Source organism: Podarcis melisellensis (assembly GCF_964234715.1).
Source record: "Podarcis melisellensis genome assembly, chromosome: 14".
Taxonomy (NCBI): Eukaryota; Metazoa; Chordata; class Lepidosauria; order Squamata; family Lacertidae; genus Podarcis; species Podarcis melisellensis.
The window spans coordinates 42,224,688-42,296,776 of NC_138546.1; the positions used below are offsets into that span (position 1 = coordinate 42,224,688).

Genomic DNA, 72,089 nt, shown 5'->3' on the forward strand with positions numbered 1-72,089 from the left:
TCCTAGAACAATAGGATTCAGAATGCAGCGGTATGATTGGTCCTAGAACAATAGGATCCAGAATGCAGCAGTCTGATTGGTCCACAGGAGCCACCCAGTCCAACTCCAGGTGGAAGGGAATCCACAACCTGTTTGGCCTACAGGAGAATCCCAGAATTAGCCAATCACGTGGGGCCCATTGTGTAAATAATGTATATAAGGCAGACATTCTGGGGGAACTTCCATTCCTCCTCACCACTGTGAGCTGAATAAAGAACATGAAATCCACTCTCAACTCCGAGTATAATTCATCTGCGATGGGTGAACTACAGTGCCCAGAATTCTTTGAAGGAAATAATGAGCTTTGTGAGGCTGGAGTTGAAGGGCACGTGATTGTTGTGTTGGGGGGATTTGCCCACCAAGGGCAGTGTTGGCCGGCTGGGCTCCCCGCTGCCAGTGGCGTAGCGTGGGGGTGTATGGGGGCCAGCCGCACAGGGCGCAACATCTGGGGGGGCGCTCGCACTCGCAGCTCTCTGCCCCTACCTGGCTCACTCACTCTCTCTCACTGCAGTGCTGGCTGTGCGAATCTGATCCGAGCCACCGGGTCGCCGCCCACTGTGGAGGGGGTGGGTGCCAGGCGTGCAGTGCGGAGAGAGAGCGAGGGACTATCTGGGGGAGGGACAGTGCAGCGGCCGCCCAGCGCAGCGCTGAGCGCGGGAGAGAACCACACCAGACCAGACCAGGCAGCAGCAAGAAGAAGCTGGCAGCGGCAGCAGGTTAGGGGTTAGGGGGCGCAAATTACTTGCCTTGCCCCGGGTGCTGACAACCCACGCTACGCCGCTGCCCCCTGCACAGATGGGCAGGCAGTGCAGCACAGCCCTGTTTGGCTGGGGGGGGGGGCGCTCCAGCAGCAATGGCAGTGAGGCTGAGCTGGTGCACCCTTCACCCTCCATGCCCTGCCCACCCCACCTCCAGTGCACACGAGCGTGTGCCCACCGCAGACACCAGCAAACCATGCTACACCACTGCACAAAATGAATAAACTATATATACATGGGAAATAGGAACTTGTTCCTTCCGCCAGCAGCAGCTGGCTGCCATGGGTAGTGCCACAAGCTCCTTGCAGCTGCTTCATCCCCACCTACTGGCATGCAGAGTGGGCAGGTATGTGGCAGTGAGGTCAGGGCACTTTGGACGCACCAGGGGAACCAAGGCAGGCCTCCTGATGGTGCCCTCAAACCACGCCAACCTCACCACTGCCCTGCCGCCACCTCCGCAGTATGGCCAGGTCTGTGCTGGCAACCCTTCCCAGCAGCTGATCTTAATTTATTCCCTCTGGATTCTGTCTTTCCCTGGAATTGTAGCTCTGTTAAGGGGCAAACTAAGTTCCCAGGTTTTGTGTGGGGTGTCATGTGTTTTAAATGCACGGTGTGTACTCCAGCCCTGCACAGACACTTTGCCTGTGCCGTTTGCAGTTCGACAGAGAGGATAATCTTCACATCCCGAAAAAGAACCCTCCTTTCCCAAACGTTAGAGGCACAGGAAGCCAGTTTGCTTTTCTGCATCAAGGCCACCCAAAGTGCGTTCACAGCAGCCGCTGTGTGAAGTTGATTTAAACAGGTTTGGCACGGCGTGTTCTGTTGTTGTTCCGCGGTTATGAGCACTTCTCAGACCTCTGCAACGGTACATGTTTCCCTTTTCTCTTTGAAAGGTAAAGAAAAGCAACATATTGTTACACCTCTGCTTAGGGATGCCTTGGCAACGTCATTTTCTTGAGCAAGACAAGAAGAATCTGTATCAACACAGAATCGGTGGTGGGTGGTACCATTTAAGCAGAGCAGCTGAATAAAATTATGCAATCCTATAAACGGCTCAGTATGCTCAGGTTTACTTTCTTTAAACGGGCACAGTACCTATGTTTGTCTCCTTCCCTTTGGCATCATTTATCCCCCTGGCTCTGTACTGATTTTTCCGCTGTTAACGGAGAAATCCGAGGGCTCCCTTGGACAAAAAACAAGGACACCAGCCAGGAATACCAGAGCAAAACAGTAGCCAGTAGGCTTGGTCTTTATTGAAGACTGTCGCGACTCCCACCTGCCACCAGGTGAAACAAAATGGAAGCCCAGGGAAAAAAAAGACCCCAACTTTTATTAGTTACTAATCCCCCAAGCTGCACCCCTAGAACTACATCACAGCTGCATCATGACTACATCATTGACACATCACAAAAAGGAGGGGTTGAGGGAGGAGTTGTGGAGATAACCTGAATATCTTGTCACCTGGCTGGTTCCTCCTTTCCCCCTCCCCATGAGTCATTTCCAGAAGACAAAGGGGAGTTGGCAGTTTCCTGCCCCCAGAGGGAAGATCTGATCATTGTCCTTTGTTCCAGTCCGTGTTGAATCCACTCCCATATGCAAGTCCTTTGTGACCTTGATGGTCTTCTGTCTAGGACCATCAGGGTTGGCATAGCAACTGGGCAGGGCTCCTGTGTATGTGCTGGTATGCTCAAGGGATTATGGCTGGCCTGTATCAAACCTTCCCCATTTTGTAGTCCTTCCTTCGTGGAGTAAAATAAAAGTGGAACGGTGCAGATCCGATGTATGGTTGATTTTCTATGAATTTATAACAGAAGCGTAGCGTATGTCGTGTGTGTGTGTGTGTGTGTGTGTGTGAGAGAGAGAGAGAGAGAGAGAGAGAGAGAGAGAGAGAGAGAGAGAGAGAGAGAGAGAGAGAGAGAGAGGAGTTTGTACAAACTGAATGATTTGGGGGGGGGGTTTCCTGCAACACCGCTCCCTGGGATTGTTGAGCACCCAAGCTCAGAGAAGAGGGTTTTCTTTCTGACTATCTTCTGTGGGCCCCATCAGGACGTGGCTTGGTTTGGCAGTCACAGATGGAAGAGAAGGTGGAGGAGGAGGAAGGAGGAGGAGGAGATGGGGGCTGGAAGGCTTGTGCTAGAGCTGGAGGGGGGAGGTCCTTCCTCTGTGTCCCTCCCCTGCCCCTACTATGGAGCACAGAGCCTCACCAAAGAGGTTGGGTGACTCTGATCAGGCAGAGGGATGGTCTGGCTGAACAGGAGTGGGTGACTTTGGAGCTGGAGGCAGAGGGACAGGAGACAGCCTTGTCGTGAGATCCAGGCAAGAGGTGGTCTTTCAAATTTCAGCGGCGCCCTGTGCAAGCCTCAAATTTGGCACTCCCACCTCTCGCCTTCTGTCCTGCGCATGTACTATGTCATAGCCATGAAACCCTCCATTACCCCCCTCGGTTTGACAACCAGTGAGGGGAAACTGGTCACGCTGCCCTAAATCTGCCTCTGACCTCCTTTGTAGGTGGGATCAGATACACCAGGCATGTCCAAAGTCCGTTTTGGGGGCCTAATCTGGCCCCCCGGCTGGTTTTATCCGGCCCCTGTGGCAGTTTATTTATTGGGGTCAAATCCTTTAAAAAGCTCAAAACTTCAATCCTAAAGGAAGCTAAACAACTTTGGGGTTAAATCATAAAAAATGGCCGGCCCTCACGCATGTTCACTTCATCAAATGTGGCCCTCTTTGAAAAAAGATTGGGCACCCCTGAGATACACCCCCCCACACAAACATGCATGAGTGCAGCAGGACTGTAGAGGGAGAGAGTCTTTAAAAGCTTGGCTGGAGGGACGTATCACCTGCTATGACATTCCACTATTTCCCTCTTGACTCTGAACATCTTGCTTTGCTCACATATCTCAGAACATTGGCTTCTGGCCCATGCGATTGCCGCTGAGCCTGTATTGTTATTAGCCTGAATAAAGATCCTTCCTTTCAAGCAAGCGGCACCATCGCCATGTTTTGAAGGGTGGGAGCCTGTCACAATCACTGATATCCCAAATAAGGACTTACCACAAGTAAAAGTGTGGCACAGTGGTTAGAGTGTTGGACTATGACCCTGGGAGACCCGAGTTTGAATGCCCACTTGGCAATGAAGCTCACCGTGTGACCTTGAGCCAGTCACTCACTCTCAGCCTAACCTACAGTACAGTGGTACCTCGACTACAAACGCCTCAGGTTACAAACGCTTCAGGTTACAAACTCCATTAATCTGGAAGAGTTACCTCGAGTTGAGAACTTTGCCACAGGTTGAGAACGGAAATCGTGTGTCGCCGGCGCAACAGCAGCAAGAGGTCCCATTAGCGAAAGCACGCCTCTAGTTAAGAACAGTTTCAGGTTAAGAATGGACCTCTGGAACGAATTAAGTTTGTAACTAGAGGTACCACTGTACCTCACAGGTTTGTTGTGAGGATAAAATGAGGAGTGGGAGACCTACATACACCATTTTCTTGAGGGAAAGTGGGGTATAAATGCAATAATTAAATAAGTAAGCATATGAGGGGAAATTTTCTAGTTAAGCCCTACTGTGTTCATTTCTGCTTTGCAACAAATCTTTCATCCAGGGGAAGCGTTCGGAAGAGCCTCCCCTCCCACTGCAATCTGCCATCTTATTCCCACTGCCCCATTCTGCTAGACATGCTACTTGGAAGTATGTCTCATTGAATTCTATAGGAGATTTTGTAGTAAGCACGAATAGGCAAAGAGTTGGCTATTAATTTCAGTGCTTTTTTTCCTGGGAGGACGCAGGGGGACGCATACCCCTAAACATTTTGTGAATATAAGTTTGGCCTCATTGAGGGGCAGTATTTCAATATGAGTAGGAAAATGAGAGTAGTACACCCCTAAACATTTTTTTAGAAAATAAGCACTGAGTAATTTCAATGAGTCTACTCTGAGTACAACTCAGTTGGCCAAAAACCCCAGGTTGCATCATGGAGGGTATGTTACTCATGTCATTTGGGCGCCAGCCAAAGACATCTTCTGTTTGTCTAGAAAAATTTCAACACTGGATCTAATTTGCCTGGATTATGGTTTTTAATCTTCCATTAAATGTATGGCTTTGATTGAACTGCTGCGCATGTATGTGTGTATTTGTGCGTTTAAAGAATTGCTGGTTTTATTCTTTCATTACCTGTGGCAGAGAAACCTTCAGAATTAAGAAGCAAACCTCAACTGACCAACAATAAGCACCCTATTCATTCTAGATGTAATTTAATTAAGGTTTGAGGAAATGAATAACTGTGGATTAATTTAGCCCACTGTGCCTGCCGCTCAGTAGGATGGATCCCTGAATAGAAATGCAAAATCGTGTTGTTTATTTGTGACTCTGTTCTGAAAACTGCAGCTTTGATTTGCTCAGATTGATTTCTACTCACTTTTTGGGATTGGTTTGAGTTTGCTCTGTGTAAGATCTGGGAGGAACCTAACCAGTCAAATTCCCGTCCCTCCTCTCTCATTTAAATATTATGATGAATGACTGCTAGTATAACAGCTGTAGACTAGCAGGGCTCATATCACAGCAATATAACTTTCCTCTCCTCTTCCAGATCACTTCTATTTTTGACCGGCAATCTTTTGGTTGAAGATTTCACTTGCTCAGGGTGCCTGCTTTAAAAATTCACTTCCAGTTCAAATCATTTCTTTTTTAACTCTAGGAAGTCGAAATGCAATCCAAGAGTCTGCAGGATAATCTCAAGAATGGTAAGGAGGCATGCATGCGCTTTTCTTTCAAAAGCCAAAAGAAGAACTGTCTGGGTGGGAGGTTCGTAGTTGTTATGACTTGCAAAGCTTAAATCAGCTAAAATTAAACTTATATAGGAAATTGTTGAAATGTGTTGTGTCAAATGTACCAGCATGCTGAAATAGCTCTAAGACTCATTTTCTGGCATGTGGGAATTGGCTGTTAGTTCACTTAGCATGATATCAATGGGAAAAGATATACTGCTTAATTATTTGAGGGCTTTTATTCATGAAATAAAATGGGGTGGAACTGAAAACATGCCAGTGGCATTTTACTGCCAACACCTGTCAAAGTATGAAGGAAAACTGTGTATGTTAAAATGTGCATGATGCATTTGGAAGCTACTACATATGATTACATATGACATAAAATCTGACATTACTCTCGTCACTCATGCGGCAGTAAGCCCACTCAGTGCTCGTGGCACAGGAACCTGCAAGACTTGAGAGGATCCCCTATTATTCCAAATTAGTTTGCTTATCTGAGACAATATGCAAAGGAATATCATGTTATCTAGCATTATCATGTTGTAAACTGATTTTAATATTGTATTTATTAATTGCTGAAACCTGCCCTAGGATCTCATGGTGAAGGGTAGGAAATTATTATTATTTCAACACATTGAAAAAGATTTTTTAAAAAGATTTCTGGCCAGAATCCTGCCCTGTGCATTGTACTGAGATATATACATATGCAACCTCCACTGAACCCATTGAGAATTACTCCCAGGTAAGCACGTATAGGATTGCAGCCCAAGTTATTTTTATTTGCATGCCTTCGTTTTAATGTGTCTCTTAATCTCCCCACCACCACAATGTGGCTATTACATTCTGTTGAAAGTTTCCCATTTAAACTGAGCTTACATCATCAGGATGTACTTAATGCAAGTAGTAACGCAGTATAATCTCTCTTCCGGGGTTGGATCTTAAGGTCAAAACATGTGATGCAAGAGATCTCTGTTTGGATCTCTCTCTTTTTAAACAGCCAATGGGGGCGGTGGAAGCTCTGTGCGTGTTTAACCCTTTTGCTTCATCTGTTATTCCTCATTGAAAATCCCAGGTGTTGCATTGGTGTTATTGTGTTATCGGCCACCCACAATTTCCACCTTGATTAATTCTACCTTTTTGTAACTCCATAAATTATAGGGAGTCTGGCCCTGCAACTCATAACAAATACTTGCATTCCACCTGACTTTGACCTCTTCCCTGCAGAGTTAATAAATAGCTGCATTAAGTGGGTGGTTTTGATTGGGAAAACTATAGGGAAACTCTCCCTTTCCCTGGTGCCATTGATTCAGTCATGATGGAAGCCCTCGCTGGCTGTTTTAATGTTGCTGTTTTAAATTAGGTGCAGAGTGGTGCAATGGTTAGGGTGTTGGTCTAAGACCTGGAAGACCAAGGTTCAAATTCCCAGTCAGCCAACAAACTCATTGGGTTACCTTGGACTCAGCCTAACCTACCTCACAAGGCTGTTTCAAGGATAGCATGAAGAGGGGGTGGGGGCAGCCAAGAATGCCATCTTCAGCTCCCTGACAGGAAAGGTTGGATATAAAAGCAAAAATAGACAATACATATTGATAAACATCCAACCGTGGATCTCCTGGGTCATGCACCTGCTTTCAGCATCATTTATTTAGGACTCTGGCTAGATAAGGGCCAGCCCAAGACATTTTGCTGCCTGAGGCAAAGGAGAAGATGGTGGCCCCCACTTCCTGTCCATGAAACAGACTTTCACTGCACCCGAGGACAGCATGCTAGCTTGGGTGAGTGGGTGCAATGCGCGCCATGCAGCTCATGCAGCTCTACCCACTCTCAACCTTTCAACATCTGCTGCCTAAGGTGGCTGCTGCACTCCTGCTAATGGTAGGGCCGGCTGCAGTGTAAAGTTCAGACATTGTTTAGATGCAAAAGAGGAGAACCATTCCCCTCCTGCTGAAATTACAAGTGTGGGTCATCTTCTCGTCCCTTCTGGCCTATCTGTATCTACTGATGTTACACATTCCCGTGCCAATTGTGTCTTCCTGTTGGGTGTAATCTTTTCTTTTTGCCCTTCCTCCACTGACATTTCTTTTATCTTCAGGATAACAAATGGGACCTGTGGTACAATGCTGAAATGCGTCCTCCCCGTTTAATAAGAGCACTGTGGTTCAAGGTTCTGGCCAGTCTACAGTACTTCCTTCCATCCTTCCATACAAACCCACACACCACAGTTTTCCAACTAGTACTTGACATTCTGTGACTCATTTGGGCTGGGTTTGTCTTCAGTTTGATGCCCTATTGGGGTTTGGGGTTTTGTTTTTGTTTTTAAAGTGTTTTCGTAGCTTTGAAAACCTCAAAGTTACCCTGAGTCTGCGGATAGCTTCCCTCTAGTTTCTCAGTTGGCCCCTCTTTGACTATTTCAGTTGACCCTCGACACCCAAGTTCATTATTAGAGGGAACTACAGTCTGAGTGGGACATGGGTGGCGCTGTAGGTTAAACCACAGAGCCTAGGACTTGCCGATCAGAAGGTCAGTGGTTCGAATCCCCACGACGGGGTGAACTCCCATTGCTCGGTCCCTGCTCCTGCCAACTTAGCAGTTTGAAAGCACATCAAAGTGCAAGTAGATAAATAGGTACCGCTCTGGTCGGAAGGTAAACGGCGTTTCCGTGCACTGCTCTGAATACAACCCAACCGATCCCCCCCCCTTTTTTGTTCTCCTAATGTTTTGGGACGTGGGTGGCGCTGTGGGTTAAACCACAGAGCCTAGGACTTGCCGATCAGAAGGTTGGCGGTTCAAATCCCCGGGAAGGGGTGAGCTCCCGTTGCTCAGTCCCTGCTCCTGCCAACCTAGCAGTTCAAAAGCATGTCAAAGTGCAAGTAGATAAATAGATACCGCTCCAGGGGGAAGGTAAATGGTGTTTCCATGCGCTGCTCTGGTTTGCCAGAAGTGGCTTAGTCATGCTGGCCACATGACCCGGAAACTGTATGCCGGGTCCTTGGCCAATAAAGCAAGATGAGTACAGCAAACCCCAGAGTCGGCCACGACTGGACCTAATGGTCAGGGGTCCCTTTACCTTTGCAGTCTGAGCAAAATCAGTGTATGCAGGAACTGTCTACAAAACCCCACTGCTGGAAGTCAAAGCATTGCACATTTTTTGTGCATTGCTAGTGCTGCAAAGGACCCTGGAGCATGTTCTGAAACTTGCTGCTCCTTTTTTTTAACTGAAAATAAAGTTTAGTTGCAGCAGTGCACCAGATGAAAATCAATGTACTTAAAAAAACAAAAACACCTTTACTTTGGAAAGCACAGACGTCAGTGTTTCAGCATGCGTATCCTCAAAGTTGAACTCCCAAATCGGGTCAGGTGACTATCTGCTGAAATTGCAAATCAGCCTTGTAACAAAAAACCTGCAGTATCTTTTCTGGTGATCAGAAGAGAAGTTTGCACTTGGAACTACAAATAAATTTATGTAACCCATTTTAAAGCTCTCACAAAATGTTCTGCTGCTGCTAAGCGGATTGCTCTACTTAACACATTTGATGAAATACCTTCTCCAGGGTCAGGAACACTTAACAGATAGATCTCCAGAAAAGACAAATGGCCACAAACAACAAAAGCTTCTTAAGTGAACAAGGCTGGTGGATTTTTATTTTTATTTTAGACTTGCTTTGAACTTGCCATTCTTCACAAATGCTCTGCTTGATCTGCAGAAAGAGCTGAAAATCCATACATGAGGTTCATTTTGCCATGACTTTGATACTATCTACAAAAGTAAACAAACCTTTTAACAAACTTTTGTGACTTTAAAAGAAAAATAGACAAAATTAGACAAATTATTGGAGGATAAAGCGAATCTACCATGAAACTAATAAAGTTTAAGCTTCAGGGACCCTAGTCCCAGAGGGGCCCCAGAAGTGACTTTATTGCTCAAAAATTTGGGGTCTAGGAGACTCAGTTTGAGTTGCACAACCCAAAAACTATAAGGCATAGGAAATTTTTATTCACACCAGTGACTCTGACATGTGGTACCTCGGGTTAAGTATTTAATTCGTTCCGGAGGTCCGTTCTTAACCTGAAACTGTTCTTAACCTGAAGCACCACTTTAGCTAATGGGGCCTTCTGCTGCTGCCGTGCCGCCAGAGCACGATTTCTGTTCTCATCCTGAAGCAAAGTTCTTAACCTGAAGCAATATTTCTGGCTTAACAGAGTCTGTAACCTGAAGCGTATGTAACCTGAAACATATGTAACCCAAGGTACCACTGTACAACAATTTTAACCAAAATCTGAGATGTAGTAGTTTTTTGTTTGTTTTTTAAAATGTGATGATCTGTTGTGGAACAACCCCATTGAAGAAGATTACAGTGGTTACCCAGATCTCATTACTGGTTGTGAAGGGGCCCCCATAACTGTTCAAGCTTCAGGGCCACAAATTGTGTGTCAGCCACTGGATAAGCCTACTAGTCATGATGGCTATGATCTGTCTCCATCACTGGAGGCAATATGACCCTGAACGTCAGCTTCTGAACGGGTGCTGTTGTGCTCATATCTAGGCTCCTCATACGAAACTGGTTGGTCACTGAGAGAATGATAACCCCCTTAACTGTCCCAATAAAACCAAGACATCCCATTTTCTCACACAAGAGCACAGCACCATGATCTCACCCCCCAAAATAGTGCTTTGGGGGGGACAGCATTCTTTTGTGGTGCCCCAAAAGGCACACATTTGGGCACCGTGCTCATGGGAAAAGCACCTCTTTTGGGGCCACAATCTCGCACAGGTCATAGTCCTGCACATGAAAGTGGCCCTGGAAGACGTGCATTCCGGGGTTTTTGCCTCAACGTGCTGGAGGGTATGGAAGAAGATGCTGCACTAGATAGGCCAGGATCTTTGTATGTTCTTAACTAGATGGGTCTTTGGTCTTCTTTGATATGCTGGGTTGATTCCGTTCTTCTAGGATGCCACAGAGCATAGTACAGTGATACCTTGGGTTAAGAATTTACCGTAATTCGTTCTGGAGGTCCGTTCTTAACCTGAAACTGTTCTTAACCTGAGGTACCACTTTAGCTAATGGAGCCTCCTGCTGCCACCACACGATTTCTGTTCTCAACCTGAAGCAAAGTTCTTCACCCGAGGTACTATTTCTGGGTTAGCGGAGTCTGTAACCTGAGGTACCACTGTACTATGTTTAGTGCTCTGTGGCGTCACAGTTTTATTCCAGTTCCCACTAAGCAATGCTGTGACACCAAGGAAGTTCCTAGTGTGAAGGAAGCACAATTCTCAGAACAATATTGCATGTCCCAGAAGTTTATTTTTGCCAGTCAAAGCCCTCCAATCTGCTCCAATCTCTAAACTTTGCATCCCCTTCGTCCGCCCCCCTTCTGACTGATGGGTGTGACATAATTCCAGTAGCCACCAACCATCAAAGATTCAAATGGTCGGAATCAGTGCCAGGCTAGGAAAGTACTTTGAGAGAGATTGATGACATCAGTGTATTTGCAGGAAAATAATCCACAGATGGGAATGAGTCGCCTTCTGGGTATTCAGTATGGTTAAGGGAAAAAAGAGCCAAAGCAAGAGGAGTGATTTTGTGGGAACTCCTACTATTGAAAGTGTGGTTTTATCAGCTGAGCATCAGTTTGCAGGAAGGCTAGTGGAGAACAGCCAGCATCAGCTTCTAGGACAGGCATCCACAATCTTCGGCCCTCCAGATGTTTTGGACTACAATTCCCATCATCCCTGACCACTGGTCCTGTTAGCTAGGGATCATGGGAGTTGTGGGCCAAAACATCTGGAGGGCCACAGGTTGGGAGTGCCTGTTCTAGGAGGTCCAGCCTTCTTCTGAAGGGATCCAGGTACCAGCTAAAGCACCCTGCCTTATCTCCCAAACCCCAAACCTGCCCCACAGTTGGCTCTGGAGCATCAGTTAGGTATTGTATTGAATGTTCACCTGAAGATCATACTCTTGTGGGGTCCAAACTCTTTTTCCAGACTTGCATTTCTCACTTCATTCCTTCTTTGCAGCTTATTTAACTGGGGTGATTTACTGACTATTACTTCATCTCCATTTTTCTTTTTGTTACTTCATCCTGATTTCTTTTTGCTGTCATCAGTGACATTACATAGGTGAACTTATTTCACAGATTTTCATACCTCCCTTCAATAAATATTTCTAGAGCAGTTTACAGTGTGTGTGTGTGGTGGGAGGGAAGTCTCAGTGACAATATCATTAAGGACCAATTAAGCTAAGTCGGAGTGAGGGCAAGGCGATGCAGGAATTGTTTTCATCCCTCCGAATGTGCAACAAAAACTTGCCCGGAATAAAGCATTTTATAGGCAGGGCTTTTACTTCCATAGTGGCAAAGACTGTTTAAAGTAAACTCTACCTAGTAATATTTTAATAACTTTTTTTAAAAAAAGAGCAAATGTTTATAACTTTGCTTCTTGTAAACCAATTCCAGGAATGGGCCCATAACCATTTCAGATCAAAGTCCACACTTTGCTTTTTTAGAAATTATCATTTGCCAGTGCAATATAATTCGAATGCCAAGTTGTAAATCAGGGATAGTGTCTGAGAAATGCCTTGTCATGCAGGGTAATTTAAATTAAGAAGCTGTAGTAAGTGCTGTAATGTGAGATACGATAGCAAAAAGGGGAATGGAAATTTCTCTCACTCAAGGCACACGGGCAGAGGAGATTGTTTTACTGACGGCTTATAGCAACATAGCGCAAGATAAGGCAGGTCCAAAACCTATGATGACAAATGGATTGGAGGGCATTTCTAAAGCAAAGGTTTACAAAGCACAAGGGGAGGGGAGGTTTTCGGGGAGGCATGATCAGTTGCTAGGGGAGAATCAAAATTCTAAAGCCTACACCTACAATCTGAAGTGGTACAGTCCGTTTTGCTACCTAATTCTGCTGTCAGAAGTCATAAAAAGAACTACATTGGCTCCCAGTACGTTTCTGAGCACAATTCAAAGTGTTGGTGCTGACCTTTAAAGCCATAAACGGCCTTGGTCCAGTATACCTGAAAGAGCGTCTCCACCCCCATCATTGCTTTGGGCAATGTATTATGCTACCCAGAGCACAAATATAAGGCCTGAGACCATTTTGGCTTGCACTTTCTGATTTCATCGTTTGTCTGGGTAGTAACAAGTAGAGATAATTTATTTCTGTTTCAGATACAAACCCAGAATTTCCTCCAGGGCTTAAGCTCATGCAATAACGTCAGGAAGAAATGTTTGAAAGTGTAACCGCTGCCTGAATTTCTTCAGTAACTACCGTATTTTTCACTCCATAGGACGCACTTTTTTCCTCCTAAAATATAAGGGAAAATGTGTGTGCGTCTTATGGAGCGAATGCAGGGGCGAGGCAGGCAGGAAAAGCCCCCGCGGCTCTTGCGGGCTTTTCCCCAGGAGGGAGAAGGGACTGACTGGCCACATTAGAGGGTCCGCTGCTCCCTGAGCTGCTCTTTGGGGCTGGGGGGGGGGGAAACCGGGCTTCACCTGGCAGCCCCAAGAAGCCCTTGGAGTAGCGGACAGGCTGCTCCCTGAGCTGGGGGGGGGGGGGAATAATATTTTCCCCCTTGATTTCTCCCTCTGAAAACTAGTGTGCCCTATGGTCAGGTGCGCCCTATGGAGCGAAAAATACAGTAAATCTATCACTGCCTTTTCCAATAGAGTACAGTGCTGCAGATAGTAAGGACACAACGGGCTTACGTAGTAAAGTAGAGGCATCTTCCTGCAGGAATTAAATTTCTACAGTTCCCTTTGTGTTTGTGATCTTTAGTATATACACTAGAATTAGGGTGTTTCGGGCTAGCCTGGGGAGTCTGAACCCCAGATCTTTTGTGCTGAATGGGGTGAATGTGCACCTAAAGGACCAAATGCCCAGTCTGGGAGTCATTTTGGACTCACAGTTGTCCATGGAGGCACAGGTCAATTCTGTGTGCAGGGCAGCTGTCTACCAGCTCCATCTGGTATGCCAGCTGAGACCCTACCTGCCCGCAGACTGTCTCGCCAGAGTGGTACATGCTCTGGTTATCTCCCGCTTGGACTACTGCAGTGCACTCTATGTGGGGCTACCTTTGAAGATGACTCAGAAACAACTAATCTAGAATGTGGCCTATTCACCCAGTGGCGTAGCGTGGGTTGTCAGCACCCGGGGCAAGGCAAGTAATTTGCACCCCCTAACCCATGGATTTGCGCCCCCTAACCCGTGGATTCGTGCCCCCTAACCCTAACCCCCAGATGTTGCGCCCGGTGCGGCTGGCCCCCCCTGCACCCCCACGCTACGCCACTGTATTCACCACATTCATTGTACAGTGGTACCTCAGGTTAAGTACTTAATTCATTCCGGAGGTCCGTTCTTAACCTGAAATTGTCCTTAACCTGAAGCACCACTTTAGCTAATGGGGCCTCCTGCTGCTACCGTGCCGCCAGAGCCCGATTTCCGTTCTTATCCTGAAGCAAAGTTCTTAACCTGAAGCACTATTTCTGGGTTAACGGAGTGTGTAACCTGAAACGTATGTAACCTGAAGCGTATGTAACCCGAGGTACCACTGTACTGGGACCAGAAAATCCTATTGTTGCCCCCACAGCTCAGAGTAAGTCCTGATAGCCAGATCTGGTTTTCCTCATCTGAAATTTACAAAAAATAAATAAATATGCATCTATACATATAAATTAGCATGTGCATTTTTAACTGGCCTATGCTTTGAGCCTTTTGCATTTCTATCTATACCCCTGCACCAAATGCCAATTTCCAGAAGATTTCAAAATGTCTTATTCCCCCTGAACAGGGTTTTTAGCTTGTAAACTGTAATCTGTCAGATTTTCAAGTAAGAGTTTTCTGGTAGAGGTTCTTTCTACGTAATTCAAACTGACAGTAATTAAGCTGCAACTTATTGTACAGTGGTACCTCAGTTTTTGAACATAATCCGTTCTGGAAGACTGTTTGAGTTCTGAAACGTTCAAAAACTGGAAACTCAATAGCTGACAGGTAGGCCTCAGGATCTTGCGCTCAGCGGAAGCCCCGTGGCATGTTCGACTTCCGAGTCGTGTTCGAAACCGAAGCATTTACTTCCAGGTTTATGGCATTCGAAAACTGAAATGTTCATCAATGGAGACGTTCAAAAACCGAGGTACCACTGTATATTCTAAGCAGAAGGAAGTATGTTCATTCTTCTAGGATACTAGATAATGCATCTATAAAATTACAGCAAAGTTGATAAATAGCTGCAGTTCAGTATGTTTATCACTAGCAGTAATCTCTCTCTCCATTTTAGTAATTATCTCTGTACAGTGATATCATGCAAATAGTGCAATCACAGTCCAGTCACCTTTATAATCAATGTAAATATTATGGATTTTAATAACTGAGTAACTTCTTGGACAGATTACTGGGACAAAAATTGTAGCATGGCAAATTTCCTTTTTGTGAATGAAAGAGAGGTTTTAGTTCTCATGAAACAACGGTCTAGTAGTTGGAACATTGGAAGGACTTAAGCCAGGGAGATGGTCCTCATTCAGTCATTAAGCTTTTGGATAGTCAGGAGCAGTCTGTGTCAGGCTTCCCTACCTTACAAGGTCGTTGTGAGGATAAAATAGAAATGGGGACTGTTATGTACTGAAGTTCTCACCCTGGGCCAGCAGGGGGATACTGTAGATAGTTATGCAAATGAAGGATTGAAAGTGACATTCAGTGATTGGATAGTTTGTATGCAAATGAAGGATTGAAAGTGACATTCAGTGATTGGATAGTTTGTATGCAAATGAAGGATTGAAAGTGACGTTCAGTGATTGGATAGTTTTAGAAAGTTGCAACAGTTACGTTGTTCTGGAGCTCTATATAAGCAGGCTGACTGAGCTCTTCAGTTCAGTTCTATTCTGGCCTCTGAATAAACAAGAGCTGTTGAAGAATCGCTTTGTTGTCTGATAACCACAACTTAACAGGGACCACGTAGACTGACCTTAGCTTCTTACAAGAGCATAAAGATCTAATCACTTCCTAAATTCCAAGATGATTAAATTAGCCTTCCCCACCCTGCTGCCTGCCAAATGTTTTAAGACTACAACTCCCATTGGCCCTAGATAGCACGGGGAGTTATAGTTCAGAACATCTGGAGGGCAACAGGTTGGGGAAGGTTGCTGGGTTTAGCGAATGTATCTAGTCAAATTCTAATGATTTGTTCAGTTGGCGAACGTTAGCAAAACACCAGTCCTTCTTGGCAAACTTTACAACTTAAATATTTTCATTAGCTCTTGGTTACTGAATGCTGAAGGGTTTGTTTTAATGGGTGGAGTTAAAGGCAGATATTTAACACACGGTTTATGCCAAAGTTGAACCTTGCACAAATTAATCAGCAGTTAACTTCTTCCCAGCTTCTATGGATTACACTACTATGTATTATTTTATAGTACAACTCCATGTCAGTTTTCGTAACTGAGATGGAACATGCAAAATAAGCAACCAGATGCAATGGAAAGCAATGCTCTCGTATCTTTAGGTCAGAAGTGACTGATATTGCTTTCCTTACAACAAACTGCTTAAGAAATATACAATCGCTTAAGTTTTATGCAAGAATCCGGGGTCATTAGGTTAAAAATGACGAAAGAGGCATCATTTTCATAGGGACCTGTAGTACAGAGACTTTTTGCGTACATCATCAAAAAAAGAGGAAATGCGTCATCAAAAAGAGGCGTTGTAAAAAGATCCACAGTCAATGGTTTATTCATAAAATGCTTAAAAGGCCCAGGTGATACTGAAGAAAATTCAGACTATGTCAAAGAGTTGTTATGACATATTGCTGGGAGCACTATAAAAACCTTCCAGCAAAGGAAAAAAGTCTAGTCCTTGTCAGCCTGCGAGCACGTGGGGGTAAAAATAGTAAAAAATAAGAGCTGGCAATTCACCAAATTTTGGAGAAAAGGGAACTGTAATACTACTTGGCAGCATCTAAAATGTACATGGCTGGGACATGTTCTGTTGAGTATGCGTATGAGAGCATTAGCTGTAAAAGGTTGGGAAACTTGTGGCTCTCCAGATTATTTTTGATTCCAACTGCCATTGGCCCAGGTCAGGAATGCGGGGGGTTGGAGTCCAAAAAACACCTGAATACCCACAGATTCCCAATCTCTGGGTTATAAAGTAGCATGGAAAATTAGGTAATAAATACTCAATGGCCAGCTCTACTGATTTTAGTGGAGCTAGCTATCAGGTAAGCATATATCAGATTACAACTATATTGGGTATAGATCATTTTGGTCAAACTTTTGAAAAGGTATTCTAAGTTCTTTAACACTGAGACATCTTTTTGCTTTGCTGTTTTGTTAGTTTTTAAATAGAGGACATTGGCAGGTCCAAACTGCGATCTTGTGTGCACCAACTTCTTTTGAGTAACGCAGTGAGTCTTGCGTCTGAGTAACCATGTCGTAAAAGAATTTGCATGCTCAAGAGAGATTCACGTAGAAGGTAGTATGCAAAGGAAGGTCTGGTGTTGTTTTTTTAAAATGTATTTTTATTAAAGGTTTTCTTGGTTTACAAAAGTATGTGCAATGTCTCTCCCCCCCCCCCCCGTAACATTTTTTTACAGATCTGTTTCATTTGTTGAGACATTAAGAAGAAAAGTGGGGAAGAGGCGGGGGGGGGGGAGGTGAGTGGGGGTGGGGTCAGGTGGTGATGTTTCTATTTTACTTACGGTAATATTTGTGGGGTTTTGTGTCGGCATCGCTTGTGCAGGTTCTCTGCTATTAACTTGTGGTTTCTTTGGTGGTGAGAGAGGTTGGGGTTGGCCTAGGGTGTGGTTGTTTGTTTGTGGTTGGCTGTGGTGGTCTTTGTTTTCAGGTGTGAGTTTGGTGGGTGGGTGTTTTGGATCAGGTTAGCCGTATTGATTTGTATGTTGTTGGTGGATTTTTGTCATTGTCTTGTTGGGCTGTGCATGTGATAAAGGAGAGCCACACTGAAGGCGTCTTCTTCTATTTGTCCCTGTGTCAGTTTCAGTTGATTGGTTAATTTTTCTAGTGAGGCTGTTTCCCATACTATTTGGTACCATTGGTCCATGCTTACTCCTGACAGGTCTCTCCAGTGTCTGGTTATGATGTTTTCTGGCTGCTGAAAGTAGGTGGTTGATGCAGGAGGTGAAAGGGGTGAAAGGGGCATCGGGGTCAACAGACAGACACACCATGGGAGAAATGGAAAAAGTGAGTCACATGGAAAAAAACTATGTTTGAAAAAGCTTCTGGTTGCACAAGAAAACCCTTAAACCTGTCAGTTTCCATTCTAAGTGTCTTTTAATCGCTCAGGGTGCCGTCTAACATCAACCCCCTCACCCCCACCCTGGGTCAAATAAGTCTTGGACCAAATTTGTTGTCTCTTTAAAGCAGATGCACCTTTAACCAGACATGGGGCTTGTCCAAACTTTTGCTTGCCCCATGCCTAAAAAACATGGGTCTGAGTGGTTTTCTGCTTGCCCCGTTCTATCCAGGTATGGGTCCAATCAGTTGTGCCTTTGTCCTGCCGCTTTCCCTCAGAAAACCTGCTCTTTAGCGCTAAATCAGAAAAAATGTCAATCCAGATCGACATTTGCTCCAATTCAGTGGTAAAGACTGGGTTTTCCCCTGGGGAAAGCGGAAGTGTGGATGAGCCCTAAGTACAAACAACTAACTTCTGCCAGTTTCTTCAGTCAGCTTGAGCTTAGATCATACTCATTGTTGTACAGTGGTTAAATGTATAGCCTAGGAGTGGGGAACCTGTGTCCCTACAGAATATTAGAGATGAAGGAGAAAATCACTTCTGTTCACATCTAAAGGCAAACCTACCTCATCTGCACTTTTTGAAACAATACACAAACAATATGCAGACATATTTCAAAATCTGCACTTCCCCAGATTTTCCAGTGCAGTTCTCCAGGCAAATAATGTGTACAAAAATGCATATACTAGGGTGGAGGGTGCATAATAATGCATATATTAGTGAAGGCAACTTTTAAAAATGCATTACATTAGGAAAGATTGCTTTACAAAAATGTGTTTATTAGAAGAAATGAGCACTAAAATGCTGATGAATCTTCATTACAATTTTTTTAAAAACCCTCAAATTTATGTGGAAATGTGGAAGACTGAATTTAAGATTAGACAAATGAGAAGTTGAGAGAAAACAAAATTGAAAGATTTGGGGCTCATTCCTGGACTGCAACTCCTGGCCATTATTCTACTAGTGCCTTTTATCAGCTTTAGCGAGTGTGACAGCTGCAACCATTCATAGACAGGGATAGCTTTAGCACAATAGGCCAGGCATTGGTGACCAATCCTAGATTATTGCAAGGCACCCTGTGCGGAGCTTCTCTTACCATTGGTCTAGAAACAACAGCTAGTTCAGAATGCTGCAGCACAAGTGTTGACAGGAATGAGATCCTATCAGTGTAGTACAGCTTTGCTCAAAGAATTGCAGGGGCTGCTGATTTGCTACCAGACCAAGTTCAAGGTTTTATAGTTAATATATAAAACCCTTAACATCTTGGGATTAGTTTACTTGAACTATCACCTTGTCCCCTACATGCCTATTTGACCACTTAGATCTGTGGAACTTGTACTTTATGTGTGCTCTATCGACCCGAGGGGGTCAATATTTTAATGTGTCAGTATCAACATTGGCCAGGCACCCTTGCCTGTTTTAGACGCCTCTTAAAAATTTGTTTATTTCAGAGACAGCATATATACTTGTTTTTTTGAATTTAGCTGATTTGATGTCTGTGTTGTTGAGAACTACTTTGTGTACACTACTTTGTGAGAACTACTTTATGTACACTACTTAGAGGTGTTTTTTTATATTAAGTGGTTTATGTTGTTGTTGTTGTTTACTCATGTCCGACTCTTCGTGACCCCTGGGACCAGAGCACGCCAGGCACTCCTGTCTTCCACTGCCTCCTGCAGTTTGGTCAAACTCATGCTGGTAGCTTCGAGAACACTGTCCAACCATCTCATTGCCTGCCATCCCCTTCTCCTTGTGCCCTCAATCTTTCCCAACATCAGGGTCTTTTCCAGGGAGTCTTCTCTTCTCATGAGGTGGCCAAAGTATTGTAGCCTCAACTTGAGAATCTGTCTTTCCAGTGAGCACTCAGGGCTGATTTCCTTAAGAATGGAGAGGTCTGATCTTCTTGTAGTCTGTGGGACTCTCAGGAGTCTCCTCCAGCACTATAATTCAAAAGCATCAATTCTTTAGCGATCAGCCTTCTTTATGGTCCAGCTCCCACTTCCATACATCACTACTGGGAAAACCATAGCTTTAACTATACGGACCTTTGTTGGCAAGGTGATGTCTCTGCTTTTTAAGTGTTACCAAAAAGGAGCAATGCAGCAGCGAACATCAGCTTCAGCAGGTGGCTGGAAAGCCAAACAGGCTGTTGATGTTTGTGACTGTTACCGTGGGAAGAAAGGAGCAGTCCATTTACTGTACTGAGCACCGGATGTTAGCTCAGTGTGTCATCTGACCTGTACTGGAAGTACATGGGTGGAGTCTATATCTCTGCTGTTGATGTTAAGAGAGTGCAGACATGTTTCTCTGTACTGCTGCAAAAGACAGAAATAAAGGCATGTAAATACATTTCTGTCTGTCTCTTTCCCCTCCCTGGGGATAGCAGGGAGGAGAGGGAAGGAGTGGTGTGTTCTTCTCACGTTTGAGAAGGATCGCCTATTAGAGACCTCGCCTGTTTCCTGCCGGGAGTCGCAGACGGGGAGGTCAACAAGGAAATCAGCCGGGTGCCTGAAGAGTGGCACATTCCTCTGACAAGGCTTGATTTCAACATTAAGATGCTGTCTATAGTGGTTTATAGCTTTTCGTAAATCAATAAATGCTGTCAGAGGCTAGTGGGAGGTGGTGTTCAACAACATCTGGAGTGCCATGAGTTACAAATCTCTGGTAGAGCCTATAGGCCTCCGCTGTGTGTCAATATATGCTGAAAAAAATGGGAACGTTCCCCTCTGCACTCTGTCAATGTGAGTCTGGGGATGAGTGATCATTCATGCCACCTCTCCCTCATGTCATTTGCAGTTTGATGCCACCAAGCTTGACCCTGACATTTATTGCTCCATATCAATCTCTTATCTCACTAACTTTGTCTTCAAGCCATTACCAAATATGATGGCTGACATGATAACCCCCAAGAACACAGCTCATTCAGTTCCTTGATTAACCAGGAAGACATGATCATGACTTGAATGAAGGTGGCAGAAAACATGGGGTGAATTTGAACAAACACAAGAGCCCATATCTGAGCTTACTCTGGCTGTGTACACACTATACCTTTAAAGCACATCCAAAGCACTTTCCCCCTCTCAAAGAATTGTGGGCAGTGTAGTTTGCAAAGGAATGCTGGGAATTGGAACTCCCTTATGAGTAAACTACAGTTCCCAGAAGTCCTTGAGGGGTGTGTGTGCTTCAAACAATATAGTAGGGTATAGTTGCTTCCTTTGTGGCAGTGGCAGTTAGCAAAGAAGCAATACTCACCATTCGTATCCATGCAGTGCTATTCAGTGTGCCTTTCTTGGCCTACCCCATTCTGAGTAGTGGGATGGTGTGAATGATCCATCAGTGGCAAAGTGAGTCTTCTTTACTCTTATAAAACTGTCCACATCCTTATTGGTTCAGCTGGGTCACCAGGAGGGCTTTTGCCCAGCTTAGGCTGTTAAAATAGCTGTTCACAGTTTTAGGGAAACGCAGATCTCACCATGGTGACACACATGGAGGTTACATTAAAACTGGATTACTATGTGGACCTTCCTTTGAAAAATATCCAGAAACTTCAGCTGGTTCAAAACTCGGCAGCTAAACCTTTGGTCACAGTCAGTTTTGAGGAGCATGTATATCCCCTTTTACATCACCTTCATTGTCTAATGGTCTATTTCCGGGCCCAGTCAAAGTTCTGCTTAGGACTTTAAAATCCTTTAACTGCTTAACGGATCCTAAGATCAAATCCTTTGACATAAACTTGCCTACTCTCTGCGATCAACCAGGGAGGTCCCTCTTGTTTCCTTCTATAGAGATATAGGGGTAGTCAGCTATTTTTTTACTCAAAGTAGACCCACTGAAATTAATGAAGTTAGGTCCATTAATTTCAATAGGTCCACCGTGCATTAAACTTAGCTGAATACCACCCAGCCTCAATTTCTGTCACTAATTTTGCAAAGCATCTCTTGTTGATATGTCTCTATTCAGAGAACACGACAGGGAGATTTGCCTGTCATTTTCCAATAAGCTCATGATTAGAAATCTCAGGCCTTGTCTCGGTTGCTATGTTGAAGGTCAACTACAATGCAACAAAAGGAATTCACACCTGCCATATGATAAGAGACCAGCTATGAGACCTGCTATTATCCTTCCTTTCCCAGAACCCAAGCACTGTCCCAGGAATAATCAAAGTTATGCAATATCATCCATTTAATTGTTCCAGCCCTCAAACAAGCCAACAATGGCCAAAATGAACCCAACTCGTGTCAAAATGGGTGTTACCAAAGTGTAAAAGTGGGTGTGGTCAATTTCATTTTATTTTTTTTCAGAGCAAGGAAAACGTTCAGGGGATGACAAAAATAACCTTTTGGCTTCACAAAATCATAGTAGAAGACCCATGGGAGTGATCTGTTTCAATAATTCTTGGGTTGTATTCAACTAGGTTTAACTGAGAGAAGATCTATTAAAAGTAATGAAACTAAATTAGCCATGTCCATTACTTTCAATGGGTCTGCTTTGAGTAAGACTAGCACTGGATACATTACTGTTTAAAAAATTATGAAATTTGGAGGGAGAGACAAAAAAAAACAACAACTTTTGGTATCACAGTGGGGTGTGAGAGCAATAACTGTGTGTGTGTGTGTGTGTGTGTGTGTGTGTGTATTTGTGTGTGTGTTTGAATGAAATACGTAAAAATTAAATGGACAAATGGACAAATTTGGAGGGTCTTGAACTTTTTAACGGGATCTGTGGGAGCAACAATAATTTTTACAAAAAAATATTTTCTAAAAAGTAACCATTTGGGGAGCTGGATGTGACCTCTCTTTCACCTAAAGTTTGCTGAAAGTAGGATGCTTCATACAATTTTGGAGTTCTTTTCTGTGTCTCACCCCTCCTTCCCAAGGTCTTTCCTATATCCCAGAGCTGCATCTGCTGAAATGTGCTTTTTTACACAACAAAGGTATTAGAGCCTTGTCCTCTTTTTCACCTGGGCCAACTAATTCTACTAGCTTAAATAGGCAGCCTCCAGTGTGAGGTATAGTTCCTTACTGGTATCTGTGAGGAGTGGTTTTACAGTGCTTCCAAAAGATACAGAGGCTCATGTTCAGGCAAGTCACTAGGGGAAGGGAGTTCCCCACTGAGACAGCTGCTGAGAATACGATTTATTGTCTGAACTTGGCAGAAGCGTGATAGATGCAAGATCGTACTTGGTTCATCTTACAGATCATAACTGTAGCCCTGTTCACACATCTATGTCGATTTCCTGATAATGCATAAGGCTGGGGTTCCTAAATTGTGGTGGTCCACAAACTTCATGCAGGTGGCTTGCAGTATACCCATGTTAAATATTTGTTGTGATGTTTAACTCCATTTTATTGCTTCATTTATTTTTTTATATTGCATGTTCTTGAGTAACAATTCGAATTATATGGAAGTGCAAATAGTGAATACAATACAAGAAATAAAAGCGACAATAAAAGGACAATAAAAATCAGACAGCATCACACATTACAATTGCTACAACAAACAGAAAAAGCACTTAGTGGTCCGGCAAGACCATCAGCAATTTTCAAGTGGGGGGAGGGGACTTTGGGAGAGGATCACTGAAATAGGATATTCATGTGAAAGAGAACAGAGCTGCTTTAATGCATTGCACACGATGCCTACTGATATGCTTTCTTGTATGCAACTATTAAAGAGCAGAGTCCTTGCCCCCCTTTCTCATCCAGTCACCCTAATCATGGTCTTGTGCAGTGCCTTTTTGCTAGAAAAAAGGTGCCAATAATCACCAGGTTCATGGCAATCTGCATGGACGTAGCTGTGGGGGGGGAGAGGGTAACTGCCCCCACCAATCAAGTAAATAAAAAAAAAATATTTATCTGACCCATTACCTCATAGAGAACTCAGTCCTGCCCCCCTAACATAAAGCCTGCCCCCCCAAAATAAATACTGGCTACGCCCATGGTGAACTCTTTTCACAGGTGAACCACTGTGTGTGCATGGGTCCATGGAAGCCACATCTACCCCCCACCCCTGCGCTCTAGGCTTCTTTTTCCGTCCTTCCATGCCCACCTAAAGCTCTGGACCCCACCTACTGCCACAGCTTAAAATGGTGGGAAGGCAATGTGTAAGCGTGACAGTCAAGTGCCTATACTGGGGACACCTCCCAAGCCCTGCCCTGTTGCAGCCATTGAAAGATAAAATTGTGCTGGTACCACATACAGTCATACCTTGGGTTACAGACGCTTCAGGTTACATTTTTTTGGGTTACGGACCACCAAAACTCGGAAGTACCAGAACGGATTACTTCTGGGTTTTGGCGGTCACGCATGCACAGAAGCGCTAAATTGCGCATGTGCATGTGCGCAGCTGTGGGTTGTGAACACTGCGGGTTGTGAACGTTCATCCTGCACAGATCACGTTTGCAACCTGAGCGTCCACTGCGCTATTGAAGACCACCTGGAAAAAAGCTCTGATTTTGTGTCGTAGCTCCTCAAAGCATAATGTTCACACTTTCCCACTGTGAAGAATGGTCAAGTCATCAATCTACCTCCCTGGCCAGCAACTCATTTTAGCAGGTTCTTTTTTTAATTGAGCAAAGCTGAAGGACCAAAAAAGGATGGCTGCATCTGGCCTAGAAGGTCACATCCCATTCTCCTATCACAGAGCTATCCAATGAGTCACTGAAAACAGAATGCTAAGACTCCTCTGGCTTCAACAGGTGAAGCAATTCTCCATCATGCCAGGGAGCACTTCACCTGTTACTTTTCAGTCTGTCATGCATGAGTCCTGCTTGGAAAAAATAGAGGTACAATTCCCAGAGTCCCCCCTGGGAAGTAGGACTGATTGTTAAACCACTTTGGGAATTGTAGCTCTGTGAGGGGAATGGGGTCTGCTAATAACTCTCAGCACCCTAGTTCCCAGGATTATTTGGGGAAAGCTATGACGCGGGTGGCGCTGTGGTCTAAACCACAGAGCCTAGGGCTTGCTGATCAGAAGGTTGGCTGTTTGAATCCCCACGACAGGGTGAGCTCTTGTCGCTTGGTCCCTGCTCCTGCCAACCTAGCAGTTTGAAAGCACGTCAAAGTGCAAGTAGATAAATAGATACCGCTCCGGCGGGAAGGTAAATGGCGTTTCCGTGCGCTGCTCTGGTTCGCCAGAAGCGGCTTAGTCATGCTGGCCACATGACCTGTCTGTGGACAAATGCCAGCTCCTCGGCCTATAGAGCGAGATGAGCGCCGCAACCCCAAAGTCGTCCACGACTGGACCTAACGGTCAGGGGTACCTTTACCTTTTTGATTGTTAAACCGGTACAGTAATACTTTACATATATGCTTTTGTTATGGCCATAGTTACTCCAGATTTAACCGCTTTTCATCAAGGTTATTGCTCTTACCATTATCCAGATACCTTTTTATTGACCTCACAATCAGGGTGATAGAAAGATTGGAGTTTTAGCCCATTGATCCCCATACAGGTTGACTGCTGCATAATAAGATCACACCCTTGAACTCTGCATTATGATGCCATGTTATTGTGCCATACATAGTTCTCTCCATCAGCCTGGCTGGGACCAACTGCCATTTGACTCCTCCCGTCACAGATCTCTTTCCACTGGGGCCATTATGTAACAATTTACGCATTTATTTATTTACTGTACTTTACTCGTTTAACCTACTGTCTTTCTGCTGGTGCCCTTCAGGAGGTCTGTCATTCAAAATAATGACATACAATCTAATAGATGGGATTCAAAAAGAAAAAGGGTCAGGAGGGAAGAGGATAATAAGCAAATTCAGGTACCAACTCTTCTTCTTACTTATTTTCCTCTTCCCATCTCTTTTATTCTAGTTCTAATATATTTTCCACCATTATGGCAGATCATTCATTCTGTTCTTGGCACAGTGTTTCGGGGTATTTGAAGAGGGCAATACTAAATAGCCTCCTCCTAGCTTCTAATAAGATGTGTCTACAGCATGCACTGAAACAGGAGTAAACAAAACAAACTTGTTTTTAAGGAGTAAATTTATCTGTGTTGATTCATGTAATGGCATATTGTACTGGTTTTAAAATCAAGGGATGGGCCTCAAGCTTCAATGAGGTTTGAGTGCCAGATGGCGATTGCTATGATAAGTGGTTTTAAACTCTATAAAATCCCTAGACTTGGTTCAAGTTAAGCCCTCCTTCAGATTAAATCACCCAGACTATAAGGGGTTCGAAGCTTTGTGAAATAGTCCCAATTTATGTATAGCACCATCTCTTTCTGTATTCTGTCTCTGCACAGAGAACAAGTCCCTGCCCCAAGCAGCTTACAAATAAAAAAAATTGATACAGGTTAGGGAGCAGAGGAAGAAGAAGAAAATGAAGGCTGTAGTTAAAATTGTAGGAATTTTTTTTCAATTTTTAATGTATTTAGGCTTACTTCTGACATAGGATTGCAGATAAAAGTGGGCCTGGAGATGAAGGATCCTTCAGCAAAGGAGGATGTTTCCTAATCTGTCCAGACATGATTTAGGCCAGGCATAGGCAAATTCTGCCCTTCAGATGTTTTGGGACTACAACTCCCGTCATCCCTAGCTAACAGGACCAGTGGTCAGGGATGATGGGAGTTGTAGTCCCAAAACATCTGGAGGGCCAAGTTTGCCTATGCCTGATTTCTGCACTTAATTCCCTTTTAGGGCCACTATGCTATCCACATCCAGAAGAGAGAAAGGCATCCTTTTTTCCAATTTCTTTTCTTCTCGCGCTTCATTATCATGTTTGCCTTTGAACATATCATCGCCCTTCTGTCGCCGTCGTCATGTTATTTTTATTATTATGTATGGCAGTCATGCCATGACCCGGCTGCCGTCGTCCGCTTCTGCTGTTTCGTGCCGCGAGCGGTCGGCGCGATCCTCTCAGGCGCAGATTCCCCTCAGCGGGGACAAGGCCGCGCGCCGCCGCCGCCGCTGCCGCCTTGACCTCAACCGCCACGTTTCCCCCGTCCTGGCGAGGCGGAGCCGCCTCAGCTCGGTCCCGCCCGCCGCTCCACCCGAAGGCGGAGCTTCTCCGCTTGGCCCGCCCGCCGCCGCTTTCTCTTGTCCTCGTAGCCGGGTTACATGGCAAGTAGCCGCGGCGGGAGCAGGGCTTCTGTCGGTGGCGCCGAGACCTTTCCGCCAAGGCCCGGCGGCGGAGCTCCGAGGCTTCTCTCTCCTTTCTCCATGAGCCTGGGCAGCGCCGTGAGTTGCGGGAAAGCGGCGGGCGGTGGGTCCGGCATGGGAGGCGGAGGGCCGAGAGCGGCGGCGGCGAGGCTCGGGCCGCAGTGCCAGCGGTCTCGCTCCCGCCGCCGCTGCACAAAGGCGCTTTGTTCTGGCGCCTCCCGCGCGCCCTGCCGGGGCCTCTGCCCGGCGGGGGAAGCCCGGCCAGGCCTTCCGCAGTGCGGCGGAGCCTCCCCGGCGGCCGGCGCTCCGTGCCCGAGGAGGACCGGAGGGTTGAGGAGTGGAGGGTGGGAAAGAGAGAAGGGAAACCCTGGGGCCGGTTCGTGGCGGCCCTTCCCGCCTCTGAGAAGCGAGGTGGAGGCGGCGGCGGCGGCGGCGGCTTCGGGGAAAGGGCAAAAGCCCCGCCGCCTCCCGTTTCCTCGCCCCAAGCCCGGACAATGGAGGCCGGCGAGGGGGCGGCGGGTGGTCCCGCGTGGCGGCCATTCACGAGGCCTCTCGCAGCACCCCGATCCCAGCCACGCGCTGGTTTTTGTTACTCGCGGGGAAGCCCCACAGAGTTCGGCGGGACTTTCTCCCCCGGTCCCCGTGTTCTTGCTCGAGAGGAGGCGGTGGGCGGGTTTGCGAGGACGCGAAGGCCCGGGTGGCATTGAGCAGTAGATCCCCGCGAAGGGGCCTCTCTCTTCTCCTTGGATCCGCGATCATAACCCTCCAGCGTGGGTTTAACGCGCGAACGGATCTTACTTCCGCGTAAAATAAAATAAAAAAGCCGCATAGGGTTGCGTTGTGAAATCTGGCGACCCTGGGCATGCTTTGCTTGGGACTGGGCGAGGCTTACTTCCGAGTAAACACTGCCTGGCCGACCTTTTTTGTTTGTTTTTAAAGTGGACAGAAAAGGGGTTTTCTGATCACCACGAGGGCGGATCAGTGACGCGTTCGCGGATTTCTTCATCTCTGGAGTGGGAAGGCTGCGTTAGGCGGGTGTCGCCTGACGTGGAAGTCTCCGTTGCGAAACAGAATTTTCTATCCAAAAGGGGCCTGTCCCCTTCTGCTCTTTTCCCCCGGTGGCCACCGGGCACTGCGGCACTTGCGGCTTCCCTCTCGCCCTTAGGACACTCTTCATTCATTTCCCGGCCTCCATTCACCTGCTCTGCGCCTTTAAAAGCAACTGCTGCAGTGTTTCTTTTCATTCAGAGGAACTAGAGAACCCGACTTCCCCCTTTCCCTTTTATCTTATGGGCACTTGCCTCCTCTATTTAAAAACTGCCCCAGGAAAGCAGCAACTTGTGGTGTGAAAAGCAGTTGCGTTATAATAACGACAGAGGTTTTAAGGGGGGCCCTGCGGTTGAATGGAACTGTAGATTTTTTTCCAGAACCTTTTCTCTTTCTCTCGTTCCCCCCATCACCCCTTTCCCTTTGTGGCAACTGAAAGACATCTGAATGTAGATTTTTCTGTGACAGTGGCATCCAAGACCTTGTTTAAAGTATCAGGCCCACCCAACTAGGGTTTAATAATAGTTGTGTGTAACAGTGACATGGAGGAGGAAAATATCCATTGTGGCAAAGAGGCTGTGGCAGAAGGATTGTTGGGAGACAAAATAATTGCAGGCAAGTGAACTTTTTTGCCAGTGCTTTTCCAGGATTGCTACATGCAGGAGCTGTTCTGGTTCCCTGTCTCTTATTGGGAGGGCCCAGGATCACTTTACAGTTTGTGTGGTTCAGTCAGAAGGAGCCCGGTATATAGCTTTTCTTTAGAAAGCACATAGAGGCATGGGAGTAGGTCCTACTAAGCTGTATTGGAAGTCTCTTTTTGAAGAAAATTATATTCCCCTTTAATTTACAAGTAACTGCAGGATACTGTTATGCAGTTTTACTCAGAAGTATGTCCCAGCAATGGAACTTAGAAGCATGTGCAAAGGATTGTAGGCTAAATGAAAGAAAATGAGCCTGCATTGGTCCATACCAGAGGGGCCCTTAATCTCAGATTAACTATTGAAACTTCATGGTGATAGTGCTGAAGGCAGTTTGGGGTGGCTAAAATCACTTGCCTTTAATCCAGGTTAATTACTTAATTATTTTCTAGCATAGAAAATGAAAAGGTAGTGGGTTATATTCAAGCAAGAAGTAGTAGTTTCTGTTATGTGCTGCCACCTACTTTTTGTGAACCCCTCTTATTTGCTGGCTGGTGGGGGTCTTTTCCCTCAGCAGTTCCTTCTTGTAAAAACAATAATAACTTTGGGGAGCAAATCAAGACAAGGATTAAACAGTATACCATTTTTAAAGGAGTGCTTTATTTAATGATGTGAATTACTGATCCCTTGTTTCTGGTGAGAAAGTGCTGTGTCTTCATAGATTCGTTTTGAGCATATGTAAGTTGACAATTTCGGAATGTGTGGAGACTCTGTGGGAGGTTTGAGGGAAAAGAGCTGCAGTTTCATGAGTTCTTATGATGACTCACTCCCTACAGTGTGCAACGTGGCTGAGATAAAAAAGAATCCACATAAGCACTTGTATAGTTACATATATGGAGATTGGACTTCTATCCCCTTGTATAACAGCTTTCTTTTAACACTTGCAGATTCTTACTTGTAATAAAAATAGGAGTTGCTATTATGACCTGATCATCAGTGAGTTGTGTAACTGTCATTACAAAATGCTAGCCTTACTAGGAGCTCTTATTGTGAAATTGACAAAAAATAGTGTAATGCACAATGGTGATCAGTGGAATGCAATATTCCTTGTAAAGGTAGGCTAGTATATTCTTTTTAAATGGGTATCTGTTTGAAAGGGTTGTTGACAACAGTATTGAGGTAGCAGTCTCCGTGCATGTGTTGCCACTAACAGAAAATCTATATTCAGAACCTAAGTAACTGTACATTATTTTCTATATAACTCATAGTTCTCTGGTGAACCAGGAACACTGTTGTGGGACTGGTAGTTGGGTTCTGCATAATATTCCTATTCTAAAAAAGCCCAGCTAAGTAATTTTTGCTCCTTGAATAGAATAAGGTACCATTACAGTGACCAGGGGGAGAAGTCTCACTTGCCTTTTCTTTCTGTTTCAATCATGGCATTGTTGTAAAATTATTTTTCCTTCAGCACTTGTTGCACTACAGATGTTTTGTTGAGGGCCAGCTATATGTGGAATAGAAGATGCTAATTCAGCTTCTAATTCTTGGCTTGGTGGTAAAACTTTCTGGGTGGCCCTTAAGCAAGTTAATTTTTCAGCCTATTGTGCCTCTAAAGGTTATTGTAGGTGTAAATGAGGTGAAAATGGTAAAGCCCTACAGAAATGATTAATACTCTTACTTCCTGTAGAGTACTCTCCCCTCCCCTGTCATTTCAAGGAAGGCAGCTGTGACTGATCCTAAAACTTAGGGCTGATACTGATGTGTCATAAGAAGCTCTGGGCAATTTTGAATATTTGCATGTGGAAGATCCAGAAAGCTACTTTGAATATTTCATCATCATCATTATTATTATTAGTACTAATAATATGAATGGGCAGAAAAGTGTGCTTAATGAGTTAATTTTAATAGCATCATTTTCTGTTTGAAGCATGCAACTGTGACTCAGAACTGCCATCTTGATTTTCTGCCCTGTGGTCTTCTGACAAAGCACCATTCTGTATTTAATAGTTTAAATTTCAGCCACGACTTGAAAGATGACGAGCTCTAAGATTGTAGTCATAATTGCTTAACTGTTATGGGAAGCTGGGTGAAAAGCTGAGAGCTGAAGCCTTAAGTTGTCACAAGCCTAAACCAAATGAATCATGGGTAGTTCTACAGAACTACAAGCCAATATCTTGCTGGGCTCCTTTGGTTTTTCTGTTGGATTATCTGCATAGCGATGGAAACATGATTCAAGTTGTTTGTAAGCTAAGGACATGTTTCATCTTTATTATGAAAAAGTTGTAGCAAATATTAGCTTTCCTTCCAGCACTGAGTGATCAGTTTTACTCTCGGTGATAGTTTGAACAAATTCTCATGCTAGAAGTTACAAACTGTTGAGAGACGGTTTCTCTTCTGTTGCCAAAAACAGTTTCAGCATTTCACTCTTGAGATAATTAAACATTTCTTTAAGTCTGCTATCCTCAGATGTATTTCTTCAAAGCACAGTCATACCTCGGGTTAAATATGCTTCAGGTTAAGCGTTTTCAGGTTACGCTCTGCGGCGACAAGGAAGTAATGGAACGCGTTACTTCCGGGTTTCGCCGCATGCACAGACACTCAAAATGATATAATGCGTGGAAGTGGCAAACCGTGGCCCGTGCACATGCAGATGCGCAGTCGCGGGTTACGTTCTACACAGGGTGTGAACAGAGCTCCGGAACGGATCCCGTTTGCATCCAGAGGTACCACTGTAATTTTGTAGGCCTCAAATGGATGTCAGTGAGAGCATTTCAAAATATGTCCTTTGAGGACTGTAGCTGGATGCAAAAACTCTGGACATAAAGAGAAATAGGCACCTACTTGATAATGCTGAAACACAATTTAGAGATTTCCAAAATAATATCATTTCTATATAAAGTAATTTCACTGGTTGAAGTAACAATCATCAAGCTAGGCTGTGAGAAGCTGTGTGTCTAACCTGATAGGTTGATATACCTTAAAGTAGAGGCAGCCTTACTGCCCCCAAGAGGTTGCTGTGTCCCCTCAAATTTATCACTCGAATTTATCACATAAAAAAAACACCTGGTACTTTTGGTGTCCCACTGTGATGTCACAATGCCCAAAAAACCCCTGTGGCCCCATATTTTTTTAAAAAAATATGTTAACTTTTAAAAATATTTTTTGTTTTTTACTGGCTATTCCCATAGGTTCCCAGCTGTGATGCTGTGGTGTTAATTTTTTTGTGGCCTCCCCCCACCCCCAACTTCCAAAATACTGTATGACCGTTTTTACACTTTGGCCATGCTCACTTTGACATACAACTCACAGAGGGTTGACCATGGGTCGTTTTGGTCCTCAGCTCAAGGACATTAAGTCACCGACTTAAAGGGTGAACTTATTTGTGTAAGAGAATAATGGGGGGAGGGGTTAATATTTCATTCAAGCATAACCCACTTAGTCTGAAATTTAGTAAAATAAATAAAAGTTCTTTCTAGCCACAGCAATATTTCCAAGTAATATGGCCTCTTCACATAACATAGCTTATAGTTACTGTACTTTATCTCAATGTTCATATTTCCTGCAAGCTTCTGCCACCATATAGCAACACTGTAAATATCATAAACAGTGTAAAATTTGCTCCATGCTAGGGTGAGACCACATAGATGTTTTAACCAAGATTCTATATTTTATGTTGGATACACCATAAAGCATATGGATACATAACTTAATGAATCAACAGCAAATTGAAGATTTTTTTTTTGCTTCTTGTACCTCATGTTTCAAGTATGAAATGGTCCTCCATAGAGGAGCAAGTTTCCTTTTAAGTTTCCTTTAAGTACATGCACCACTTTGGTAGTTCAATAGCTTTGCTTAAACTTCCCTTTCAAAAACACACACCAGTGAGCTGAAGCCTCAACTCTAAGCTCTTACCAGATACAGTGGTACCTCCGGTTGTGGACGGGAACCGTTCTGGAGCTCCGGTTGGATCCCGAGGTTTTCACAACCAGAGGTGCTTGTTCTGCGCATGCGCGCGGCGCAATAGAGGGCTTCTGTGCATGCCTGCATGACGAAACCCAGAAAAATACTTCCGGGTTTGTCGTGTGTGTATCCCGAAGGATACATAACGAGAGGTGCGCGTAAGTAGAGATACCACTGTAGTTGAATATCAGCTTGCTTGTAAAGAAGAAATTTGAGAACTTTACCAACTAAGAGCCTCTCTTTACTGTGTGTGGGATGGAGAGTACTTGATGAACCAGAAGCAACATGTTCATAAGGAGATGAGCCTTGCTTCTGGTTTCTCCAGTAGATCAAAAGATTCGTAATGCCTAGTTCTGCCCCTGTATTTTACATTCTGGTGCACAGCAAGCAATTATGAAAGAGTGCACTGTTAAACACTCTTTGTTTGAAAAGCATGTATGGTTTGGGAGTGCTGATATATGGCTTTTCTTTTTCTTTTTTTTCTTCAGGTTTTCACAGAACAAGATGGATGGTAGCTTTGATTGTGATTGTGGTGAGCTGGAGCCACCTGATCATTAACTAACAGCCTCTTTTGTAAGCTGCCTCTTCCTTGACAAACTAAAGAAAAGAAAAGAAGAAAGGAAGAGGAGAGAAAAGTGCTTATTTAACACCATAGAATGAAGCTGCTCAGGACCAGTCCAACACTGAATGTATCTGCACTGTGAGGAGGATGTTAATAGAAGCCTATTACGTGCATATTTATTCACATTTTCGTTAAATGCAGTTTAGCACAGTAGAGTGGAGTCTATAGTATGTCACTTCATTCCGTTTGATTTCCTTGTATTTCCTTTTAATGTCTGCGGATATGCTGCACCTTCCTTGAACTATGAATGCTGCAACCTCTCTATCTTTGCTCAAGTTCTAATTATAACGGGGATACAGCAGGCCTGATTGGCAATGCAATGAGAGTGTCAGAAAACTATCGTGCATTCAACCTGAAGTTTTTCTTCTCTTTTTCTGCAAGACCCTTCATATACCAGTGGAAGCATCTGTACATGTTTGCAGAAGCTTAGTAGTTTTAAAAGGAAAAACAACACAAAAGAATTTCAACATAATGGCAGAGAAGTTTGAAAGCCTAATGAACATTCATGGTTTTGATGTAGGTTCTCGGTATATGGACTTGAAACCTCTGGGCTGTGGTGGCAATGGCTTAGTTTTTTCTGCTGTCGATAATGACTGTGACAAACGTGTGGCTGTCAAGAAAATTGTGCTTACAGATCCTCAGAGCGTTAAACATGCTCTGCGTGAGATCAAAATTATTAGAAGACTTGACCACGATAACATTGTCAAGGTGTTTGAAATCCTTGGTCCCAACGGAAGTCAACTGACAGATGATGTAGGCTCTCTTACAGAACTGAACTGTGTTTACATTGTTCAAGAATACATGGAGACAGATCTGGCTAACCTGCTAGAGCAGGGGCCATTACTGGAAGAACATGCCAGACTCTTCATGTACCAGCTGCTACGTGGGCTCAAATATATTCACTCTGCAAACGTTCTGCACAGAGATCTCAAGCCAGCTAACCTGTTCATTAATACTGAAGATTTGGTGCTGAAAATTGGTGACTTTGGCCTTGCACGGATCATGGATCCTCATTATTCTCACAAGGTACGTAAAAATGGGCAATACAATACGGGCATAAATAAGAAACAAAAGATCCATCAGAATAAAATCAAAGTAAAAGCCAGCAACACCCTGGCGGTGCCAAAGATCTACAAATTTCCGGCAAAGCAGCTGCTTGGAGATGTTCACAAAGGGCTTTCAAACCTCTCCATGCTGCTCTTTGACCTTCCAGAGTTGAGAGGTGAAAATGAAATCACCCCAAATATGTTGCCCTGAGCTCCCTGGAGGAAGGGCAGGCTACAAATGTGATAAATCAAATGCAAGTAAAATTTCTCTTTCTGTAGGGCCATCTTTCCGAAGGATTGGTTACTAAATGGTACAGATCACCTCGCCTCTTGCTATCGCCCAACAACTATACTAAAGCCATTGATATGTGGGCTGCAGGTTGCATCTTTGCTGAAATGCTCACAGGAAAAACTCTCTTTGCAGGTTGGTGGAGAAGGATGGGTGCAAACCTGTCATTTTAAGTATAAGACCTCTGTGCGTTATATTGATGTAGCCAGTAAAACTTCAGTTTGGAAAAGCAAAGAGCTTATTGGAATCAAAGTGGCCAATGCTTTTAATCCATTCATGAATGTTAGTGCCTAGAGGTGTGACATATTAACAGCTTTTTTGAAATCCATAGCAATTCAGTCTTGGAACATTTTAATAGCAAATAATTATATATCAACATGACCAATAGGTTAGTTGGTACCTGTTCGATACTACAGTTTGAGAAATGTACAGAAAATGATGCAGATCTTTCATGATTTCATGTATTGTTTGAACTAATGACTGACAAGGAAATGTTGGAAAGGAATGGGGTGTTACAGGGTGGTGTTTCTGTTTGCTTTGGGGGCATTTTAATTTGGAAAATGATAACTCACCACTAAGGTAGAGGAACCTGTTTTTAACTCAAGAGTTAAACCTAATGGCCAACTAGAGTCTGTAACTAATTAATGGCAGGAAGAGGTAACTTTGATAGCTTTTTCTGGAGTTTGCATGGGAAACGTCTATTAACTCTTTCCAAGGGTAGGAAATGAGAGTCCTGTAAGTAATTAGAGTCCTGTAATTCGCTCTATGCGGGGCTGCCCTTGAAGCTGTCCCAGAAACTCCAGCGGGTACAGAATGCTGCAGCGAGGCTCCTCACGGGGTCTCTGCCATGGGAGCATATTCACCCAGTGCTTTTCAAGCTGCACTGGCTCCCGGTGGAGTACAGGGTCAGATTTAAGGTGCTGCTTTTGACCTTTAAAACCCTTCACGGCCTAGGACCCTCGTACCTACGGGACCGCCTCTCCTGGTATGCCCCACGGAGAGCCTCAAGGTCCATAAATAACAACACCCTAGTGGTCCCAGGCCCTAAGGAAGTTAGATTGGCTTCAACCAGAGCCAGGGCCTTTTCAACTCTGGCTCCGGCCTGGTGGAACGCTCTGCCTCATGAGACCAGGGCCCTACAGGATCTGATTTCTTTCCGCAGGGCCTGTAAGACAGAGTTGTTCCGCCTGGCCTTTGGCTTGGAGCCAATTTGATTCCCTCCCTCCCTCTCTCCCCCCCTTTCTTTTCCTTCTCCTGCGATGAGGCTACATTTTAATATTTTAATGTTCCATTATTTTAATGTTGTATTTTATTCTTGTTTTTAAGTTGTAACCATTCATCTTGTTTTTATTATTGCTTGTAAGCCGCTCTGAGCCCGGCCTTGGCTGGGGAGGGCGGGGTATAAATAAAAAATTATTATTATTATTATTATTATTATTATTATTAAGTAGAGGCTGCAACAAAATGTTCCAGTTTGGGGTGTTGCTGTTCAGGATTCCAGGCATTCCACTGCTTCTTGCCCCCAAGTCAGTTAGCTATAGTTCTGTGGCGACTGAGCATGTTCAGCCCCCATTGGGCTGTTACTTAAGCCTCCCCCCCTCCAATGTATGTTGTACTACTTCTATACTTGGTATTCTTCTATGCCTGTGATGTGTGTGGGTACTGCTACTTTGACTACCTAACTAACTACACTCTCCCTCTGAAGCCTGGATTTAGTACATAGAGCATTATAAGGAATTTCTTAGCTGTGTTGATGAATAAATGGGTGTCTGGAACAGGGCTGATGTGCTTTTTGTCTTAACATTTAGGTGCCCATGAACTTGAACAGATGCAGCTGATTTTAGAATCAATTCCTGTTGTGCATGAGGAAGATCGTCAGGAACTTCTTAGCGTAATCCCAGTTTACATTAAAAACGATATGACTGAGCCACACAAACCTTTAACTCAGCTACTCCCAGGCATTAGCCCTGAAGGTAATTTGGCTTCCTCTTTCCTCTCCCCCTTCTTTTTGTCATCAGAGAGCTGGTTTGGCAAGAGCGGTATCTACATTTCAGGCTGTTAGTGCATGCCATGGACACTGCCTTCCACACATGTTGGGGGCAAGACAATCTCTGGTGAATTGTGGATTGAGTTGTTTTTGTGTGTCTTATTATACCAGTTTCTGAGTCCTCTTGGGAAAGGGTTGTGTTCTGTGGGAATATCATTTTTCCCCTTGAGCTGTCTGATTTGCTGAGTTAAACAGAAACTCAGTATTCCGTGGAGAATCAGACCAGGCAGTTCAAGGCTGAGAGCTTAGTCCCCTAGTGAATTGCACTGGTTGGGAAAAAATGTATAATCATGGTGGGTAGTAGAAACCGTTGATGGCTGTTACTGTGGACACTATGTATTTTGTCCAAACAAGTCCACAAAAGTGTATAATCTTAAGAAGCTTTTCTTGTGTTCCCTCGTGGGGAAGTACTAGTGATTTGTGCCCTAAAAGAGACAAAAGAGCTGTCCTTCATAAAGTTTACTTATGTAGCTGCTAGGATCTAACTCTTTTTTTTCATACTGAACCAGGTGCAAGTAGCTACAGTATTGGCAAGCCTGGCATATTTACACCCACCCCACTTATTTCTGTTGTCTCTATCAGATTCATTGCTGCTTGTAGAAGTGAGCTAAAAACACTACAGTGCTTTCTTTTTGCAATCGTACAAATCATATAGTCTTCTACAAGCAGCAGAGTGGAGCAAATGAGGTTCCACAATGAGAGAAAGGCTGTAAAAAATAAGAAAACATCCTTGCTTCTGCATAGTACTGGCACTCTAATCATTTTTTCTGGCTACTAAATATTTGGTTCTAGTGCTCAGAAAATTGAAATAAGTAAGACCTGTCCACAAATAATGTAAGCATTGTTTTTGCATTTCATACTTTATCTTACTAGAGAATGATTAAAAAACAAACAAACAGCCAGCTATTCATTTTGCCCTCTTTAGCACTGGACTTCCTGGAACAAATACTGACGTTTAGTCCCATGGATCGATTGACAGCAGAAGAAGCTTTGTCCCATCCTTATATGAGTATTTACTCTTTTCCAACTGATGAGCCCATTTCAAGCCATCCTTTCCACATTGAGGACGAGGTGGACGATATTCTGCTCATGGACGAAAGTCACAGCCACGTCTATAATTGGGAAAGGTAAACAGCTTCAAAATCATTCTGTTTGCATGTTGCAACTGTGCCTGAAACACCAGCTGATTTCTTCTTTTAACAGTGATGGAATGCTGTGAGGTGGGAGAAGCATTTCCATGACGAGGAGGAAAGGGATCTTGGAGCATAAATTCTTCTCATTTCCCCCCCCGCCCCCATAAATTAGATTAGAATTTTCTCCATTCTAATTATTATAATTAATTGCCACCATTTGCATGGTGTCCCAAACCACCTACCCCATTAGCTTCAGCTGACCAGCTAAGGGGATAAAAGTCCACATGCACTGGGTGTTCTCTAGCTAGTTTTGCAACAGAATGATGGAATCTTGTACATTCCAATGCAAAATATGTATTGGGAAAATAATGTGACTTTCCAGAATAGTGGCATCTTTGTTAATGTACTTCCCCAAATACGTTGACTTCCATTTTATAACCAAGATGTGAATACCCCAATGGGGAGGAAACCTTGCTGTGAGCATTTAGTAAAATTAACATTGTACTCACTGAAGCATCACAAATTCTTTATCATGAGAGTTTGCACTTTATAACTCTGATTGATGACACCAGCCAATATTTGGAACGATTATCTAGATGTGTAATTTTGAAACAGTTCTCAAACTGTTGCAGTTTCAGGTTAAAGCTAAATGCAGCAGTTAGAACAAAAAACCCATTTTTTAAAATATGATTGTTGGGAGTCAAGGTTCCTCTTCTCCCTTCTGCTAAGAAATCTGCAACTGAAATAGGACACTGAAATGTTCACATCACCTTAAATGAAGATGCAGTCCTTTCGCAAATTGTATGCTAAGGAATGAGTTCTGCTGTCACTGAGAAAAGCTTCAAAATTAAAGCTCTCTGAAGAGTGTGGGAAGTTGCCTGTTGACTTGCCATACCATTGAGTCTAAAATGAGTGGCTATTCATAGTTTTCATTGCTGTTATCTGTCTTGACTCTTCTGCACTATGTAAGCAAGTGGATGCCTGTAATTTACTAACATAAGCCGTTAATATTACAGATATCATGACAGTCAATTTTCAGACCATGACTGGCCTAGTCATAACAATTTTGAAGCTGATGAAGTTCAGCGTGATCCAAAGGCTCTTTCTGATGGGACTGATGAGGAAGAAGTACAAGTAGACCCTCGCAAATATTTGGATGGCGATCGTGAAAAGTATCTAGAGGATCCAGCGTTTGATACCCACTTTTCCACTGAGCCTTGCTGGCAGTATCCAGATCATCATGAAAACAAGTACTGCGATCTGGAATGTAGCCACACTTGTAATTACAAAATGAGGTCCTCTTCATACCTAGATAATCTGGTCTGGAGAGAGAGTGAAGTGAACCATTACTATGAGCCCAAGCTTATCATAGATCTTTCCAACTGGAAGGAGCAGAGCAAAGAGAAGTCAGATAAAAAAGGCAAGTCAAAATGTGAAAGGAATGGATTGGTGAAAGCTCAGATAGCTCTTGAGGAAGCCTCGCAGCTTGCAGAAAAAGAGAAGGAGAAGAATCAAGGGTTTGATTTTGATTCGTTTATTGCAGGAACTATTCAGCTTAGTTTGCAGCACGAGTCAACTGATATCGACAAATTAAATGACTTGAATAGCTCAGTGTCCCACCTAGAGTCGAAAGGCATATCCAAGTCAGTAAGCAGAGAGAAGCAGGAGAAAGGAATGGCCAACTTGGCCCAATTGGAAGCTCTTTACCAAAATTCATGGGATGGGCAGCTCGTAAATGGTGGGGAGGAATGTTTCCTCATAGACCAGTTTTGTTGCGAAGTCAGAAAGGATGAGCAGATTGAGAAGGAGAATCCATACACCAGTTACCTGGACAGGTTTTTTAGCAAGAAGGAAGATGCTGAGATGCTAGAAACTGAGCCAGTAGAAGATGGGAAGCTTGGGGAGAAAGAAAGAGAGGGGAGCTTTTTAAGCAATAGTAGGGAATTTCTCTTTAACAAGCACCTTGAAGCGATAGGTATTCCTCAGTTTCACAGCCCCGTTGGGTCACCACTTAAATCCATACAGGCCACGCTAACGCCGTCTGCTATGAAATCATCTCCTCAGATTCCCCACAAAACATACAGCAGCATTCTGAAACACCTAAACTAAATGGCAGACATTTCTTTTTGTATTCATGAAATGTGTGTTCTTTTTTATTGTAAGTAATTTTTTTACTTGAAATCAGATAATGTTAACTTTGGTATGAATTTCCTTAGTTTTCTGTTTACCATTGTTTTTACAATCCAGAATTACTTTATTTACATGACAATTCTTTTTTAAAAAACTGGCATGTCATTTGCACACAAAAGTAAAGAACAGAGCAAAACAATGCACATTGCAGGAGGAAACAAGAAGAAAATGCACTAAACCAAGTAGAAACACTCTTCAGTTTAAACAGTTCATGCTTTGCAGAGGAAAAATAAGAATCTTGCCTTGAAAATTACACAGTGAGACTATACATATTTGCATGAAAATATCTATTTTTCCCTGAAACATTTTCATTCATATGTATTTTAGAATTTTTCATACTGTACACATTTCTTAGACACATGATACCAGCAGCAACTGAAAAATAAATGCAGAATTTGGTACGCATGTGTTATCTACCTCAAGGTAACAGCAGTATGTGGCAAAACATTAACCACCCATAGTGCTTTTCATAATGCACTTCTATTTAGCCAACATTATTGTAGTAGGTGGTATGGAGAAATCATTCAATATTTATAAATATTCTGGTATGCCTTCTTTATAGTGGAAATGTTAATATGCAGCGTTTTATTTATTTTAGCAAATTATATTTTCTGTCATGATAGAAAGTAAAAAAAAATTGAACTTGCTTTACAGATAAAGTTCTTGTTAGCACTGTGGTTTATTGCCTACATAGCTGAAATAGAGATGAATAACATCCCCTTATTCTGAGGTGATCCATATGAGTTTTTAAAGAGATTTTCACTTCAAGTAAGGCACTCACTGTGTATAGGAATTTGCAATTTGGAGGTGCTTGATCTCTCTACAAAGAAATTAGGAATTGTTTTATTATAAAATGCTCCTAGAAGTCTTAATTGTGTTAATTTTTTAAAAAACAATTTTTGTAATGTTAGTTGTGTGCATGGAAGCAATTAAGGTACAACATTACTGTAGGTTGAAAGTTCTATATGGCCAGACATTTTGTTTTTACTGTATGTTTTTACTGAATGATGCCCTTTGTCTCATCCCCAAAGCAAGCATGAGTATAATTAGGTTAAATGTAGCATGTAGCATCTCGGTCTTCTGACAGTTTGTTTTGCCTTCTGGGTTTTTGTTGTTTTTGTTTTTGGGAAACTATGTATCATTGGCACCCCCTGTTTTAAAGAGAAACAAATAAAAAGATGGCCAGCAAAAATTATTCTTTTGTCTTGACATGGGAGTGCTTCAGATAGCCTTGAGTAATTGCAAGACATGAGCATTAATCAGTTTCAAGCTTGTTCCCAGGTCTAGGAAATGACAATTGTGGCAGAATTAAAATGGAAACATTTCCCCCTTGTGTGTGCTGTTTTTCATACAAAGCATTTCAGGCAAAGCATGCCATTTCCAGCATTGTCTGAAGGAGGAGAAAGCTCTAACCTTTCTACCTGTGACTCTTTCATTCTAATCGTAAACAAAAAAAAATGACGGTATATTCAAAATTGGGATAGCTGTGTAATGCATAGCCACCTGCATTGCAAAAGCAAAATAACTGCAGACTTGTTTCATACAAGTAAAAAGTTATCCATCTTGCCATTACTTCATCTTTTATATTAAACGTGTCTTGTGAAGTTGCATGGATTTTGCTCCAAAGCATCAGTGCAGGGAGCGGGTGTCCACCTTTTACAGCTATAATGAAACAGATTGATTGAAGGTACAGAGTTGTAAAACCTGTTAACAGTTCCCTACGGTATTTATGTAATGATTTTCCTTTCTAGTTTGTGTCTGATCAAGATGTTAGTAAAAGCAGACAATTTTTATTTTTTTTATTTCTTTGGGGTCCGTGCTAATACTGTATTTACTGATTCGTTCCAGTTAATGCTAAAGTGCTTGGCCCATGCCATGAGAATGCATGTGATATATTATTGGCTTTGGTGTGTGAAGTGTGCAGTTTCCTGGTCCTCGACATAAGTAGTAATCAGAAACCACTGGAGTCTGTTTCCCAGTTCTGCTTGGCATCTAACCAGAAGCTTACATTTTAATAATTCTGAGCATGAGAAGAATGTGTGAGAATATTCTTCAGCAAGGCTAGGAACAGTAGGCTTTTAGCCATTTCACACAGTTCCTCTTCTAGTCACTGAAGAGTTCATTTTTATGAAGCAACGTTACTTGGACCTTTGTCATAATGCTGTTTGGGGAGACAGCATGCCATGTCTAACACAAGATACGGTTTAAGTGCCCTGGTAAACCAAAATCCATCCCAAGGGTGAGGTCAGAAAACTACTGGTTTGGCAGACTGCCTGTGGCAAATGAGCTAAATACCCTGTGTATTGCACCCCTAGCAATAACTTCTTTTCAACATTATTCCCACACCAGCATAGCATGCTCACTTTCTCCATTCTAACTTGCTAAGACTTACATTTTGCTTGCAAAAGATGACTGAAGTTTCCACCAGTCTCCCTTTCTGCTAATCAGAGGAAAAAGTTGTAACAGTCCTTTATAGAAACCTTTAAAGGACCTTTAATGTTACACCATTTCTGAAAGGTTGATTGTGTGTTTGCCAGATCTTCGCTCTGGTGTAATGATAACAGCCTTTGTATAAACCTTCCCGCTCCCCAAAGTAAAAGATAAAGTTGAGAATCATTTAGAGCAGGGCTACTCTTAGAACTTACGTAACAGAATGTATCCATTACAAAACAGATACTGACCTTTCTATCTCTTGGAGCTGTTGAGAGAAGGAACTTTAGAACAAAGTAACTAGCATACTTAAATGTCCATGGAAACATAATATTCTTGATGCAATGAATACCTTGCAATCAATATGGCTCCTAGGAAATCCTAATTTTTTTCTTTGGTTTAGAAACAAGACCAGTACAGTAATGGTAAAAGCCACCTACGGTGTGCCATGAAGTGTGCGGTTTGCCCACAAACTTGCAGTTCTCACACACAATCCTCACACCCCTTTTCGGATCGTCGGACATCGAGACCTGAATGCGCACAATTTGGTAGCCCAAGAGTTAACAAGGGCATCAAACATAAACATAAATTTTCATGTAGCAAAACAGAATTGGGATATTAATTAAATAGAACCAGTAAGCACCACACTTAACTGCTAATTTTCATAGAGTTAAAAGCTAATTATATTCTTAAAAGCACACATTAAAACTAGGATGCATGTAGTAAGAATTGGAACAAGAAATGGGAGAGGATGTTTGCTAAATGGAGGGAAGCAGGAGATCTGGCTGGAGGGGATATCAGAAGGAAAACGCTGATTTTTATGAAGCTATAGGAAAGCTTTTGGCTAAGAATCGGAAGGAATTAGGCGGGAGGCTCGGGTGCAATGATCTGAGTGCCCCAGTTCTGGGTTTGTTTGTTTTTTCAGTGGATGGTTATAAGTAGTGGGGGGAAAGAATCAAAGATATTGGGTAAGAAAGAGGGCAACAGCCAAGGGAAAGAATTGATCATCCCAAGATAGAGGCAGCTGATAACACTTGAAAGCAGAAGAGGAACTTGGGATGGGGGAGAGAGGGGATAAAGATTGGCTGAGCCCTAAGGGGACTGGAATTAAGAATAAAGGACAAAGGAGCAAAACGGACCAAGCAATAAATGATAAGATGCCTGGGAATGTGGGGTGAGCTGTTTTCAGGGCTTCATTCAAAAAACAGGATGCAAATCCAGTAGACACATAAAACGCATTATAATATTTTTTTTTAAATTAAAAACAGCAACACACTAATCTCTAAAGGCAGCTATCTTTTTTTAAAAAAATAAAAAAGCCTCTTCCAATATGAACTAGTCTGAAAAATGCCTGCCATGTGCTTGATAGAACCAAAGAATTGCTTCAACTGTGTTTTCCTTTGCACTTCACTAATTATAGTTTTGGTGTGACCAAAATCATATGAAAAGACTAACAGATTTATTATGACTCACGTGTTGATTTAAGCGAAGATTTACGCAGGGTGTGCTTTTGCAAACTGGTACGGCAGCATTTTCGGAAATGATTCGGAAGCAGATGGGTTTGTTTGCTTAAGTTTTGCTGACGGTCTGTCGCTCTCATTCAGTGACAGTTTGAGTGGATTTCAGGGCGTCTTATTTATTGCCTCCTGATTTCCTCTCTGCTGTTTGCCAAAAGTCTTCTGTGGAATTTGCATTTTGGTCAACCACCCAAGGGAGAGAAGAAGGCTGAGTGGATGGAAGGGAATGAGCTGGCAGGCAGGCTCAAATCTAGGAGGAACTGTCTCCACTGTGTCAACAAGGGTTTTTGGGGTCTTTATTATGTTTAAAACCCATCTTCTCTCCCCACATTAGCTCCCAAAGCACTTAATATGGGGGCAAGGAACCTATTTTACCCAGAGGGCCCCATTCCCTTCTGAAATGCCAGTGGTGGGTGAAGTCAGGGGCAAAGGTGGGTGGAGCAATGAATGTAAATTTTACCTTTGTACAGTAGGCTGGTTTCTGCACACTCTCTCACACACCCCTATCTGCCATCCAGGTAATTAAAAAGCACTATCAGAGTTCAGGCAAAAAAATACTCAAAGGGGGCGCAAATCATGGCTGGTGGAGAATGTGGCTTGGGAGGTTTGTGACCTGAGGGAAGTTCCAAAGGCCCAAAGAGAGACGCCTGCAGGAGCTTCATTAACTGAGAACCTTAAAATTTTGGATCCCTTCCAAGCCGGCTGTTCCAATCAAACATGCTACATTTGCTTGCCTCAGTTGCTTAATTTTTCTGTGTTATAACCACCCGTTTTGAATATCAGCTACCCAGTTTGGAGGCGCTAAAAATGTGGGGTTTCTGCTACAAAGCCCTACAGAAGTTTTAGCACTGGTTTGGAGGCGATCCACAATTTTGGGGCTTCCTTCATACTTCCTGAAGCTGCCTAGAGGGCTGTGTTGGACCCCTAGGCCTGAGGTTCCGCAACTCCTGATCTAATGGTTAAAGTCCACACAGACGTACCCTATAATGAGAGATATGTTGATAGATGCGTGGTAAACCTGGGCATTTTGTGGTGCAGCTGAGCTTCAAGGCTGGGTTTTGGTTTTTTGCAAGGCTCACTTATATGTTTGGACTGTATGTGTTACCCTGCCCCTGAGTCACTGCAGTCAGCTCTTGCAGGGCTCAAATTAGGGCGGCTGGAGGAGAGGGATGCTGGCTCAAAGGACATTGGTTCCAGGTAGCCTTGAGCTGCGGTATAGGTGAGTTCATAATCTGCTCATCAGTCCTGAACTCTGGTTCACTTCCATTACTTGGCTAAGACCACGGGGAATCAGGAGATCATGCCGTGATGAAACCGGTTGCACGTGGAAGAGCAGCCGATCTTGAAAAGCGAATGACTAGCCTGAGGCTGGCTGCAGCAGAGAGGTGAAAGATAACAGCCTTGGGGGGCACTGGCCTGTAACCGGTGCGTCAAGATTCAAAACGGGGTCAAGAACAACTCCAGGATAGAATTGTACCAAGCACACAACCACCGTTTTCTTTTAAGGAGGAAATGCTGATGAGAGTTGCTATCCCACAACATCTGGAGGGCCACATGTTCCCCACCCCACCCCTATTCTAAAGTGAAACCTTGGGAGCTTCCCTGTCCCTATACGGCGAGAGTGAAATAGGTCACTGCCCGCCTTCTAGAGGCTGACCTTTTCCAGGAGTCTCAGGTGGCTGTTCCAAGTGTCACATCAACAGGTTGAGTCATCCTCAGAAGTTGCTAAATATATTTCCTTAGTCACAGCAAGCTTTCATCATTTGCGGATCTGCTGGCTGAGCGAGCTCTCCTCCTGCCGCAGGTGAGTGGGAAAAGATGCTGGGTGTTGCAGACGAAAAATTAAAATAGTGTTTAGCGGGGGTGGAATAGCAGAGTTTAGAACACATCCCTTGGAACACATTCACATCCATTAAAAGCACATTTGATGCACATATAAAACACAACTTCCCCCCAAGAATCCTGGGAAATCCTGGTTTCCTCCTCGCTGAGTTACAATTCCCAGCATTCTTCACAAACTACAGTACCCAGGATTCTCTGGGAGAAGTTATATGCTTTAAACGTTTGTTGAATGTGCTTTAAATACGGGGCCTGAATCTGCTCTGTGACTCCCCCTGTGTGGCTTTGAGTATAACCCAGCACAGTGAAATATAATCTGAATAGCTCAGTTCTAAAGGCCTCAGGTCGTTCATCAGGGACCAGATTGATTCATTGACACTTACATTGAGTACTCCATAGCAACTAGGGCGCTCAGGCCTAAGAATAACAGTGAATAATAAGGCATTGATTTATCATTGCAGCTTAAATGTCACTTTTAGAAGACACAGGGCCGCACTTCTTAAAAAGAGAGAGATTTCCAATTTATTCAGGTAGGCGTTTCTAATTTAAGCAACTTTCTCCAAAATGTATCGCTTCCCAACTTTATGTTGCTGCTCCTTCTTTATCATGACCAACCTATATTGGGGAAAGGGTGACACACCACAGATTTATTCACACACACACATGCACACAATATACAGGGTGGGAGGAGAAGCTTTTACCTTACAGATGTTGTTAGTTAGGAACTTTGGTTCCATGGTGGAAGAAAGGCAGGACAAAAATATAAGAGAATAAACAAACCTTCACCAGACCCAGCTGGCAAGGCCAATGATCAGGGATGGTGGAAACCAGGGCCAGCCCTCCCATGAGGCAAGGTGAGGGAGTTGCCTCAGGTGGCAGATCTCACCATCTCATCCTTCACCACTGCAGTCACCTTCTCTGTGCCTGGCGGCTGCAGGTAAACAAAAAAGGCGGCTGCAGCCATAGGTGGGCACAGAAGAGGAGGCCACAGCTATGGGCAGCAGCAGATGAAGGCAGGAACAGTGGGGGGGGGGCATTTTCTGTTTTGCCTGAAGCAGCGAAACATCCTGAGCCAGTCCTGGTGAAAACTAGTCCAGCAACACCTGGAGGCCCTTAGGTTCCCTTAGTTCAAAACCACACTCAAAAACTCCTTCACTACCAATCTAGCTCATTGCCTGTCTACTGCCGCTGGCCATCTGAAGTGGTCTCCAATGTGAATCTATGCCTCTGTCCAATGTACATAACAGAGACGATTCTCCTGTCTGGAGGTGGTTGGATGGCGGCTAACAGATTGAGGTTGAATCCTGACAATACAGAAGTACTGTTTTGGGGGGACGGGGCGGGCGGGTGTGGGGGACTCCCTGGTCCTGAATGGGGTAAATGTGCCCCTGAAGGACCAGGTGCGCAGCCTGGGAGTCATTTTGGACTCACAGCTGTCCATTGAGGCGCAGGTCAATTCTGTGTCCAGGGCAGCTGTTTACCAGCTCCATCTGGTATGCAGGCTGAGACCCTCCCTGCCCACAGACTGTCTCACCAGAGTGGTGCATGCTCTGGTTATCTCCCACTTGGACTACTGCAATGCGCTCCACGTGGGGCTACCTTTGAAGGTGACCCAGGAACTACAACTAATCCAGAACGCGGCAGCTAGACTGGTGACTGGAAGTGGCTGCCGAGACCATATAACACCGGCCTTGAAAGACCAACATTGGGTCCCAGTACGTTTCCGAGCACAATTCAGAGTGTTGGTGCTGACCTTTAAAGCCCTAAACGGCCTCTGCCCAGGATACCTGAAGGAGCGTCTCCACCCCATCGTTCTACCCAGACACTGAGGTCCAGGACTGAGGGCCTTCTGGCGGTTCCCTCACTGCGAGAAGCCAAGTTACAAGGAACCAGGCAGAGGGCCTTCTCGGTAGTGGCGCCTTCCCTGTGGAAATCCCTCCCACCAGATGTCAAAGAGAACAACAACTACCAGACTTTTAGAAGACATCTGAAGGCAGCCCTGTTTAGGGAAACTTTTAATGTTTGATGTATTACGGTATTTTAATATTTTTTTGGAAGCCGCCTAGAGTGGCTGGGGAAGCCCGGCCAGATGGGTGGGGCATAAATAATATATTATTATTATTATTATTATTATTATTATTATTATTATTATTATTATACTCCGTATTCAAACACTTGATGCTACTATGATTTTATTCTTTCTGAATGGGGCCAGGGCCGGCCCAAGATATTTAGGCGCCTGAGGCAAACCCCAAAATGCACACACACACACACACATTGCCAGGGAAGAAGGGATGAGTGAAGATCTGCATCAGGAACAAGGGGGGAACAAAGAGTGACTTTAGAATCTGCTGCCTCTGTGTATCCTGCTGCCTGAGGCAGTTGCCTCACCTTGCCTCATGGGTGGACCGGCCCTGCCTCAGACCAAGCGCCACCATTTGGTCCCATGCTTTCTTTTACCTAGACATTGTTCCTGTTTTTATCATGCATGACTCCCTCTCAGCAAGTTTTGGAAGAAAGCTGATGCGTTCCACCCATGCTCAAGAACAGCATATTCTCTCGGTGAACAGCCACCCATAGAAGCACTCATACAGATTCTCCACACGGCAGTCATCTCACAGATTGTCACCACTTTGACAGAGACAAGTTAAATTACACGTTACCTCAACCAGCAGCAGTTTTACTGCTCATGAATTGCCATCCTGTCATCTTCGATTCTTCAGGATGGGCTGAGGATCCTTCTGCCTTCCAGTTGATTGCTGAACCACAACTCCCATCAGCCTCGGCCAGCAGGGCCAATGGTGAAGGATGATGGGAGCTGTAGTTTCAGTAACATCTGGAAAGCCAAAGGTCCCTCACCCTTACTTTGGAAAATTGCATTGCAAGCTGCCTAAATATTTTTTTATTAAATGCAAGGCAGAAGTTTTTGTTATAACCTCATAACTGTGGCACTGTTTGGCATTTTGACAAGATGGGTTAACTATCTGTCCTCGATTAGGTCAGAGGGCAGATATGACTTCTGGATTTAAAAATAACCCAGGCATTCTAAAAACATCAACAATGAAAATGCAGAGGAGCTTCAGACGACTGAAGGTACTTATTTGCAATACAAAAATACAAAGTGAAGCCCCTATTAAAATTCACATCAATGTCTGTTTTCCACAAGGGCAGCTAGCCATTCTTAAAAGCACCAGAGCACCATTTCACCTTCAGAGAGTCTTACAAATCTGTTCAATGACATCGCTTCATCAACATGTTTGGTCTTTGATGATTCCTTTAATGGGAATCTTGGTCCTCCAGTGCTGATCTTGCAACCATAGTGTATTTGTAGATTCAGCATCTAGTTTATACTGACCATCCTAGAGAAACAAAATACTGTTTAGTAAAAAACAAACAAACAAAAACCTTCTATTATTATTGCCAATTATTACTTTGCACATTTGGTGTGCGAGTGTTCTATACTCAAACTGCAACAGCTGCACCCCACACCATTTAATCCCATTTTATCTGTTCATTATTAATTAGTTAAATATATATACCACCCCTAATCAAAAGAATGCAGGGTAGTTTGCAACGCAGAACACAATAGTCAACATGTAATGTAATTGCTATACAACGTAAAGTTCAAAGCAGTTTTATATATGCAGTTATGATCATAACAAATCAAAATTATAAAATGCGTGGCTTGCAACTGCCCAGCACAACCTACAAGGAATCCTTTCTTGGGATATGATTTGGTAAGCCCAGTACCTTGAATGAAAACAAGCCCCCATTCCCATAAGGATGTGCCAAATTACCGTATTTTTCTGTGTATAACACGCTCCTATGTATAAGACGACCCCTATTTTTTGGGACCCCAAATTAAGGAAATGAAGGGAGATTGTCCAGAACTGTTGAGCTTTTTGGGGTTGGGGATTGCCAACAATAGCTCACCCTCCTGACCACCACTGCCCATCGCACGCCTCACAAAAGAAACCAATCGTCCGCCCGCTTGCCGCCAGCAACCTCCAGCAGCCGCCAATCACACAACCAATTGCCACCGCAGCAGCCAATCATCATCAGGCCTTGCTGCAGCCACCAATCACCCGCCCAATCGCCGCTGACAATCTCCTGCTTGTGGCTGCCACCAATCGCCCGTCCCTCCTCTGCACTATCCGTGTATAAGATGACCCCATTTTTTAGCATTTATTTATAATTTTAAAAATCATCTTATACATGGAAAAATACTGTAATTATCCCAAAGCAAAATTTCACCTCCACAGGTGTGCTTCAGGATGTGCTTGTTCAGCAGTTCATCCTGCGGAACTGTTGTTCATAATGGCCAAGATCCGAATATGGTCACTGTTTATTTTTTCCCCTTATAGCTCTCCTATTTGATTTCTGGCTCTTTTACCAATTTTGCCACACCATTGCCCTGTTCTGGCCCAGGAAGCTCCATCAGTGGTACCACTGCATCCAAAACTCTGTAAACTGCAACAGAAACAACCTCCTCTCGAGAGTCCAGAGAAATCATTGGAGCCTCTCCCAAGCTTTAACTCCCCTTTAGAGACGTCAACTGAAGATCCTGGGCCGATCATGTTTTTAAATAGCCACCACTTAGGCAAAAGCTGAACGGCAGCCCCACACCCAGCCATTCAGCAAATGTCACCCAGGGCTGGCTCCAGAAAGAGGCAGAGTGAAACAGAGTGATTTGGGTAGGTTTTAAACGGCAGCAAATTGTTGCCCGTTTACTGTATCTTTCTTTATTGTAGGAGAGCTGCTTCTGGGATTTTTGGCCTTGATTTTTAAGCAGGTGAAGCGTATACCATGGACTGAAGCTGTGCCCACAAAGGGACTGACTCTTCTGATGTGACAGAGCAGTTGCTGCCCAGAATATTTTCAGCTCTTGCTGCTGCCAGAGGTCCTGCACACCTCAGGTGACGGGTCAAAGGGCACAGCAGCACTTGGTAGTATCTTGCTACGGCCAGATAAGTTTTACTTGCTAAATTAAGCACAAATCCTTAATTAGCCGATTGGCAAAGAACTGGAGTTGATGCCCGGTGATAAAACGGGCTTGATTTAAAAGAGGCCACTTTAAAGACTTTGAAGAGGAGGGGAATCTACTCAGGCACTCAGTGCCCGAGCTACAAATTTTGCCGTGGGGGCGAAAGTCTAATGATTTGCTGCCCTGCTTAATGGAAAGAGTGAACTCACATAAAAAATCAAGATTTACAGCCAGGCAAAACAAAAGATTAAACGATTAAAGACATAAATGACATTTATGCCCTTGAATAAGGTTATTTGAATCCAGTAAAGTTGGGAATTGTTGAAAAGTTTATATATATATATATATATATATATATATATATATATATATATATAAATGTGCTGAGGTTGTAATAACACTACAATTACTGTTATTATTACAATTGACCTTCCTCTACCTCCCGTACAGGTGATACTTCAAAATATCAGGTCCTAAGTTACCGTATTCTTCGCTCTATAAGACGCACCAGACCACAAGACGCACCTAGTTTTTGGAGGAGGAAAACAAGAAAAAAATATTCTGAATCTCAGAAGCCAGAACAGCAATAGGGATTGCTGCGCTGTGAAAGCAGTGATCCCTCTTGCTGTTCTGGCTTCTGGGATAGCTGCACAGCCTGCTTTCGCTCCATAAGATGCACACACATTTCCCCTTACTTTTTAGGAGGGAAAAACTGAGTCTTATAGAGCAAAAAATACGGTACCTTGTTCCATTTAACCACAGGTGGGTGGGTGCCAGTGAATAAGATCAGGCTACATGGTGTTGATTTGTGTGCAAACTAAAAACCTCGACAGGCTTAGCGGCTGTTGCATTTCCAACACTTTTAACACCTGCACCAGCAGCTTCCACACTGGCATCGGCAGCGGCCCCACTGGATAGCTGCCCCACAACAAGAGCCAGTGTGATTCAGCCAGCTCTGTACAGTGGTACCTCGGGTTACAGACGCTTCAGGTTACAGACTCCGCTAACCCAGATATAGTACCTCGGGTTAAGAACTTTGCTTCAGGATGAGAACAGAAATTGTGCTCCGGCGGTGCGGCGGCAGCAGGAGGCCCCATTAGCTAAAGTGGTGCTTCAGGTTAAGAACAGTTTCAGGTTAGGAACAGACCTCCAGAACAAATTAAGTACTTAACCTGAGGTACCACTGTATATAAAAACATTAAAGATTAAAAAAAAACCCTTCCCTGTACAGAATTGCCTTCAGATGGCTCAGGGGTCGGGTAACTCCATACCCTCCAACATTTATCCAATGAAAATAGGGACATCCTAAGGAAAAGTGGGATGGGACACGGGTGGCGCTGTGGTCTAAACTTTTCAACAATTCCCAACTTTACTGGGTAACCTGAGGTACCACTGTATTTTATCTTACATTTTTATGTTGCTGTTGTGCCAGTATTTGCCAGGGGCTATTTTCCTTCTGCTCATGGTTCATTGAACCCAAACCCCAAAAGCAATAACGAATGATAACGTCTACTGGATCACCCCAAGCTACGAGCCTTGTTGTTTATGAAACCACAGGGCGTATAAAACAGCTGTTTCCCCCTTCATTTCCCTCAAGCCAACGGTCCTGTGTTAAATATTAACAGCTGTGGGACAAAATTCAACAGGCAGGAGGGATGATTCAGTATTTGCCACAGACGCGAGGCAAGGCCAAGGTCCTGGCAAAGGTTCGTGGAGAGCAAGAGCAGCATAGCTTGCAGGGCGAGTTAATGGGCCGATGCATTTTTTAAAAAAGAAATGCATGTTTCAGCTCTATAGCAGCTGGCTATCCCTGCTTGGAAAGCAGTGGCAGCTGCCTTAGGTATGCCTGAAAACAGAAAGAGCGCCTGAGAAGCATGTCTGTCCCACTGTCAATGAGTCACACATGCTCTCGGTCACTTTTTCCACTCAGCTGTTTGGCAATTGGAGTTCAGGCCACTCACAGAGCAGAATATGGGAGCAGGGACCAGTGTTGTCAAGAGCGCAGCATTAATTCACGCAATGGTGTTATCACAAGGCCAATCTGCACGGGACATTATCCATGTGGGTTGCAGTGGTGTGCTAGGTTTTTCTTGAGCATAGAATCAGCAGGTGGGGGAGAGTAGTGCTTTATTTTATGTTTTATTTAAATCATTTTTATTGATTTTCCAATAAAAATAGCCAATCAACATATCTGCATCATAATCTAATTAAAAAAAATAAACTAAAATAAAAAAACGACCAAATTGTAGTCCAAATTGTAATTATTAATTTTTCCGGGCTCCCCATAGTCTGGACCTCTGAAGCATATCGTGAGGTGGCGCTTTAAGCCTTTCCTCCTTGCAGTCTCCTGACCCCGCAATATTGGCAATGAGATATGAGTTCTAAAAAGCCCCCTTTCCACGCCATGGTCCAGGGCCAGCCCAGGACATTTTGCCGCCTGAGGCAAATCAGACAATGGCACCCCCCTCCCCTGCTGCCTCCACCACCGCAGCCGCCTGAGGTGATTTGAGACAGCCTGGGGAAGCCCTGAAGTACACAGAAGGCAGTGGAGGGTGGGAGTAAGATGGAAGTCAGAGAGGAGCAGATGGGGTGATGGTGGAGGAGGCAGAGGAGGAGGTGAGTGACAAGTGCAGGAGGTGGTAAGTGGTGTCTCCTTGAGGCCCTGATCTGCTACTGCCCCTCCCAGCTGTCTCCAGCCTGCCGCCTGAGGCAAATGTCTCACTGCCCCCATGTGAGGACCGGCCCTGCCATGGTCACAATCTAGCTAGGCCTCCCTCTATCCATACAAGCTACTTGTGAATTGAAAATACTGAACTCAAGGGGAAACCCCCATAAATAACATCAGATGTGTAGTTTGAACAACCTTAATTGAAAACAACCTGAGATAATTCTCTCTCTCTCTCTCTCTCTCTCTCTCTCTCTCTCTCTCTCTCTCTCTCTCTCTTCTCTCTCTCTCTCTCTCTCTCTCTCTCTCTCTCTCGGGGTTGGGAGCTGGGGGCACTGTTCTACAGTGGTTTCGCTCCTTCCTCCTGGGCCGTGTTCAGAAAGTGGTGGTGGGGGATGAGTGTTCAGACCCTTGGGCCCTCACTTGTGGGGTACCTCAGGGTTCCGTCCTCTCCCCCATGCTTTTTAACATCTATATGAAGCCACTGGGAGAAATCATCAGGGGGTTTGGACTGGGTGTCCATCAATATGCAGATGATACCCAGCTCTACCTCTCTTTCAAATCAGAACAAGTGAAGGCGGTGAAGGTCCTGTGTGAGTGCCTGGAGGCGGTTGGAGGATGGATGGCGGCTAATGGATTGAAGCTGAATCCTGACAAGACAGAAGTACTCTTTTGGGGGGACAGGGGGCGGGCTGGTGTGGAGGACTCCCTGGTCCTGAATAGGGTAACTGTGCCCCTGAAGGACCAGGTGCGTAGCCTGGGAGTCAGTTTGCACTCACAGCTGTCCATGGAGGCGCAGGTCAATTCTGTATCCAGGGCAGCTGTCTACCAACTCCACCTGGTACGCAGGCTGAGACCCTACCTGCCCGCGGATTGTCTCGCCAGAGTGGTGCAGGCTCTAGTTATCTCCCGCCTGGACTACTGCAATGCACTCTATGTGGGGCTACCTTTGAAGGTGACTCAGAAACTACAGCTAATCCAGAATGCAGCAGCTAGACTGGTGACTGGGAGCGGCCGCCGAGACCACATAACACCAGTCTTGAAAGACCTACATTGGCTCCCAGTACGTTTCCGAGCACAATTCAAAGTGTTGGTGTTGACCTTTAAAGCCCTAAACGGCCTCGGCCCAGTATACCTGAAGGAGCGTCTCCACCCCCATCGTTCTGCCCGGACGCTGAGGTCCAGCGCCGAGGGCCTTCTGGCGGTTCCCTCATTGCGAGAAGCAAAGCTACAGGGAACCAGGCAGAGGGCCTTTTCGGTAGTGGCGCCCGCCCTGTGGAACGCCCTCCCATCAGATGTCAAAACGATAAACAACTACCTGACATTCAGAAGACATCTTAAGGCAGCCCTGTTCAGGGAAGTTTTTAATGTATGATATTTTAGTGTTTTCTGGTTTCTATGGAAGCCGCCCAGAGTGGCTGGGGAAACCCAGCCAGATGGGCAGGGTACAAATAATAAATTATTATTATTATTATTATTATTATTATTATTATTAATTTCTCTCTCTCTCTCTCACACACACACACACACTTTTTTTGTTTATTGTTTGCAGAATAGTCAGGCTAAGTATCCCCATCTGGAAATGAATAGGGGTGCTGTAAGAATTCATCCAGCATTGACATGCCTGGGAATCTCATGTTGTGTTGACTGCTGTGGTAAAAGTGTTCATGTGAGCCCAGCCTACAAGATAGACTCTGGCATCCTTGGGCAACTGTTAGGGTCCCACTTGCTGCTGCCACCATTTTCTTTTAGATGCCAGGTCCCGCCTATCTGTCAAAGTTGGCCTGTGGGGGGATAGGCACCTGGCAGGGCTGAGATCCTCCTGCATCAAGGGGATGCACAGAGGGATAAATTCTGCTTTCTTCAGGGTTCGGGGACAGGGTTCTGAGACTGACCTCTTGACTCGGTCCTGCATGGTTTGGGTGCAAAAGGGGGATTCTCTTATGTACCCAAACCTAGCAAGATTGAGGTCCCCATTTAACAGCTGATGCACAGCAAGTTTAGTCCTGTCATATCTGTCTGCCCCGTCTGGTGCAAGAAGATGTCAGGTGTGAGACAGGTGAGCGTTGTTTGGGGGGAATGGGCTGGTGGGCCAAATGAGGAGGCCCGGTGAGTCAAATTTAGCCCATGGGCCAAAGCTTCCCCACTTCCAGCATAAAATGACGCCACATTGCAACATCTACAGTGTTACCTCAGGTTAAGTACTTAATTCATTCCGGAGGTCCGTTCTTAACCTGAAACTGTTCTTAACCTGAAGCACCACTTTAGCTATTGGGGCCTCCTGCTGCTGCCACGCCGCCGGAGCACAATTTCTGTTCTCATCCTGAAGCAAAGTTCTTAACCCGAGATACTATTTCTGGGTTAGCGGAGTCTGTAACCTGAAGCGTGTGTAACCCGAGGTACCACTGTATTGACTTGGACTGCTTAACACACACACACACACACCCATCTTTAAGTCCTGGTTACAAATGTGTCAGGATAAGCCCTAGCTGTGTCCTTTGTCCCTATATCTTGTGACGGTGGAACTTAGAAGAAGACCCAAAGGGATCAGAGTTCGTATGTGTTCTGCAAAGAGAGAGAGAGAGAGAGGAAGACGACAACACAATGTTCCCAGATACAATATTGAACGTTGCTATCTTCTCAGCATGGAAGCACTGCAGTTTTAGCAGCAAACTGGATTAACAGACACCTTGACCCAGTTTATCCCAGGACCAACGATAATGAATGCGTCACTTCTTTCAACATCCTCTGATGGAGCAGAGAGAGAGTTAGCAACGCTTTAACACCTTTCCTTCAGCACAGCAAGCAGAGAAGTCAGAAGGAAAGGAAATGCAGAAACTATTAAAGCTCAAATGTATGTAAAATAACCAAAGTGAGCATTCAACTAAGGAGTGTTGGTAATAACAGAAACACACTGCTTGTTGTCATCTCTGGTAAGATACAAACATTTTATCTCAATTCAGGCCACTTTCAGTCCTGATTCCCTTCAAGACATGTATAATGGAAGGAGAGAAACAGTAAAAGAAGGTGGACTAGATAGGAATGGAACATGGCATAGTGAGAGAGGACATTATCTGCTTGCAGAAAATCTGAAGTCCAACCTCTGACATTTCCACTTAAAAAGGATAAGGCAGCAGGATCTTTCCATGCTAGGAAAAATCAGCATGGCAGGACATGGCCTCTGGAACTCCCTGCCCATTGATGTTAGGCTTCACTACACTGTTTTCAGGGCCTACTTTTCTTTAGGCAAGCCCACACAGATAAAGTTGACCTATTTTAATATGGAATTTTATTTTATAATCTATATATTAAACTGCTGATTTTATTTATATTTTGGAATGTTTAAGTCACCTTGTTTTAAACTTCTGACTTTTGTCCATCCTTTTAATGCATGCCTTATGTAAACCGCATAGAGGTTTTTTATGATTAAGCAGGATGCAATTACTGCTAGATCAAGAAGAAATAAATAAAGACCTCTGCCAGAAGACCCTGGCAAGCTGCTGACTGGATAATATGGGCCCAGGTGGACAAACCTTCTTACGACAAGTCCAAAATATTGATAGAATGGCATGAAGTCCCTGGTACCTAGACAGTTTAGACTATGCTTCCTCAACCTCAGCCCTCCAGATGTTTTTGGCCTACAATTCCCATGATCCCTAGCTAGCAGGACCAGTGGTCAGAGATGATGGGAATTGTAGTCTCAAAACATTTGGAGGGCCGAGTTTGAGGAAGCCTCGTTTAGACCTCTGACAACCAGTGTTCTGAATTGGCCCTAGAGCCCAACTGGGAACACATAAAAGTTATGCGTTCAGGACACTGCGTTCCATTCAAACTCTGACAAAAGCCATCTGGATCAGTTGTAGTTTTGGTATGCGGTTCAGAGATAGCTCCTTCACATATAGAAAGTTACTGCAACCAAATCTGGACGTTGCCAAGGTGTGAGCGACAATGGCCAGAGAATGACATTGCAAAGTCCTTCCTCCGGTTGGCTGAGAAATGTTAAATTGTGCTCACCTAATCCAGTCTCAGCAGTGAATTATCCATCTCGATGTGGCTTGTGTGTGTCCTTGATTCTTGCCTCGCCTCCCTGCTTCCTTTCTCGGATGCTATTGTGATGAATGGACAGGCAAATTTCCACTGCTCTGCCAAGCATCAAACCCCTGGGTCATGTTTTCCCATTCCCTTTCCTGCTTGGTATGTCGGCTATTTACATCTAGCTATTTGGTACATGACCTTATCTGGCATTTGGGGGAGCCTTTAAATGCCTATAGATGTTTTTTAAGGAAAATCATTGCAAGCTGAGGGTTGCCCGCAAGCTGCTTTGCCAAATCCCGTTCCAAGGGCTTCCTGGGACAGCAGCCAGGAATTTTCTGCTGACGTGGGACAGACAAGAAACACTCTTTTTGGCAGACCTCTGCCATGATGGCATGAAAACTGAAAACACATCTGGACTCCTGCTGTGAAAACATGACAGGCATTGTTGACTTCTTTGCCACAGTATCTGAAAAAAAAGATAGGACCCTTTTTCTTTGTCTTGCTGTGCAGGCAAAAAAAAGGGGGGGAGCCAGCTGTTATTTTTGAATCTCTACTGATCAGCGCACAAATATTTTGTCAAAATAAAATTGCAGTCTATGACTGAGCTTCAGGGTGACTCCCTTCAATTATCATTTTTTTAATAGCACATTATTTATTTATTTATTTATTTATTTATTCATTTATTATTTACATACCACCCTATACCCAGAGGTCTCAAGGCGGTTCACAGAAAAGTTCACAACATATATACCCAATAACACGCCCCCCCCCCGAAAAGAGCCACATTTTAAAAGGGTATCAAACAGATCAGAGGCCTGGTTAAAAAGGAACGTTTTTTCCTGGCGATTAAAGGTGTGTAATGAAGGCACCAGGCCAACACCACAGAGAAGGCCCCGTTCTCATGTTGCCGACCTCTCAAGAAGGAGGCACATGAAGGAGGGCCTCAGAAGATGATCTCAGGGTCTGGGTAGGTTCATATAGAAAGAGGCAGTCCTTGAGGTATTGTGGTCCTGAGCTGTTTAAGGCTTTATAGGTCAAAACCAGCACTTTGAATTGGGCCTGGAAGCTAACTGGTAGCCAGTGCAGTTGGACCAGGATCAGTGTAATATGTTCAAACCGTCTTGCTCTGGTGAATTCTGCACTAGCTGAAGTTTCCAAACCGTTTTCAGAGGCAGCCCTACGTATAAGACATTGCAGTAATATAACCTTGGGGTTAGCAGAGTGTTAGGCCATTCAGAATGACAGGATCACTTCCTGCCCTCATTCTGAATTGGCTCTACGACACCATACAGGCATGTCTTTATTTTTAATTTTGTTGATTACATCTCTATCCTACCTTTGCTCTAAAGAGCTCAAGATTATGTCCATCCTGTATCCCCCAATTCCTGCCCCCCCACTACTACCCTATGAGGAGGCTTAGGCTGAGAGATCACCCAAGGTGACCCAATATAGCAAAGTAAGCCTTTTAACCCAGTCCCTGCCCAAAAAAGAGCTTCCTTGTGTAGAAAGTGTGAGCAATCATCCTCTCTTACAAAGAACCTGTTAGACCTTTAGAGAAAAGAATAACACATAAAGATTTATATTGGAATCTGGTCTGTTATGACTGTAGCTGGTCTAGAAGTGGAATTGTAAACTCCTATGTTAATGTTTCACATTTTTTAATGATGCCATCATCGCTAGGCCTGGGCACATAAATGCATGTGACTAAAAAATAAGTGGCTTCCTCCAAGATGAAAATTAGATCAGCAGTTAAAGAGAGCAGCTCACTTCGGCCCTAATCTTTTCCACGTGCCACGTCCTCTACTTGCGCCTAGTTTCAGCCCAGCCTACAAATGAAACCAGCCATTCAAAGAGGGTGTGGAGATATTTCCTTTGTTGATGCTGCAAGGTGAGTTTGGAGGGCACATGAGTGGCGCATGAAGGAGGAATGGAGCCAGGATTCAGGGTGGCAATATGCCTGCCTTCAGATTTTCTGTGTCCCGCATGGGGAGGCAGGAAACAGCAAAGTCCACAAAGTTTTGCAGTGTATGTGTTGAGTCACACAATTAGACCTAGCGTATTTTTCCGTGTATAACACGTCCACGTGTATAGTAAAGGTAAAGGTACCCCTGACCATTAGGTCCAGTCGTGACCGACTCTGGGGTTGCGGTGCTCATCTCGCTTTATTGGCTGAAGGAGCCGGCGCACAGCTTCTGGGTCATGTGGCCAGCATGACTAAGCTGCTTCTGGCGAACCAGAACAGCGCATGGAAATGCCATTTACCTTCCCGCTGGAGCGGTACCTATTTATCTACTTGCACTTTGATGTGCTTTCGAACTGCTAGGTTGGTAGGAGCAGGGACCGAGCAATGGGAGCTCACCCCGTCGCGGGGATTTGAACCGCCAACCTTCTGATCAGCAAGTCCTAGGCTCTGTGGTTTGACCCACAGCGCCACCCGCGTCCCTCCACATGTATAAGATGATCCCTATTTTGGGGGGACTCCAAATTAAGGAAATGGGGGGAGATTGCCTAGAGTTCTTCAGCTTTTTGGGGGGGGACCTCCACTGCCAATCGCACATCTCGCCAAAGCCAACAATCGTCTGCCCGCTCACCAGCAGCGGCTGCCAGTCGCCCGCCCAATTGCCACAGCAGCAGCCAATCGTCAGCAGGCCTTGCCACAGCCACCAATCACCCACCCAATCGCCACTGACAATCTCCTGCTCACGCCTGCCACCAATCACCTGTATCCCCTCTGCACTATCCATGTATAAGACGACCCACAGTTTTTAACATTTTTTAATAATAAAAAACCATCGTCTTATACACAGAAAAATACGGTAGTTATTATGACTAGGCCGGCCATTGTGAGAACAGGATGCCGGACTAGATGGGCACCTGTGGGGGCAGCAATTCAGGGATTTCCTCTGCCCGAGGCAGCTGTTTCACCCTGCCCCATGGGTAAGCCGGCCCTGGTGATATGGGTTTTGAAGGCAACCACAGCAAGCTATCAGTCAGAACATATAAAATACCAGGAAATCAACCCAGGGAGAAGTTTCCGTTTACTATAAGCTGGCGTACCCCATCTTAGCACTTGCTCTCTAATAAAAGAACAACTAAAATATAACCTCCCCCTGCACAAACGACATGTGCTGTGGGACAAAGAGTTCACATAAAAATACCTATGCAGAAAAAAATTTCATTGGAACTTACTCCTAGGTAGCATGCCATCGCAGCGTAGGAGCCTGAAGTTCATCGCTTCACAATTGCTACACCAGCAGTGGAACAGCATATACATTTATTTCTTGGTCATTAAATATATTATCCCACAAACCTTCAGCTCACATGCTCACACAACAGCTAACATTAAAGGCGTTTTAAAACAAAAACAGAAAAGGAGTCTGACAAAATCTCTAGAACAACAAAAACCAGCAGTTAAAACATAACCAGAAAGGTGACCAAATAATATTTATACAGCACTAAATGGTGCTTTTAAATATGCTACAGAACTCTGTCCTGGGGTTTGATTTTATTCTCTAAAGCTGGTGTACCATGTAAAAACTACAAAATGCTTCTAAACAACAGCGCCACCTGCTGTATGATAAATGTAAAGCAACCCCTGACCATTCGGTCCAGTCGTGGCCAACTCTGTGGTTGCGGCGCTCATCTCGCTTTATTGGCCGAGGGAGCCGGCGTACAGCTTCTGGGTCATGTAGCCAGCATGACTAAGCCGCTTCTGGCAAACCAGAGCAGCGCACGGAAATGTCGTTTACCTTCCCGCCAGAGTGGTACCTATTTATCTACCTGCACCTTGACGTGCTTTCGAACTGCTAGGTTGGCAGGAGCAGAGACCGAGCAACAGGAGCTCACCTCATCGTGGGGATTCAAACCGCCAACCTTCTGATCGGCAAGCCCTAGGCTCTGTGGTTTAACCCACAGCACCACCCGCGTCCCTCTGTATGATACTAAAGCCATTACTACTACTACTACTACAGTATTATTATTATTATTATGCATTCCTAGGCTTACTCATAAGTAAGCCTCACAGTGTTCAAAGAGACTTACTCCCAGGTTAATGGGAATAGGATTGCCACTTCAGTGCAGTACAGTGGTACCTCTGGTTACGTACTTAATTCGTTCCGGAGGTCCATTCTTAACCTGAAACTGTTCTTAACCTGAAGCACCACTTTAGCTAATGGGGACTCCTGCTGCCACTGCCCTGCCGGAGCATGATTTCTGTTCTCATCCTGAAGCAAAGTTCTTAACCCGAGGTAATATTTCTGGGTTAGCGGAGTCTGTAACCTGAAGCGTAGGTAACCTTAAGCGTCTGTAACCCGAGGTACCACTGTATATACCTCTTGAATTCAGAAATGTAGTGTGCAGTGGTTAGAGTGCTAGACTAGGACCTGGGAGAGCAGGATTCAAATCCCCTTTCAGTCTTGAAGGCTCAATGGATGGGCCCGTTGCTATCGCCCAGCCTAGCGAACCTTTCAGGGTTGTTGCTGGACTATATGGAATTGGCGGAAATGACTGGCAGAATCCGAGACCATGGAGAAGAGTCGGTGGAAGAAGATTGGAAGAAATTTAAAGATTATCTACAGAAATATCGTAAAATTAATGAATGTTAGAAAGATGTTGGAATGAAGTTACATGGCTTTAGCAGAAATGATATAAAGAATTAAGTACAATAGATTGTAAATGGATTAAAGGGAAAAATAAGGTTAGAATGTGTTAAGATAAATTATAGGACAGAAAATTGAGGAAGATGGAAAGGATTTGCTGAAACAATCAATTGAAGTGGAATACAAAAAAGGGATGTGCGAGGAGGTCGCTGAAACAAGTAAATGAAAGATAATAATATTGAAAGTATTGGATATGTTTTTAATTGTTTTTGTCTTGTTTTGTTATGTATATGTAGTGTTTTTGTTTCTGTATTGTATTGTATTGTTTTGTTATGTTTAATTCTTTTTCTTTTCTTTTTGTAATTCTTAAATTCTTAATAAATAAATATTATTTTAAAAAATAAATAAAATGGAGACAGGAGAAGTATGTACACCACCTTGAGTGCCTTGGAGAGAAAGACGGGCCTCAAATATAATAAATGAATGAATGAATGAATGAATGAATGAATGAAACAAAATGGAGGACCTTTTCTTCCCTGAACTTGCTCACGTAAGCAAACCAATTTTAAATGAAAAGGTCAGTTCCTCAAGGAACATACAATATGAATTCTAGCACCCAGGGAAACAAGAAAGGGAGAGGCAGTGAACAGTAATGATACCATATTGGCCCGAATATAAGGCACAGTTTCCCCCAAATTCTGACCGTGAAAAGTTAAAGTGCGGCTTAAATTCGCAACCTTACAAAAATTGGCTTTTACGATATTGCTGCTGAAACAGACGTACGGTAAAACTGAACAAAAAATGTTTTATTGCTGATTTGCGAGCTTGAGTGCCTGCGCAACTGCAGCAATTGAAGAGTGATTTGCGGTTTTAGCGATTGTATGGTAACTTTTGTGGGATTGCAAGATCAAAGCCTTAAATTGGCTTGGGGTTACAATTCTACCAACCGCGGAGATTTTTTGCCTGTAACTCAATTTTAAGGGAGCAGCTTATATTTGGGTATTGTCTTTTTTTCTCTCCCCCCCCCCTTGAATTTTAAGGTAAAGGTAAAGGTACCCCTGCCCTTACGGGCCAGTCTTGACAGACTCTAGGGTTGTGCGCCCATCTCACTCAAGAGGCCAGGGGCCAGCGCTGTCCGGAGACACTTCCGGGTCACGTGGCCAGCGTGACATCGCTGCTCTGGCGAGCCAGAGCCGCACACGGAAACGCCGTTTACCTTCCCGCTGGTAAGCGGTCCCTATTTATCTACTTGCACCCGGAGGTGCTTTCGAACTGCTAGGTTGGCAGGCGCTGGGACCGAGCAGCGGGAGCGCACCCCGCCGCAGGGATTCGAACCGCCGACCTTTCGATTGGCAAGTCCTAGGCGCTGAGGCTTTAACCCACAGCGCCACCTGCGTCCCTGAATTTTAAAGGTGTGGCATATTTGCGGGTACGGCTTATATTCGGGCCAAAACGGTATGTGCAAGTGGGTCGAGGCAGATATCTGTGCTTAGAATTTATGGAAGTCGATGCTGCTGGGCTCCATCTCCCATCATCATATAAATAATAAATTTTTATTTATACCCCATCCTTCCTGGTTCAGAAAACCGGGCTCAGGGCGGCTAACAACAAATTTAAAACACTTATTTGATGCAAGAAAAAACAGCATAAAATACAATATAAAATGTGAATAATAATAAATTCAGAATTCAAAAATCAATTTAGGGAGGAAATCCATCCAATAAACATTAGATGATCACCAGGGCTAGCTGGCTAAATTAGTCCTATTTGGGCCAGCAAGGAGACCACAGGGGAATTAGCTGTGGGATCCCAGAGCAGATAATCTTCATAAAAAGGGGAGGGAGAGGGAAGGAAAGGGAATAAAAGATCAGGATAAGTTGAAATTGAAAGCCAGGTGGAATAGCTCTGTCTTACAGGCCCTGCGGAAGGAGGCTAAATCCTGCAGGGCCCTGATCTCATGGGACAGAGCATTCCACCAGGTCGGAGCCATCACTGAGAAGGCCCTGGCCCTCGTGGAGGATAATCTGACTTCCTTAGGGCCTGGGACCTCTAAACTCTAAATCTGTCATGATGGCTGAGGATGATGGGAGTCGGTGTCCAGCAACATCCAGTGGGTACCACCTGGTCTACCTCTGGGGTAAGCCAAATGTGGGACATGTGGGGTTTGAAGGGAGAGAGCTAGCACCACAGAGAAATGTGGTGGGAGGCCATTTTGAGGCATCGGGGCCAGCAAGGATTGAAAATGCTCAGTCACTTAAGAGAGGAGGGGCACAGCGAGAAAGATGAGCAGAATGAGGAACACTAGGAGGAGGGGTAGAAATCAAGCACATGATGAAATTAGTACATTTTTAATTTTTTTGGCAGCACTTAATGGGCAAACTAACCTGTGAAGGGCATTTCAGACAGCTAGGGTGACATCATGGGATAGCTGCCCCCGCAATATACCATTTTTTTCGTGTATAACACGCCCCTGTGTATAACACGCCCCCTAACAACTGCCAGCACACTTGCCAAATGGAAGCGCCAATCACCAACCCAATTGCTGCAGCAGCCAAAAGCCAGCGGTCCTTGCCGCATCCACCAATCACCCACAAAAACACCACAGACAATCTCCTGCTCATGGCAGCCATCAATTGCCCGTCCCACCTCTCCACTATCCGTGTATAAGACGACCTTCATTTTTTAGCATAATTTTTATAAAAAATAACCTTGTCTTTATACATGGAAAAATACAGTAATTCCCACAAAACTACAGTTCCCAATTTGGTTTAACAATCAATCCCTCTTCCCAGGAAACTCTGGGAAGTGCAGCTCTGTGAGGGGAGCAGGTGTCTCCTGACAACTCTCAGCACCCTTAAAGGTAAAGGGACCCCTGACCATTAGGTCCAGTCGTGGCCAACTCTGGGGTTGCGGCGCTCATCTCGCTTTATTGGCCGAGGGAGCCAACGTACAGCTTCCGGGTAATGTGGCCAGCATGACTAAGCCGCTTCTGGCAAATCAGAGCAGCGCATGGAAACACCGTTTACCTTCCCACCGGAGTAGTACCTATTTATCTACTTGCACTTTGACGTGCTTTCGAACTGCTAGGATGGCAGGAGCAGGGACCGAGCAACAGGAGCTCACCCCGTTGCAGGGATTCGAACCACTGACCTTCTGATCGGCAAGTCCTAGGCTCTGTGGTTTAACCCACAGCGCCACCCACGTCCCCTCTCAGCACCCTTAACAAACTACAATTCCCAGGATTCTTTGGAATTAGGGTGGATAATTTTCAGGAAATGCATGGAACTGAAGATTTCATTACTAAATTGCATCTCTTTTCAGTAGCAAGCTCCTTCCCATTTGCAAAAAAAGAGAGAGGTGGCTTTTATCGTGTATAATGTTGTTGCTCTTTCTTTGTTTCCTCTTTCCTGCCACGAGAGGGCAAACATGGATAGTAAAAGAAAGGTTTGCACTGTCAAACTGTCAGGACCTTTAAATGCAATGGAAGAGTGGTACGTTGCAGCCTTAAAGATGCAGCCCTGTTCACAAGGTTTTTGAAAAAAACTATTTCCTATCAGAGGTAGAAGAATAGAGAACAACAGAGGGAAACAGAACATCAAAAGAAGGAACAAATTGGAGGAAAGAGTGGGAAAATATAATGTGCTCATAAAGCTGACTGCAATTTCAACAGTAATTGTGCATCAATAGCAAAACAACACACAACAGAAGTCTGATTTCATTTCTACATGCAGCCTTGGGAATTTGAGAACTTTGTGGCCTCCTGTTATGTTTCCACTGACCAGGATTCCCTCTCCTTCCATAAATATGCATTGAATGAATGAGAAGCAAAATACACTCTATGGAAATGCCAAAGGATAGTTCAATGTAATTAGTTTGTCTTGTCTGATCTTACTTGTGTGCCTGGCGTCATGTGACATACTGGTCCTAGGTGTGCAAAAGCCTATTTAAGTCACTTCCGAGTGAAATTCAAATCAGTTCACATATAAAGGTGACTCTACCTAATTCACACCTTCTGAAACAATGTGCCAGCTGAAGTATAGCCATGCTTCAAACTTCACACTTTTTGCAGTGCAGTTCTTCTGCCGTATCAGGTGTGCACAAAAACACATACAACTCGATAAAGCGTGCATAAAAATGCATATTTTGGTGAAGATAATATACATAAATCCTTTATATTGGGGGGGGGAATTGCTTTGCGAATATAAGGCAGAATCGCATGTAAAAAGGTGCATAATAGGGAAAATTTGTGTTAAAAGGCTGACAAATTCTCATGAGGGTTTTTGCGTTGTTTTAAGGATTGCAAACTGATGAAAAAAAGTGGAGAACTTAAGACTGGAGAAGATGAGCAATTGATCCGCCCATCCCTACTGCAGGCCTTCACAAGAGTTATACCTGAACACCTAACTAACATGCAAAGTTCAATGACTGCAATGCAACTTAATTTAATCCCTACAAAGCCCTGCCACTGGGAAAGCAATCCAAGCCGCCCTTTGAAGTGAAACATACTGATCTTTTCATGGGCCTCCAACTTAAACAGATAAGTACCATGAAACACGCGAAAGATGGGAACACAGCAAGACTTGTTTTAGTTCCATAATTACGGTTGATTCTGGAGCTCGGGATGTGTTTACATTGCATGTAATGTATGTATCCGCACGTCTAGCCGAGACGTTCAAACACTTGGGCTATTGAAAACAACTTGGAGACAGCGTGGGGAAGGGCAGCCTGGGTGCGATCGGCATCAAAGGGAACTTAGCACCAAAGGCATCTGCTGGGAAAACGAAATCTGCACGGCACCTACTTGCAAAATATAGAGCTGGGGACAGGTAGGGGGGCTTTGGAGAGCCTTGAGACTCGCCCCTTGTCAAGATATCCTTGCTCTGGATATTCAGGCCCATCACCAGAAATGTAACAGGCAAGGGAATCATTCCTGACCGGGCAGAATGTCAGTGCTGGTGGCCAAACCCCCCAAAAGCATCATCTAGTGGTATGGATATCAATGGGTTGTTTTTGTTTTGATTATGTATTTTGTGTTTTTATCTTGTGATTTTATCTTGTGAACTACCCTGAGACCTGCGAGTGTAGGGAGGCATAATAATAATAATAATAATAATAATAATAATAATAATAATAAACATTTTAATTTTGATAAAATCAATACAGTGGTACCTCGGGTTACATATGCTTCAGGTTACATACCCCTCAGGTTACAGACTCCGCTAACCCAGAAATAGTGCTTCAGGATGAGAACAGAAATCGTGCTCCGGCGGCACGGCGGCAGCAGGAGGCTCCATTAGCTAAAGTGGTGCTTCAGGTTACGAACAGTTTTAGGTTAAGTACAGACCTCTGGAACAAATTAGGTACTTAACCTGAGGTCCCACTGCACTTGATCTTGTTATCTCAGCACCAGTCATATGCGACATCCCAGAATTACAGTGTCCCGGCTTCTGATTGCATACACTCCAACATTTCTCTAATGGAAATAGGAACGTCCTATTCATTTATAATCATTATCATTATCATTATCATTATCATTGTTATTATTTATATCCCACACATCTCACTGGGTTGCCCCAGCCACTCTGGGCAGCTTCTAACATACAGTCGTACCTTGGAAGTCGAACGGAATCCGTTCTGGAAGTCCGTTCGACTTCCAAAACGTTCGGAAACCAAAGCATGGCTTCTGGTTGGCTGCAGGAAGCTCCTGCAGCCAATCGGAAGCTGCAGAAGCCATGACAAACATTCGGCTTCCGAAAATCATTCGAAAACCGGAACACTCACTTCTGGGTTTTGATCATTTGGAAGCCAAGGTGATCCAAGGTAGGACTGTATATAAAAACATAATAAAACATGAAACATTAAAAAAGAAAATCAGAAGCACTGGGTGGTAAAAGTGGTCAGATATTCTGACTTCAGTTCACCTTAGCCTGGGGCAAGTAATTCAAAGCAGCCCCTGCATGTCCAGTGAAGGCTCAAAATCTCATCATATTTGGTCTGAGAACGATAAACAACAGCAGGCCAGCTTTGCTTATAAGACGAGGCTGCCAAGGTCTGCATCCAAAATATCAGTTAGTGGAAGAGAGTTGGCTGCAATGCCAACAAATATTTAACCAGTGCACATGACCAGGCTGTTCTTTTAGGGTAAGAATAGCTTTGTTTACCTTTAAAAGAAGACAATATGAAGTCTTGCGAAGCAAATACACAGCTGAAATGACCCCTGCCTGCAGCTGCATATTGCCTCCAAAAGGAACCTCTTTTTTGAGCTGGTTCCCAGGTTTGTAAACATGGGGATTCCCCATGCTCATGATGCCAAATGTGTCCCACACTTCATGGGGAATAGCATGCAAGCCAGGAGCATCTTGCTATATAAATAAAAATGTAAGGTTGTCATCACGCCCCCCAGTTTGCATGGCCACCAAGAGGTGGTCATGCCAACCGCAGTGTGATGAACAGCAGGCAGGCAACTGAGGAGCCACACAGATGGCGGGTGGCCCAAGCCAGCTGTTTAATGGGGAAAAGAGGGAGGTGCTTTGCAGCAAGCTGCTCTGTGAAGTGCCACTCCCCCTCCATTAAACCCCTCTGCAGGCACTTTTAATGGAGAGCAAGGAGGGGTTTCACAGCGCAGCTTAGCAAGCCACTCTGTGAAGCAACTCTCTCTCCTTTAAGAAGGGGTGGGGCTTGGGGCAAACTGTGCAGAAAGAGGCAGGGAGAGGAGGCTTAAAGAGAGGGGTAGTCAGGTGTAGAGGAAGGGCAGTTGACAAACAGAGCCAGCAGAGGTGGCAACCCCTAGTACTTGCATATGGTGGTACCTCGGGTTAACTTAATTCGTTCTGGAGGTCCGTTCTTAACCTGAAACTGTTTTTAACCTGAGGTACCGCTTTAGCTAAAGCTATGGTTTTCCCAGTAGTGATGTATGGAAGTGAGAGCTGGACCATAAAGAAGGCTGATCGCCGAAGAATTGATGCTTTTGAATTCTGGTGCTGGAGGAGACTCTTGAGAGTCCCATGGACTGCAAGGAGATCAAACCTATCCATTCTGAAGGAAATCAGCCCTGAGTGCTCACTGGAAGGACAGATCCTGAAGCTGAGGCTTCAAGACTTTGGCCACCTCATGAGGAGAGAAGACTCCCTGGAAAAGACTCTGATGTTGGGAAAGATGGAGGGCAGAAGGAGAAGGGGACAACAGAGGACGAGATGGTGGGACAGTGTTCTCGAAGCTACCAGCATGAGTTTGAGCAAACTGTGGGAAGCAGTGGAAGACAGGAGTGCCTGGCGTGCTCTGGTCCATGGGGTCATGAAGAGTCGGACACGACTAAACGACTAAACAACAACAACAGCTTTAGCTAATGGGGCCTCCCGCTGCCACCGTGCCACCACCGCACAATTTCTGTTCTCATCCTGAAGCAAAGTTCTTAACCCGAGGTACTGTTTCTGGGTTAGTGGAGTCTGTAACCTGAAGCGTCTGTAACCCGAGGTACCACTGTATCTGTGTAAGCACCCACACACATCTAGGGCAGCTTCATCTTGGACCACTGGATACGTCAGAACTAAGAGAGGAGAAAGAGCTGAGATACGTTTGCCAGGTGAATTCACAGCTGTGGACCCTGGGCACAGGCTATTTGGGTGGATCACAGCAAAGGTCCTTGCAAGCCAGCACCCTGTGGCTAACATGGGAAGCCAGATGCTCCTGAAGAGCTCTGTAAGATGGCATGAAGTAGGACAGGAGTGAGGAACTTGTAGTCCTCCTGATTTTGCTGATCTTCAACTCCCATCATCCCTGACTGTTCTGGCTGGGGCTGGTGGGAGTTGGAGGTCTCTGATGTAGACCACCATTATTCATTTCCGGTCTCTGTCACCTAGCAATTAGAGATATATGGAGGCTCCACTTTCAGCTGTTGTGTCTAATAGCCATTCAGTGACACAATCTTTTAGTCTCGAATGTGCCACAAGACTCTTTGTTGTAAATCCTCAATGAAGTTGCCATTTAAAAAAAAAAGATCTAAAAGAGTGACTATCACATCATTTTGAGGAAACGAATTCCATCACTCGGTTGCCTTCTGAATGAAGAAGTGTGTTCTTTTGTCTGCCTTAAACCGACTGCCAATCAGTTTTGCTGGATGACAACTGCCAAGCGTTTTGAGAAAGACAAAATGAGAATAAGTTCTCACTCTTCATGTTCTCTGTTGAGAGCCTAGCGAAACAGTCAGACGTGTGTAATTAGGTCTTGACAGCTGCTTCTTTTTTTTATCTTAAGGAAGAGCTGATTCAGCAGGGGGGGGGAATTTAGAGCAAAGAAGCATTGCAGTGAGTTGGAGGGGAAGAGGTGCTTAACCCTTCCTGTCACTTCTTCCTAACAGTTCCATAGTGCTTTCCTCCCTGTGGAATTTCAAACATGCCACTGTCAAACAGCTTTGAGAGAGGGGGCTTTCTCCCTCTAAACTGTCCTTATTCTGCAGCAATGCTTTCTGTGCAGCCTTTATGTTTTAGCTAGGAGGTATCTGTTTCTTATGTTTGCTTATAGGCTCTAAGTACAACAAAGCTAGGCTCCATCTGCGCTAGACATTTAAAGCAGTATCCCACTTTCAGCAGTTTCGTGTCCCTCAGAGAATCCTGGAAACTGTGGTTTGTTAAGGGCGCTGAGAGTTGTTAAGAAAGTCCCTTATTCCCACTTAACAGAGCTACAATTTCCTGAGTTCCCTGGGAAGAGGGATTGACTGTTGAACTGCTGTGAGAATTGTAGCTTTCTCATATAACTACCTTCGTTTTTAATAGACGTTAATGTTTTAATACATTTTCTTTCCAAAAACCAGATAGAGCCAATGATTCAGTGATTTTAAAACAAAACAAAAGTGTGGCTTAAGTTCAGAGTTAAGAAAATATTTTGTTGGCTCAGGTGCCACAAAGAAGGGACACTGAAAATGATCTGATCAGGAATGGTGTTGATAAGTCTGAATCAAATAAGTGCTGGAGATGTAACGAGGTTGAGGGTACGTTTTATCATATGTGGTGGACTTGTAAAAGGGTAAAAGAGTATTGGGAAATGATATTTAATGAACTGGAAAAAAAATGTTTAAAAGTATATATTTTTCAAAAAAAAAACAGTCCTTTTTTGGGGGGGGGATAATTCAGAGGGAAATTTCCAGGTGTCAAAAAAGACTATTTATGTACGCTTCTACTGCAGCCCATGTCTTACTAGCCCCAAAATGGAAAATGAGCGAGGTCCCAACCGAAGAAGAATAGCAACTTAAACTGATGGAATATGTGCAGCTTGCAGATTTAACATATAGAATAAGAGAACAAGAAGAATGCACGTTTAAAGAAGACTGGAATATGTTTACTGAATTGTGTTCATTTAAAAATGCTGGTAGCATTAAGATAAATTCAACAGTATAAATAAGTTTTGACGGATGTAATAATGGATTACTGAATGGTTTAGTTCATGTAAAATGTTAAGTTGTGGGTGAACATATCAGATGACACAGCGATTCTTCAAACAGCTCTTGTTTATTCACAGGCCAGAACAGAACTGAACTGAAGGGTTCAGCCAGCCTGCTTATATAGAGCTCCACTAGAACGCAACAGTAACCATTTTCTGTAACTATCCAATCACTGAACGTCACTTTAGATCCCTTATTTGCATATATGGACCTGAACTATCTACAGTATCCCCCTGCTGGCCCAGGGTGAGAACTTCAATACATAACATAAAATATGCAGGGATGTATGGTATGTAAAATGAACCACCAAAAGAAAAGAAGGGAAGTGATGTTGAGCCATGTCACAAATAGTGCTTGCTTACAATTTTCTCTCTACGTGCCCACACTTTTCCTTGGTCTTTCAGCCCAAATCCAGATGGAGAGGATGGAGGTCCTGGGACTGGCAAAGGTGCCCCATATTGTCCTCACCTGTATTGCTGTATTTCTAGAGAAATCCTCAGAGGATTTCTGATATGTTTCTTTTCCTGTCCTCCCACAAAAGAAGATTACTTTGCAGAATTTTCTCAGAACATTCTCCACTTGTGTTTGGGGGAGAGGCAGCCCCTATTTCCTCAGCAGCCCCGAACGGGAATGACATCAGAGCCAGGTGTGCGCGCGTGCTGAGTTAGGCACATCTTGCTGCCTTGCGCCGA

The 72,089-nt window shown here is 44.3% G+C and overlaps 1 protein-coding gene across 4 annotated transcripts; it reads left to right on the forward strand.

Annotated features, from left to right (window-relative positions):
• The first annotated feature begins 5,368 nt into the window (after nt 1-5,368).
• Nucleotides 5,369-41,088, forward strand: MAPK6 (mitogen-activated protein kinase 6). Of its 4 annotated transcripts, none has more exons than XM_081888538.1 (6): nt 5,369-5,540; nt 33,055-34,214; nt 34,514-34,658; nt 36,332-36,496; nt 37,496-37,697; nt 38,720-41,088. In XM_081888538.1, the coding sequence occupies exons 2-6, from the start codon at nt 33,660-33,662 to the stop codon at nt 39,810-39,812; spliced, it is 2,160 nt and encodes a 719-aa protein (XP_081744664.1). In that variant the 5' UTR covers nt 5,369-5,540; nt 33,055-33,659; the 3' UTR covers nt 39,813-41,088. The 4 variants fall into 4 exon arrangements, with proteins under 4 accessions (XP_081744664.1, XP_081744666.1, XP_081744665.1 ...); XM_081888540.1 differs by lacking the exon at nt 5,369-5,540 and adding an exon at nt 25,314-25,411; XM_081888539.1 differs by lacking the exon at nt 5,369-5,540 and adding an exon at nt 25,432-25,580.
• The last annotated feature ends 31,001 nt before the right edge of the window (nt 41,089-72,089 follow it).

What these genes read in the sequence shown, in the direction of transcription:
- MAPK6 (XM_081888538.1), top strand. Translation starts at nt 33,660, where the DNA reads ATGGCAGAGAAGTTTGAAAGCCTAATGAACATTCATGGTTTTGATGTA. An exon ending in ATCCTCATTATTCTCACAAG is followed by an intron (nt 34,215 to 34,513) that starts GTACGTAAAAAT and finishes CTCTTTCTGTAG; the next exon opens with GGCCATCTTTCCGAAGGATT. An exon ending in CCCAGGCATTAGCCCTGAAG is followed by an intron (nt 36,497 to 37,495) that starts GTAATTTGGCTT and finishes TGCCCTCTTTAG; the next exon opens with CACTGGACTTCCTGGAACAA.